This window comes from Carcharhinus amblyrhynchos, chromosome 5, assembly GCF_965287045.1.
Source record: "Carcharhinus amblyrhynchos chromosome 5, sCarAmb.v2.hapA, whole genome shotgun sequence".
Lineage (NCBI taxonomy): Eukaryota > Metazoa > Chordata > Chondrichthyes > Carcharhiniformes > Carcharhinidae > Carcharhinus > Carcharhinus amblyrhynchos.
In genome coordinates, this window is record NC_137328.1 from 50,594,059 (window position 1) to 50,666,147 (window position 72,089).

A 72,089-nucleotide genomic window follows, 5' to 3' on the forward strand; every position below is an offset into this window, starting at 1 on the left:
CAATCCCACAATTTGTTGAGGGTTTTTTGCACATCATGAAGAAGTATAAAATTGAGTGCCCTGTTGAAACTTATTAGAAATAACCATAAGTTGCCATTCTAGCTTGGACACACGAGAGTGACGATTTAAATTTTTTTTTACCATTACATCCATCTATCAATTTATAATATTGAACAGGTCTTGTGGCTGCATACATTTCTCTTATCACACCTGGAACCGTTGAATCTGACACTATTGAACGAGGTCATTTGTTCCATTTTCCTGTGACAGGTCAGAAAAAGCTACACAATTAGTTCTACTTCCCTGTTCTTATCAAATAACCTTCCTTCTTGGATAATCATTTTGTCATACTTCCTTTGTTATCTCAACCCTATTATCTGTGTTGGGCCTGTTTATAACTTCAAATTGACTGGAAAATGAACTAGCTGGACTAGATATTGAGTAAGACCTATTACTGGTGCAAAGACCACGGGGGTGATTCTCCCAGCTCCCATGTTGGGAGATGTCAGCGGAGGCTGTTTAGCGGAATCCCCACTGGGCGCCATGGTCTCTGCATCCCAGATTTTTGGCGTGGTCAGCACCAGGCCTGAAATTAACACAGAACTGGTTTTAATATTAAAATTCATATCTGCATCCCATTAATGGGCCTGGGACTGAAGTCTCCGGGCCCACTAGCCTCTCCACAACCACCCCATCCACCCACGGTTCACTGCAGTGGGGTTTACAACAGCTCTCCGTTAACGGGAAGCTGGTGGCCCGACCCTGCTGTAATGAAGGGAGGCCATGGAAGCCCCTCTGGAAATTGGGGGTAAGGGGGGTTGACCCCTGGGCGTTGGCAGCCTGGCAGTGCCAGCCTGAATGATTGTAGCATCTGGTCAAAAGTGTCCCCTGCTGCTGCCTTTATCTTAACACTGCTGGCTGCCTGTGCACTCAGCAGGGGAAACCTACATGGTTGTTTTCAGATCATGTGGTACAGCCAGCTAGCTCTTCTTAAAGGCAGGCTGTCCCTCTTAAAGGGAAGTTGCACTGAAGAATAATGCTGTAATTTAAATGATAGCAATGTGAATGCCAGGGCAGAGAGACAGTTCCAGAGTGAATGATATACTGCTGGAGACATTAGTGATGGAGGTGGGCAGGAGGAGTGATGCCATTCTTGCAGGGGGCCAAGAAGCTTTCAAGGATTAGCCCTCTCCCCACCAGAAGAGAGTAGGAGCAGTCGGCCAGAGTGGTCAGCTCCCAGGATAAGAATTTAATTTGTGCAGCATTGCTTGTATTAATGCCTTGTAGGCCTACCTTTCTTCACTAGGCGCAGACAGCACTAAAGGTAACTACTTGTATAGCCCAAGATTCATTAATATGGCCGCATATGTTGTATCTTCTGCATACACCTCAACATATTCTGTTATCACTTTCCTAATCAGTAGAAGTGACACCCAGATTCCAAATTTGGGCAATGCAAATGCAGGCAACACTCATCTTGTCCAATCCTGAACAAAGAGGCATGATGCAGTGCGATCAAATGATTTCAAAGGCCCAGGAAATGTCTTAGGTTGCACTCCCTTTTTAGTTACTTACTAAAATCCTTTATTGGGTTTTGTTTGCATTTCAGTGCCACGCTCCTGATCTATGGCCACCCGGTGTGGAGAGAAGGAGGAGGACCTTCCCGTAAGCCTGGCCAAACTTGCCATAAACAAGTCCAGGCAATGAGAGACCAAGAGGGTTGTCCAACCTGACTGACTGCCCCTCTACTGTGACTACATTTGGGAGTGCAGGAGCATGCAGTGTCCATGGGTGCATTCTGTGCTCCTTTGGATCCATAGGGACTGGGTGTATTATTGATCCCCTGCAATCACATTTTGGTTGAATTTTTAAGTTCCTTTACATTTTGTTTTTGGTTTTGGGCGGTCCCCTCAGCCCCCATTTAAGGGACTGCCCGTTTGTCCCACAGATTGTTTGATTTGCCTAAAGGATTGGCACTTCTTATCCTCATCACACACGTTGCAATGTAAAATCTATGGAACTTTTTATATTGGACGGTCTCTGAAAGTATTCTGGAGAGTTTGTGGATGTGTATAGTTTCATTAGAGAGTGTTGTCGCATCCTCGCAGGGAAGGCAGAGAAACAAACGATCTGTCCACACAGATGTCACAACAGTTACAGGGCAAAAGACACAGTACTGTTGGATCTGCAGGATATCGCAAAGATTGAATTGAGGTGGATGAGAGCAAGGGCTGTGCCATCTTTGCCAACTTAGAATCAGTGTCTTCCATGCTCCTTTATAGTGACAGGAGACCAAGCAGCTTGATGTTCATGCCCGTTCAACACTCTCCTGTATGCAGACCCATTGACATCCTCTGCAGCATTGCTTGTCTGCCACCTTGCCCTAAGTGAGTTGGCAAATGAACCATTCCTGGCCTAATACCAACCCCTCCTGCCCACATTGCTCATCATGAGGTGAATCCAACTCTATGCCAGACTCCAAGGTAGACCAGATAACAGGATGAATGTGCGTTGGGTTTTGTGAAGGGCGTTATGCAAGAAGATGTCATCATCTTCAATGTTCTCAGTGATGTTGAATGCTGTGAGCTACATTGCAGCCAGCCCCCCATTGCAGCCAGCCCCCCCATTGCAGCCAGCCCCCCCATTGCAGCCAGCCCCCCATTGCAGTCAGCCCCTCGTTGCAACCAGCCCTGCATTGCAGCCAGCCCCCCATTGCAACCAGCCCCCCCATTGCAGTCAGCCCCCCCATTGCAGTAAGCCCCCCCCATTGCAGCCAGCCCCCCATTGCAGTCAGCCCCTCATTGCAACCAGCCCCGCATTGCAGCCAGCCCCCCATTGCAACCAGCCCCCCATTGCAGCCAGCCCCCATTGCAGCCAGCCCCCATTGCAGCCAGCCTCATTGATACAGAGAACCATCTCCACTGTAGGCTTCAGAAACTGCAGGTGACCTTGTCATCCATTGGCCCTGCTCTGCTCCCTTCAATTGTGTGCCATGTTAGCCTGCAGAATAATGTCCGATGTGTATGGTGCTGTATTGGGCCAATGTCCTTGCCATAGCTGAATAGCTGTGGAAGCAGCAAGAGATGGATGTAAGGCTGTCAGCATTAATAGATGTGTGAAGATGAGATGAAGCATCTAGATGCTAAGTGCTGCTGAAGGAGTGATCAGCGTGTAGTGTATTGAGCAATGTGAAAGGGTGATGTTGCAGTGGACAGGAGATGCCGTGTCAAAGATAAGTTCACTGACCCTGACCACCTGTATCAGGCCAATAGATCTCTTGGCACACTGTTGCCAGAACCTCAGGTCCAGATCCAGGAGCCACCTGCACTCACCCCTTTGAGAGCAGTTCTTGAGGGTCTATTGGTCTTCCGCGGAACAACAGCAGCCATCCTCCTTCCCATTGTTATGGCTCATGTTAGAAAGTCCAAAGATTTTTATGAAGCCCGCACTTGAATTTGGCTGAGATAAGAATGAGATGTTTCACTTCAGGTATCAGTCAAGTGATCCACTAGGAAGCTTTTATCAAACAAAGTTTATTTAAGAATATACTTAACATGTATAGTAAGAAAATTAGCAAAACCTTTTCTCAATTACAAACAAGAAACAAACGATCATGATTAATGCTTAACAAAGATACTTAGTGTGTCCTAATCAAACCAAAACCCTTGTCATAGACAAAACCCTTTAAGTAGGTTCAATACAGCAAAGTCTACTGCTCACATGTTAATGGGATTGAGGGTATTAAATTCTGCTGACAAATGCTCTCGAGACTCAGAACAGGTTGAAGAAAAAACAGACTCCCAAAACACCAGAGAGACTCTGGTCCAGCCCCCAACAATAGCAGATTTTCACCCCTCAGAACAACAAGATCATGTTTCCACCTAACCGACAGGATTTTCAAAACAACAGGGAGAGAGGGAAAACACTTCTTTTTAGTTTGCTGTCCCTTCTAAAACTAAACCTCAAACTGCAGCTCCAAACTGAAACTGAAAATGAAGTCCTTGTCACCTGACTTTCCCACAATTTGTTTCTCTCCTCCCAACAATGACATCATTTAAGGCTGTGAGCATGAATTTTTTTAAAAACTTTTAAAGGTACACTAACATCACACTATCTGCATTACTGATGTCTCCACTGCTACCTTTGTTAGTTTGGTTCACTCTGCCAACCTTGACATTCAAATTTCCATTGCAGCAATCCTGACATTAATAAAAGTATGGCTACCGTTAGCCACCTAATTTGCAGTAACACTGCTGGGGCCTCCTACTGTCTGCAGAGATTGCCAGTGGCATGGAGAAGAGGAGGAGCAGATACTTGAAAGAAATAATTCAGATAAGGTTGATAGCTGAATTTTATGCCTTATTCACCTCAATCTAAACTAGCCCAAAGGCTACAATTCACAGCTGTTGCATTTCCACTGGGAAAGGTAAGGGAGAACAGAGAGGGTATGCAGAGTGGGGTGTTAGTGAAGAGTCCAGGGTGGGAGAGGGGGGTCCTGTGGTTATCAGACATTAAGGACAGTGCCCGATGTTAAAAGGGGACTGCTGATAGAGGTGCCCAGCCACTCCTCCCACTCGAGGCCTGAACCCAATTTGTTTTTGTGCTTCTCCCATTCCCCAGAACTTCTCTCCACGACCTGAAAAGAAGAGGCTGGACAGGAAACAAGCCCATCCCCAACAATATACAGTTCATATTTAACATGCAAGGTTTGAAACATCTAAAAAAAACACATATTACTATCTTCCTCTCGCTTCCAACCTTTTTTCTCTTTACTCATTCATGGGACATGGGCATCCCTGGCTGGTCAGCATTTATTGTCCATTGCTAGTTGCCCTTGGAGAGCAGTTGAGAATCTGTCACATTGTAGTGGCTCTGGAGTTAGGTGTAAGCCAGACCAGGTAAATATTAGCAGATTTCCTTCCCTAAAGGACATTAGTGAGGCAGATGGGTTTTTCCAACAATTGACAATGGTTTCATGGTCATCAGTAGATTTGCAATTCCAGATCTTTTTATTGAATTCAAATTCCACGATCTTCCGTGGCAGGCTTCGAGCCTGGGTCCCCAGAACATTAGCTGAGTTTCTGGATTAATGATTGAACGATAATGCCACTAGCCCATGGCCTCCCTTGAATTGGAAACTCTGGTTGGAAGAATTCCAGGAAGTTTCATCACATGACCTCCCACCTCCCTTTCCATTTGTCCATCCTCCAGACACACTGCCTTCCCACATCACATGAAAATGGGCATAATCTTTACCCAATTGAATTAATCCTGACTGTTACCGAAACAGCCTTTCATCCCCATCACCATTTTTTTAATAAGTAACGAATGAAAATGTTCAAAGCAAATGAGAAAAAACATTATTCTTTTTATTACCCTATGATTTTCTCCGAGGTTACTTCATCAGTGTCTTGGAGATTAAGGCCCAATGCCCGGAGACTCCAGGAGATTTTTAGTGGGTTGATAACCCTTTTCTCAACTTACTGCTCCAGACAAGTGGAAAAATTGTGCATTGTGATTTATTGTAGGGGGTAGGTAAATTACAGAGAAGCCTGGCAATGGGAAGTCCCAAGTGGACAGAAGGGATACCTGTCCTATGTAAAGGTAGGGTGAAATGTTTTACAGTAACCAAAGGTGTTTATGCTGATGCCAGTTTAGACCGTAAGACCATAAGATATAGGAGCAGGATTAGGCCATTGATCCCATCAAGTCCGTTCCGCCATTCAATCATGACTAATAAGTTTCTCAACCCCATTCTCCCACCATTTTCCCATAACCTTTGATCTCCTTACCAATCAAGAATCTATCTACCTCTGTTTTAAAGACACTCAATGACCTGACCTCCACAGCCTTCTGTGGCAATGAGTTCCATAGATTCACCACCCTCTGGCTGAAGAAATTCTTCCCCATCTCAGTTCTAAAGTGTCATCCTTTTACCCTGAGGCTGTGCCCTCAGATCCTAGTCTCTCCTATTAATCTTCCCAAGTCCACTCCATGCAGGCCTTTCAGTATTCTGTAAGTTTCAATGAGATCCCCCCTCATACTCCTGAGCCCCATTGAGTAGAGACCGAGAGTCCTCAAACGCTGCTCATAGGTCAAACTTTCCATTCCCAGGATTTAGTCTTGTCAGTTTGCTTATATTCAGATACGACCTCCTATTTTATTCACATGTAAAAATTCTATTTGTCACTCAATCTTGCAAAGGTTTACTGGCATTAACCAATCTGTATGATAATTTGATTTAAGCACAGGCATTTAATTGCTGCATTGTTACTTTGCACTTAATTGTCACTTCAGTATTTAACAATATCCACAGGACAGTTAATTGGTCATAAAAATACTGATGCTGACAATAAAATGCACCTGTATGCACCTGTGGAAAACTACACCTTTTGAAACTGAAAATAAACAGAGTCGATCAACTAAATTCCAAATGACCCAGTAATATTAAAAGCATAGGTTTGTTCATATTGTCCTCTTACAGTGCAAGTTATTTCCATAGCAACTGCAATCTACTGCCTGTGAGCATTACATATGCCTGGTTAACCTCTTGCATAATTAATCAGAGACATGCATATATCAGTTCTGACAGCAGGTGCTCTCAGACTTAACACAACCACAAGCAGTGGAACGAGAGTTTATTTGTATTCTGCTCATCAGGAAACGACGTGATGTACTAACCACCCTGACAGCCTTCGAGTTTGCAAGGTTTAAACACCAGCATTGCTGACTCTTGTAATGCATTAAAACTGTTACTGTTACACCAGGTGCAAATTTTAATCATGCAAAAGAGTTGAATTTTGCAGAAAGTGGTATGCAGCGTACATAGATACTGAGTTGTTATTTCAGGTAAACTACAATAACATCATGTTAGAGAGGCCAACTAGCAATTTATATGTTTTGTGCACATGTAATCATGGAATCATGTTTGTGTTTTAAAGTTTGAACCTACTTCTGTCTTAAATATATTCAATGACCTGGCCTCCACAGCCTTCTGTGGCAACAAATTCCACAGATTCACTATCTGGATGAAGAAATTCCTCATCTCAGTTCTAAAGGGTCATCCCTTTACTCTGAGACTGTGCCCTTGGGTCCTAGTCTCTCCTACTAATGGAAACATTTGGCCCACTGCACTCAATATTATGATGCAGCATCCATTGTTTTGAGTAGAAATGCAACTTTTGATATTGGAGATCTAAACCTGCCCGTAATTCTTGCAATTTATTCTTGTCAAAATTTTACTCTGTAACAAATTTAGAAAGGTACACAGTCAGAAGATGCAAAGTTAGACCAAGACCAGTCATAAAGAACACAAGACCCTTCTTGCAGCTCAGAGAAACTCTCCTGACCCAATTTATTAAAACAAATGTTCCGTCAAATATGATGAAATAGATTTATAGAACGCTTGCACATTGCATCAATAATCAAGCAATATTTTAAAATACTGGAATACTTTAATCCAACTCTTATATCTTGATATTCTAAGTTTCTTTGAAATCCAGAATTTCTTTACAAATCATCTCAATTTATTAAGTGCTGGGTAACTGCTTCTTAGTCAACTTTACAAACATCTTAGCCCTTAATTTCGGAGCTCTCTGGAGCAGTGTTATACTTCTTGTACACCTCTGACTGTATGGCCAAACTCCCCTTCAACTCAATTTTCAAGTTTGCTGACAGTGGGTCAGATCCTGAACAATGATGATTCGGTGTACAGGAAAGAGACAGAGACTCTGGTGAACTGGTGTGGCGACAATAATCTCTCCCTCAATGTCAACAAAATGAAGGAGATTGTCATCAACTTCAGGGAGCATAGTGAGGAACATGCCTCTGTCTACATCACTGGGGACAAAGTAGAAGTTGCTGAGAGCTTCAAGTCTTTAGGTGTCCTGATCACCAACAACCTGTCCTGGTTCCTCCATGACACTACAGTTAAGAAAGCCCACCAATGCATCTGCTTTCTCAGGAGGCTAAGGACATTTGGCATGTCTGCTACGGCTCTCACCAACTTTTACAAATGCACCATAGAAAGCATTCTTTCTGGATGTATCACAGCTGGGTATGGCTCCTGCTCTGCCCAAGACTGCAAGAAACTACAAAGGGTCGTGAATGCAGCCCAATCCATCCCTTAAACCAGCCTCCCATCCATTATCTCCGTCTACACTTCTGCTGCCTCAGAAAAGCAACCAGCATAATTAAGGATGCCACGCACCCTGGACATTTTCCCCTCCACCTTCTTCGATTGGGAAAAAAATACAAAAGTCTGAGGAGAAATACCACTCAAGAACAGCTTCTTCCCTGCTGCTGTCAGACTTTTGAATGGACCTACTTTGCATTAAATTAATCTTTCTCTACGCCATGGATCTGACTGAAAAACCACATTCTGCACTCTCTCATTTCCTTCTATATGTACAGTTTGCTCTGTCTGTATAGTGCGCAAGAAACAATATTTTTTACTGCATACTAATACATGTGACAATAATAAATCAAATCAAATAAAATCAAAAGCTGCAATCAAAAGCTGAAGGTATCTCACAAATGTGAGATACATCCCACACCCCTGGTAAGGTTTGCTTGTCAATTACTCAGGAAGTTCAAACTTTAAATCACAAACATGGGATGGCTCCCACTGTCATACAGCAATAGTTACTCAGCAAAAATTGAAACTAAAACTACTTCGAGCTTCTGGATAACTATATCACTGATCGACTCCAACACCTCCCACTTACTGCTTCTGATCACCCTCCTCCGGCCCAGCCTAATCCCCTGCCAGAAACCCCCTAGTCCAACCAACTCCACTCCCCCAAATTATACCCATTTTCCTTATACACTTACATTCTTTTGATTTGTCAAAGCAGTTGGACCTTTACACATACATGCTTTATGGCAGGAAGTTCTGTAAAAAAGTAGGGTATGGCTAACTTACCTTCAACTGAGTTACCCTCAACTGTAAACCATGGGAACCCGCTGCACTATTCAGATCTTACCCAGCCTGAATCGGAAAATCACGAGAGATAGAAGTGGCTGGATAAGTGAAATGATAAGTACAAACAGAGTGGCATCAGGCTCAATTATCAGTTTACCGGAAGTTATGACCAATTATTTCAGTAAGTTACGTTAAGTGTCATTTTCCTGCTGAGATTAGATAGGTGCAATCATGTTTGAGGCTGGTTTCTGGCAATCAAAATTTCCTCTTTTTCTCAAAACACAACATTGGTATTAATCAGATCTTAGAGAGGTGTACAAACTGGTTTACAAGGGAGGAGGTCAATGTAACCATCAGAACATGTAGCCAATATTCTCCTTACTTGCCAATACATTGACAAAATAAAACACAAATGGGAGAAAAGTATTCTCTTTGCTGTCGCGCCAAAGAACTTCTATCTGTGAAGTACCATTAATGTTTATCAGCTGATGTCCCAGCTCTGAATAATTATTGATACCTACTGTGTAGCCATGATTGTTAGCTCTTGCTTCACAGTATTCTGTCACTGGCTGTATTAATTTATTGACTTGTTGGCGTACTCCCCATTGAATTGTTGACATGTCTGCTAAAGCTTGTAAAGTCTATAAAGCAGGCATTAGCCTGACTTTAGAAAATCTGGCAAATGACGAATTGTCCGCACATTGCTTTAGGGACAGTCACAGCTGCATGTATATTGTATGAAACCTCCTGTCCCTTACACCACAATGCACACATCAACAAGCTAATAATTGAATGCAGTGGTGGACACAAATGCATAAATTCATAGAGGCAAAGGCATACCAATTGAACAAAGGACATCAATAATTCCTACATTCAGAGAGTATATCAACAAGTCAATAAATGAATGGAACAACACCACTGAATTAATATCTGTGTGCACAACAAGAAATAAGAACAGCAGGACCAGTGAATTAATGGAACAGTGAACATGTGAAATCAATAAGGAATAAACTAGCAGCTCACACTAATTCCCTTACTATCTTTGCCTCTTCTGGTTCCTGCCATGCAATAGTCAATCTTGTCAAAGGCTGGTCGCTGAGAAATCTGTCTGAAAGCTGTAGGGTTAATGGTTTGTTCAGGAGGCTACTGAAGTGTTCGCCTTTCTGTCTTTTCTTTCTGCCCGATTTTTGACCAGGGACCACCCATCAGGCAAGAGTAAGAGTGTGGAGCCTGACTATACAGATTTCATAGAACTGAAGAACTTTCCTGAGTTGTGGGGATGAGCATATTGTTGTAATTCATCAGCTTTCCCACCAGCTTGTTTGGCATGGAACATAGAACAGTACAGCACAGTACAGGCCCTTTGGCCGTCGATGTTGTGCCGAGCTATGTCCAAACCCAAGATCAAGCTATTCCACTCCCTAGCATTCTGGTAAATCACAGGCACTGTCTCTGAACTATATTCTTCATGTGTGTAAACTTATTTCTTTTGGAGATGGAAGTTAGATTGTTTTGCCACTCCATATCTGCTCCATTTTTGGACCTGCAGGATTTGAGAGATGTCTTTGTCATTTTCATTGAACCAATCCTGATGCATTTGCTTCTTTGGTCCAAGGATGGTGCTAGTTGTTTCACTGATAAATATCTTTAAATTTTCTCCACTTCATGACGTAATCCCTAGCTAAGAGTATGCTAGCTTTCAGCTTGTAGTCAAGTGTGTTCTGAAACTGCTTGTAGCAAGCAATGTTACTCAGTTTAGCCACATCAAAAGGCTGGTAATTTTTAGTCACTTGTGTCGAGTTGGAACAATTCATAAAATGAGAATTGCTCTGATTTTTCTGTGATCAGTCCAATATTTCTGCGTATTGCATTGCACAGGTCATTTACACATCCTGGTGATCCCCTCTGAAACATAATGTTGAGTTGATCATATGCCACTGTTTTGACCTTGGATGCACCCAAATGGTCTTGTACTTATCAGCTTGTCTGAACTTTGAGTTGGCAATTAATGCTCAGCAATAACTCAGGAATAACTGGCTATTGCTGCTAAGATGTCAACTGCGTTATTATCCAGGACTCCTTTTGAATTATCTCCATTATCTCTAACTTTCCCCACATAAGCATTGATGTCTCCAAGGACTTTGAACTTATGATTAAAAAGCATGGACTAAATTAGTTGATCCAGATCCTTCTAGAACTGTTCCTTCCTGTCCTCAGGGCTGGTGAAAGTTGATGCATGGGCAATGATGATTGTCATGTGACGTGTTTGGTCAAGTGGAAAACACAACTTCATGAGGTGCTCATTGATCCCAAAAGGAAGTGTAGTAATTCTTTAATCAAAGATCATGAATCCTACACCATCCAAGCCTCACTCTCCATCAATCCCACACCATCCAATCCTCACTCTCCATCAACCCTGTTCTCACTCTCCAATTTTCCCTTCCAGAAAAAATGTAGCCACCTCCATCTTCCTTTAGTGAGGTTTCATTAGCAAGCCTTGTCTTATTCAGTGCTGCAATGTCAATGTGATAGTGTGCAAGTTCTTTGAATTGTAAAAGCCGTTCTCCGCTCAGGTCTTGTTGTGTCATTTCTGTCCAGTAGAGTCCAGACATTCCAGGTTCTGTTGATGAAATGTCTTCATGATGGCTGCATCCTAAAGTAACTTCCAAGGGATATCTAATGTGTATACCAATGATATATTCAACATAAAATAACAGACAGGTAGCTGTGCCATTCACCTTGTTCCATTTTCCTCACTGTAATACTGCACCTCTCCTCTAACAAATTAGGCAAATGACATTCTACAGAACAGACAGGAAACTATTGAACCTACACAGCCTCACATCCTAAATCAAAACCACCCCAACCTCAGTCATTGCATTTCAATATACAAGCGATGGTTGTGTGTGCACTCACGCAGAAACTGAGTTCCAGGTCATTGTCAGCTCCTTCTCCAAAGTTTATGGAAAATGCACCTTTCACTAAACAACTGGAAAACTAAAATCCTCTTCGAACCAGTTCCCAAAGCAAAACGCCTCCTCATCCATTAAGATCAATGGAAAGATCCTGGAAAATGTGGAGCATATTCCGTATCTTAGAATCTTCCTTTCAACAAAGATAACAGAATTCATCATTGCCTCCAATGTTCAGCTGATTGAGGAAAAGAAATATTTGACTACTGGGATCTCAAATTGTTTAAGATTATGATGAACCAGGCAGCAATGATCTTCATACTCCTGTATCGTTCGGAGACTTGGATACTCTATGGCACGCAGCTCAGAACATTGGGAAGTATTACCACTACTACTTTCACAAGGTCCTCCAATTCCATTGATAAGAAAGGTGGTCTAACAACAGCATCTTCTCCGAAACCACTTGCCGAGTACCGAGGAGCTAATTACTTATAATCAGCTTTGCTGAGTGGAACGACTCAGAGTGACTGTAACACTACATTCTGCATTCTCTCCTTTCCTTTCCTATGAATGGAATGTTTTGGCTGTATAACGCACAAGAAACAATACTATTCACTGTATACCAATACTTGTGACAATAATAAATCAAATATGTCACATGTACCCCTGACACCAGACTCCTAAAGCAATTGCTCTCCTTGGAACTCAGTCGAGGCAGGAGACTCCCAGAAATACAGCAGAAATACTTTGGGGATGTGCTCAAAGCATCGCTGAAGGGATGATATATACTCACCAACTCATGGGAGATGCTGGCTTGTGATCCACCAGAAAGGAAAAGTTTATCTGGGATCCCTCCATAGATCATGCATTAGGCTTATCAACCATTTCAGAAGCCATCGAACCAGGGTGGAAGCAAACCTTTCTAAATCCTGAGGGACTGCCTAAGAGAAAAGCGAATTTTTGTAAGCAAAATAAAATATTTGCAGAAAGTTCATTTTGTGCTGTTTCTGAGTCTGCCCTTTGCCTTGTTAGAAGGAGGTGAATATTCCGTCCCTTCCCTGAAATTGCAGCGGTGCAATGTAACTGGATATTTGCCATTTTCCAGAAGTTCAATTGCTCTCCTGGAACATTCCAAGGAATTGCACAGCCCTGATTTTTTTTCTAAATACCTGGAAGGACAGTACATCTTTAAAGAAAAAACTGACAATTGTTTGAAATATCAACTAATTTTCTTGCAACTTTCTTAAGAAAGGTCTTTCTAGTAAATCCAGTTCACTTTTTCCATTGGGTAAATCCGTCATCAACTGTTCCAAGTGCCAATGTACATTTAAGATTGCACAAATACGTTAATCTCTCTGCCACTTAGCAATGCACTTAATAACTAATTATATTATCAACAGCTCCCAAGAGGTTACACAACTCCTGCTTTCTGTCATTGATTTCTTAATCTTCACTCAAAATAGATTAATCCATCCGCTTACAATTACTATTTTCCAGTTATCACGTGTGACTTGATCTTTCTGCTGTGATGAATCCTTGGATATTCAATCACTATTAAGTAAATTTGGGTAAATTCTGTTATTGGAGAATAGAGTGCAAAGTTTGGTGAGCCAAACTTCAGGACTTTCAATGGTTCAGTCATGGTTGGAAAATGGGGTGGAAATAATGTACCAGATGTTCTCTCATTGGCCCCCAATTTAACAGGGGCAGAGGGGGCTGGCAGGCTGGTGGACAGGCACAGTGCACCTGAGCCTCGAAGAAGCTAGTGCGCCTTGGGAATCCGGAAACATGGATCTTGACAATCAAGTCTCTTTACAATGGCTTTCATTGAAATTGTGCCTGAACGATAACATAATGCACTACCTGGCGCTGGGCGGGAGCAGAGGATGGCAGGAAGCTGTACAATTTGTTCCTATTAGTCAAGCAGTGTAAGCAACTGTTGAGGGTGGAGGTGGGGGATGGTTTGATGGTGGTGGGAAGGAGGGAAATGGGGACAGTGCTACTGGGGAGTAGGAGTAATCGGCTGTCAGGTATAATAGGGGGAAGCCCAAGGCATTGTTGTGAAATGAAAGCAGAAATATCGGTTGTGGTGGGGCCCTATGAGCAAAGTTTGTCTCATGGTGGTGAGAAGGTAGAGCTATGGAGAAAGGGCTTGACTGAATACATTGTTAAGTCTCATATTGAACTTGGTTAATATAAAAGAGGGTTTCAACTACTCCGACAGAGACAAATACATACAGACACACACAAATATATATATACATGCATACATACATGTAAGGGCAGGTCCCTGAGATTGTGGTTTGCCACAGGCACTTCAGAGGAATTTTTCTAGCCTTGCCATGCCTGGCATAGATTGCACCAATACCGGAAAATTGTGTGTGGTCTTAAAAACGCAATCGGCTGGTCTCTTCTATTGGTGTGAACAGAATTGTGCCCAGAAAGGGCATAAGACTGATTGGTATATTTTAATTAGCATTTAAATATGCTTAGTCCATTTGAAGCTGGATTCTCCTAGCTCCCGGGATCCTCTGACCTCCGGCACAGCATGAGCCTGGCGAGAATCACAACTGGTCTCCACCAGCAGAGACCAGGCGTGATGGCCATGCCAGGGGCCATTGATGCTCCTGGGTGGTCAGGGACACAATTGGATGGTGCCTATCTGGCAGTTTCCACCTGGCATTGCCCACACTAGAAGTGCCAGTTAGGCATTGCTAGTGTGCCTTGGGTAGTACCAAGTGGGTGAGCCTGAGTGGGGGTGGGACTTGAGTGGGGGCTTTATGACAGTGCCTGGTATACATGGTAGTGCTCTGCAGGAGGCGTTGTGAAGGAATGGAACGTGAAGGGTGGAATGTCAGCAGTCATGAAGGGAGGGGCATGTCAACAGTCATAAGATCATAGAATCCCTGCCGTGCAAAAGAGGCCATTCAACCCATCAAGTCTGCACTGACTTTGATGGAGTATCTTACCCAGACCCCCTCTCCCAGCCTTATTCCTGTAATCCCACGCATTTAACATGGCTAATCCACTGAGAGTACTAACAAGCAATTTAGCAAGGCTGATCTACCTAACCTGCATACCTTTGGACTATGGGACAGAACCAAAGCACCCGGAGGAAATCCACGCAGACACGGGGAGAAGGTGCAAGCTCCACTCAGACAGTTCATGAAGTGAGACCCAGTGACAGGGCCTTATGCCCCAGTGCTGGTGATCGTATCAGGGTGTGGTTGGGAAATTTGTTTCTGATTACGGGAAGGGGGACGGGGAGATTCTGATGCCCATGGAGGGGGTGGGAGGGATGAGAGGTCTCCCAATGCACTGTGAGATCGGGGCGCATTTTCAAAATGGTCCTTGAATGCTTTGCCGCCATGCACACCACTGTGGCTAGACCTTTCCTCTCCCAGAACCGCTGCGCAACTCACCACTCCAGAAAAATGACTGAGTGTGAGGCTGGTCCACGCTGGACAGACCAATTGATTGTTTGATTTAGTATTGTCACATGTATTGGTATACAGTGAAAAGTATTGTTTCTTGTGTGCTATACAAACAAAGTAAACTACTCATAGAGTTCATAGGGGAGAAGAAGAGGAGAGAGTGAAAAATGTAGTGTCAAGCTAGGGTGTAGCGAAAGATTAACTTAATATAAGGTAGGTCCTTCAATAGTCTGATGGCAACAGGGAAAAGAAGCTGTTCTTTTGATTTGATTTGATTTATTATTGTTGCATGTATTAGTATATAGTGAAAAGTGTTGTTTCTTGCACAATACAGACAAAGCATACCATATATAGAAAAGGAAAAGAAAAAGTGCAGAATGTAGTGTTATAGTCTGAGCTAGGGTGTAGAGAAAGATCAATTTAATATGAGGTAGGTCCATTCAAAATTCTGATGGCAGCAGTGAAGATTGGTTGATACATGTCCTCAGACTTTTATATCTTTTTCCTAACGGAAGAAGGTGGAAGAGGAAATGTCCAGGGTATGTGGATTCCTTGATCATGCTGGCTGCTTTTCTGAGGCAGTGGGAAATATAGACAAAGTCAATGGGTGGAAGGCTGGTTTGTGAAAAGGGTTGGGCTTCGTTCATGGCCATTTGTAGATTTTTGTGGTCTTGGACAGAGCAGGAGCCATACCAAGCTGTGATATAACCAGAAAGAATGTTTTCTATGGTGCATCTGCAAAAGTTGGTGAGAGTCACAATGGACATGCCAAATTTCCTTAATGCCCTGAAAAACTAGAGGCATTGGTGGCACATTGGTTAGCACTACTGCCACACAGCGCCAAGGACTCAAGTTCGATTTCTGGCTTGGGTCACTGTCTATGTGGAGTTTGTACATTTTCCTTGTGTCTGCGTGTGTTTCCTCTGGATGCTCTGATTTTCTCCCACAGTCCAAAGATGTTAGGTGAACTGGCTATGTTAAATTCTCCCTCAACGTACCCTAACAGATGCCGAAGTGTGGTGACCTGAGGATTTTCAAAGTAACTTCATTGCAGTGTGAATGTAAGCCTTCTTGAGACTAATAAATAAACTTGGTGGGCTTTCTTAGTGTTGGCGTGGAGGGACCAGGACAGGTTGTTGATGATCTGAACACCTAGAAAAATGAAGCTCTCGACAATTTCCACGTCATCCTTGTTGATGTAGACAAGGGTATGTCTTCTACTATGCTTCCTGAAGTCGATGACTATCTCTTTCATTTTACTGACATTAAGGGAGAGATTATTGTCACGCTATTTCACCAGATTCTCTATCTCTTTCCTGTACTCTGTCTCATCATTGTTTGAGATCTGATCCACAATGGTGGTGTCATCAACTGACTTGTAAATAGAGCTGGAGCAGAATTTGGCCACGCAGTCGTAAGTGTAAAAGGTGTGTAATAAGGGGCTGAGGACGCAGCCTTGTGGTGCACCCATGTTGAGGATAATCATGAAGGACGTGTCATTACCTTACTGATTGTAGTCTGTGGTTTAGGAAGTCTGGGATCCAGTCACAGAGGGAGGAGCTGAGCCCTAGGCCACGGAGCTTGGAATATCTTTCATTTGCAATCTGTGTTGGTACAAATAAATGTCAAAAGACCATACAACACTAAATTTAACTTGGTCCCTGCACATCAGAAGTAACAGTCTTGAACATATTGCATATGATCTCAATTTACTACTCCAACTCTTTGTTTCAAATTTAGAGTCCTTGGAGAGAGTAAAGAGTAAGTTTAAGGGAATATAGGTTCAACTTCCTGATTTGCTAACATGCAATTAGATTCCGAGAGAAAAAGAAATGTTCATTAAGTAAACTGGTCACAACAGCAGTGAAGTGCAATCAAAGAAAAGCAGCCAAATTGGTTTTGCCACAAGCGCACATCACTATAAATTGAACAGAGCAGACTAACTCCAGATAAATACTGAGTGTCCTTTCGAATTTGTATGTTTGTTAACTGCTTAAAATGATTTTTGTTGTATCGGAATATATTTTAGATAGCAATGCCTTCTGAATCTAACATAAGAATAAAACTAGAACTGCTGTAAGTCCCGCCATGCACTTCAATGTTGTTCATGTTCCAAGTCATAAAATTAGTGATATTCTTTGCCCTGTATCAAATTTTCATCTTCAGATAATGTCAGAATTAAAGTTGTAAACAAATCCACTTGGAGTTCAGATGGCAATCAGGAGCCACAAGAAATTTTGCTCTCTTAAACTATAATAGCATTCAAAGTCTGGAATTGTATTTTGCAATTCATTTATAAACATGACCCCTTTTTAAAATGATTGGAAATGTTATTTCCATTAATATGTTACATTTAGATTTGAAATAGTCAAAATACATTTTAGAATGTTAAATAATTAAAATTAATTAATTTAAACAATTAATTTAACATAAAATGCATTGTAAATATTTACTATCCATCTTTTTTTTAAAGAAAGATTTCCATTTACCTTCCATCCCAGGACGTCCTAAGGCACTTTAGCCAATGAAATACTTTTTGAAGTACAATCACTGCTGTTGTTCAGGAAAAAAACAGCAACTAATGTTCACACATGCAAGCTGACACAAACAGCAATGTGATCATCTGCTTTTATGAGGTTGATTGAGGAATGAGTATTGGCCAGGACGCCAGGGATAACTGTCCTACTTTCATTTGAAATGCAGCCGTGGGATCTTTTCCAATCTTCCCATGAGGGCCTTGGTTTAACACTTTACCTGAAAGGTGACACTTCATCAGTGCAGCACTCACTCCTGCACTGTAATGTCAGTCTTGATTTTTGTCTCTGCAGTCTCTGGAGAGCATCTTGAACTCACAACCTTTTGACTCAACAGTAAGAGTGCTCTGAACTGAACCATAGTTGACAACTCATTTGATTGTAATATGAAAATCCGTGATGCAGAATCAGATTGGGTAGCATTGGGTATTGCATGATAATCCATCAATATCATCATCAATATAGTTTAGCCCATATGTCCTTATCACATCACTGCTCACAGGGAATGAATCATCAGGAAAATAACTCTTACCTTTCAACCCACATATTCAATCTTCTCAGCACAATTCAGCCTGTGCTAATCAGGTCAGGTTTCCATAATTTAATGGCTACTCTTGGGATGCATGGGCTGATAAAGCAGAAAAATAAAAGTAACATCTATTGAACTGTAATACTCTTGTATCAGCTGCGCATTAGTCAGTACTGTGTGTTAAATTACAAAGCCGTTTGTCTCCTATATTAATAAGTCTTTCCTTTGCCCTGTCACTATTTCGCAGCGCAGGAGCCCAAACTGGGTGGTTAGTTCCCATTGAAAATAATGGACCTGTTGGAACCTCTCATTGTGTATTAAAAAGTTTTGTTCCCAGGGATTTTTTGCATTGTTGGCTGTTCTCAGATTTTACCCTATTCATAACGGGTAAAATAAGAAGTGAAGATGAAGAATAAGATCCTTAATTATAAGCATTAAGAACAAACTATTGATGGCCAGTAAAAATTGAAAAGAATTGATGTCAGGAGTCTTTGTTAAATACACAAACTTAACAATAATCTAACTGCAGTTGGTATATTGCTTACAAGCTGTCAAATCACAGATGTGGTTTCATAACCTTGTTGCATGACAATTGCCATTTGCTGATGACAGTTAAGGAAAGATTAAGTGGAAATTTTCCAGGTCAACTTCTTCTCATTAATTTGAATAAAACATTACATATCTCTTGCACAAAAATATAATGACTCAGCTGTTAGTGTGTGCAAAGAACAAGGCTAAATAGACTGTTGTTGCTTGCCATTTGTCAATTCGATACCTCTAGAGTCATAGATGTTTGCAATATGGAAACAGGCCCTTCAGCCCAACTTGTCCATACCGCCCTTTTTTTTAAACAATAATGCCAGTCCCAATTGCCTACGTTTGGCCCATATCCCTCTATACCCATCTTACTCATCTGGCAGCTTAGAACATAGAACATAGAAAAACTACAGCGCAAACAGGCCCTTCGGCCCATAAGTTGTGCCAATGATATCCATACCTACTAGGCTTACCTATAACCCTCAATTCTATTAAGTCCCATGTACTCATCCAGAAGTATCTTGAAAGACCCTATCAAATTTGCCTCCACCACCACCGACGGCAGCCGATTCCACTCACCCACCACCCTCTGAGTGAAAAACTTACCCCTGATATCTCCTCTGTACCTACACCCCAGCACCTTAAACCTGTGTCCTCTCGTAGCAACCATTCCGGCCCTGGGAAAAAGCCTCTGAGATTCCATCCGATCTATACCTCTCAACATCTTATACTCTTCTATCAGGTCACCTCTCTTCCTTCGTCTCTCTAAGGAGAAAAGAACGAGCTCCCTCAACCTATCCTCATGCCAACCAGTCCAGGCAACATCCTTGTAAATCTCCTCTGCACCCTTTCAATAGCTTCCACATCCTTCCTGTAATGAGGTGACCAGAACTGAGCACAATATTCCAAGAGCGGTCTTACTAGGGTCTTATAAAACTGCAACATTATCTCCTGATTCCTAAACTCAATCCCTCGATTGATGAAAGCCAGTACACCATACGCCTTCTTAACCACACCCTCTACCTGAGAGGCCGATTTAAGAGTCCTGTGGACCCAGGCCCCAAGGTCCTTCTGATCCTCTACACTGCTAAGAGTCTTACCCTTGATATTATACTCCTTCATCACATTTGACCTCTATTTCCACACTTTTCAGACATTGCTGACTTTATTTTCATTTCAGTCTCAATTTTGCAAAGAAAACAGGGGTTGAGCTGAGCCATGACTCTGCTGCAGTTCAGGAGATTTGGACTAAATCCATCTCCTTATCTAAATAGATATTTAGCTCGTAGTAAGTTTGCAATGTAGCACATTGTAGCACAGAAATGGGATAAATATTTTGTCAGGCTCTTAAAGCATTGCAGTTTGCTATTAAAGTGGAAATTATGACACTGATTTCTCTGATTTATCTCTATATAATAATTATTGATTTATTCATTTTTGTTAGAGCACTGGGATCATATTCAGATTTAGATAAGATCCAATGAACCTATACAATAATTGTAATTGATTTCTGAGCATGTATTTATAGTATTTGACATTGACATTGTGTATGCTGGCATATTTTCTTCTCCCCTGTTTATTTTAGCTTTTTTTCTAAAGCCAAGGAGAATTCCTTCGACTGTTTCTGAAGTACTGGCTGTACACGGCGGAGCTCACGGGGGAACAAAATCTACATGTCCAATGGAACTTCAGGAGGCATGTCCATTCTTGTCTATACCTTATGTTACATTTTGAGACTTTGCCAGGACAGAGAAAGCACTCCCTGCTTTTTTGTCAAAGAATGGCATGAAATCCTTCACACTTATTTGAGCAAGCAGATGGGGGCATAGTTTTCCATCTCCTCTGACAGTGCAGCATTTCCTCAGTACTGTTCTGAAATGTCAGCCTAGACAACGTATGCACGTTTCATTTACATACAGACAGGTAGAAGCCAAAGATACCTATAACAAGATAAAATATTACCATTCTTTTGATTAAAATATAAGAGATCTGTGGTCTGTTTCATTGACTAGTCATTAAGACCAATATCTGATCATTTTAATTAGAGCATTCTGAACATTTCCATGTTATTTTGTTCCAAGATTTGCTTCGAATTGTGAAACAAATTAAAATTTGGAGACAGCTTTGGCCCAGCAAATACTCCGGAAACATTATCTATGTGGGAAGCAATCGTAAGTAAATCGCTGCTGTTCCCAGCTTAAGCCAGATAATCTTCTGAAATTATTCTTTCAAAATAAGAGCCCCAAGGCTATGAACCATGTTTTGTGTTCATAAATCCAGCATCAGTAGAGGGCAGTGCAGAACACTTTCATTATTTACAAAAGATTTTATTTTCCCCATTTCACCTCGCTACACAGCTTCCTGAATCCAGATGTAAGGCAAGGTAGTTTCTACATAATTCTAAAAAAAATCACTGGCTTCTCAAAGGACAATCTCCGTTTTCTCATAAATACACAAAGACTCGTGAATGAACCTGTCAGACAATTCACACATCAGCAATCATGATGAGGAAAGAAGGTTTATCTCAGACTGTCAAAATAAGGTAGCAGCAGGGATGCTTTTTTTTTATCTTATGTAAGAAATAGAAGATGGTGATACATACGATTAAAAGCCCCTTTTTGAATATATTCAAGACAAGAAGTCAGCACCATATTTTGAACATGTCCCTCACCAGTATTGCCATTATTTTGAACAGCCATCTAAAATTGTATGAGAAATGTAAAACTGAATTTGCATTACCGTCCATGCTAATACCTCTCCTTCAGTGAAAATGTTCCTTTTTGTTGTTCATGAATGTCCCTTTTAAGCAAAGCAGCTGGCATTATAAATAAGCATTTTTCAGTCACAAGGAATCCAGAAAAAGCTCATCTTTGTGCTCGCCATATTTCACGCACCCACCCCCCCGCTCCCCCACCCCACCCCGACTCTTGGATACCAGTGCCAGACAGTGTTGGTACAAACAAGAGAAAGTTATTTGAATACGTCTGTGCTATTTACCTGGTTTCCATGCCAGGACACATGCCACACAACATGGCTTTCACATATACCTTGCTGCATTTCAGGAATGCAATTTAATCCATGAGGCACAGGTCCAAGTGGCAGAAACAGAGTGGACAACAATTTTACTTACATGTTGGAAGCCAGCTGGCATGCAAGTAAAAGGTAAATTTAAGGAAATTAATAATGCCCAAAATAAAAGTGGAAACTTTAATTGCTTTGGCAAGGAATGCCCGCACCGCCATACAGTGACTAATTTGCAGCAACGGTTGGGCTCCCTGGACAGATACACAAGCATTGCTGACAGGGAGCAGGGCACCTGGGTGCTAAAACTTGAAGAGTTGAAAATGTTTAAAATCAAATCTTCATCTCCCTTTGGAGCTGTCATACTTCTATCCTCAACATCCCCACACTCCCACCTCATCCTTTTACTTAATTTCCTGGAAACCACCCTCCTCCTCCACACCCCCCTCCCCCACCCACATTCTCTCCTCTTCTACCATTCAATAATCCACAGGGACTCTCTCAATCTGTGAAACTCTGAGGTTAGGCAACAAATGGCACTATAGTTCAGCAATGCCTCCCTACTGTTTCTCTGTCTGACCATCCTGGAATGGTAGGAAATTTTCATCCACATCCATGGCAGCAAAATGACCTTCAAACCTGACCAAGGTGGCTGAGGTAGAGTTCACCAAGAGGGTGAGCAGCCTTGGGGACCAACCAAGATTCTGTGGCCAGTGTCACATGTGGGTCATTGATGTCTTTCAATCAGCCAGGAAAGTGGCACATTGGTGTTCCATCAACAGATCTCTCATGGGGTACATCAAGCAATGTTTAGTGGACAGCAAGGCCAGATGGGTGAAGGCATGTGAAGCTTCATAACCACAAGGTACTTGATGCCAAATTGTTTGAGAGCTTTGCTTGAGAGAGAGAATGGGCATGGTTTACCAGCGACGGCCACTAGGTACCACGTTGGATGCATGCAGGCAAAGAGGGGTTAGCTCTTACTTGACAACTTATTGAATCTCCATTTTATCCTGCAGCAGAAACAAACCCGCAGTGCCATAGAGATGGCCAAGACAGATGGAATTGTGCCAGACTAAAAGTTCCTGACCCAAGCTGAGGAGGAGGTGATGGAGATCACCAGGGAGCAGGTCAGTCTGCCGTGCCAATGACAAGGTCTAAGTGGTCACACATGAGTGAGAATACCACCAAGTTATTGTCAAAACATGGGCCCACAAGAAATGCAGGCGAAAATGTGATGTGCTTACAAACTATGCTGAATTTTATTGCGTTCTTTTGTGTTCCACTATACAGATCTTTACAATGAGGAGCATATGCCACAAGCACCACATGATAGGGATGTAATCAACTATGAGGACAATGATACCCTGACCCAGAGGACGCACCGTCACCTGGCTCTCACATATCCTCCATCACCGTGATGATATCAACATGGTGGGATCGCCTGTAGAATCAGGGGCATATACTGGTTAGCAAGCCACGTACACATCCCAGCAGCTGAGGGAGGATGTGACAGCTAGGGTCCTTAAAACTTGGAGAATTATTGGGGAATTGTCTCATGCTGCACTCCAAGCTGATGATGAGTCTCTGGTCTCAGCCACAAGAAACCTGCTGGCGTTGCAGAGCCGAGCGGGGGAACATCTGGCAGTGATTCCAGAAACTTTGCACTGCATTGCACCAAGGATGGCAGAGTCTATTCAAGGCATGGGTTTTGCCATTTTGCAGGTATGTAAGTGCATTACTCCCCATGGAGAGGTTGCCAACTGCCTTGGAGATCCATACTCAGCAGATGACCCATACTTGCATTCCATCACCATAACCATTGGTACCACACAACAGTGCCAAGGCAAGAGGGGAGCAAAACAGCTGAACCTTCCTTCGGCTTCCCTCAGGGAGAAAGGGAAATGCCAGCACATACGGAGATGGAGGAGAAGTAAGTGCCAATCAGTATGCAGTCTTCCTCTCAGGAGTGTGACCACTCCTCGTTCCCTCAATAGGCAAGGCCGAGGAGTGTGCCCTGGTGCCCATGCAGGAGACCCCCAATAGGCTGGCACCCTAGACCTCCAGGAAACTGTCAGAATCATCACTGACGATGGGACATCATCCTCAGCAACCTGTCTCTAGCTTGATTGCTGATGTCAGGGTTGCACCAAGACATACTGGGAGCAAAGAAAACATTCAACTTTGAGGGCAATGGTGACATGAGTTTTCAACCATTGCACATTTATTCACATGTAAATATGTCACATTATATTCAATTCACTTTATTCAAGTATATCATGGCATTTATTGAAACTTACTTAGTCAGAGACATATTGAATTGACATGCCTCGTAATTGACAATCATTGATAGCTGCAGGAGCTGGAGCCACATCTCAGTACTTGCATAAACAACAATGTTATTGTGTTTGTGTTCAATTTTATCGGATGGTCATGTGCGTGGCAAGATTTGTAAACACGACTCTGTGGGACATGGCTGAACATTCAGTCTCTGGTGGCCCTCCCTTATATGCAGTGATAAGAAGAGAGGCCAAAGTTACTCATCCCTCACACAAATGAACTGCCATATGGGTACTTCTTACAGTGGGCCAGGATTGAAAATCTTGGCCATGGTAGCTTTATGATATATGTCCATGTGCTCACCACTTTTCCTCCGGTCGCCTTCACTCGCAAAAGGGAAAAGTCTGCGTTTTTCCCTTTTAGGTGGCAGAGGACGGAGGTTTGAAGCTTTCTCTGGGGAGAGTGGCATGTTGGTGGTTAGGCTGATGGAGGTGGGCATCTATCCTGAGAGCCAATAGTTTCCAGGCGTGGAACACTGGACACTTTGGTGCCTTATGCCTACATAAAATGAGTTAAAATCAAGTTGACTCTGGCATCCCTGCCACATCTCTCCATGGCTTTCACATCTTGGAAAAGTATCACGACATCCCCAGCCTCTTCATCAGAATCCTCACCAGAATGCAGATCCTCCATGTTTTTGCAAGACAATGTCATTGCAATACTACGTTATACAATGCACAGCTGACCAGGACAATCTGTCATGCTGTCTATGGAATGTATTGGAATGCTCTGCTGGAATGCATTTTCAACATCCCAGTGGTCTGCTCTATTATTGGTCTGGCTGAAGGAGGAGTTCCTCTGTGGGGCAATTGGGATGCCGTTCTGTGTGATGAGCCACATTTTGAGGGGATAGCTCTTGTCACCCAGAATCCAACAGCTGATTTGGGCAAGAGTTTCAAAGGGTCCTGTGAGCTGGGAGTGGCAAAATATATTGGAATCATGACAGCATCCCAGAAAGCGAGCACAAACCTGTGTAATTCATTGTGTGGTCACCATGCAGTTGAACTTTAAAGGAGTTTAAACACCTTTGTGATTGACACGTGCTACAGGGGGATCTGATGGCCACATGAGTGCAATCCCACCCCCAGCACTCATGGGAACTGAGCGATGGTCCAGAAACCAACTGTTCTTGTGGCCTGGCTTTCTGCACTTATAAAAAGCCTGTTGGTTTTCAAACCCATTGGCCCTTCAGAACAGAGCATTGATGACTTCTTTTAGATGTCTATATGTGGTAGCCTGGGACTTTTTAATTTAATTCATGGGATGTGGGCATCACTGGCTAAGCCCATCTTTAATTGCCCTTAAGCAGGTGTTGGTAAGCTGTTTTTTTGGACTGCTGCAACCCATGAAGAATAGATAAATTCATAGTGCTCTTAAGGAGCCTTGGTGAGTTGCAGTTGTGCACCTTGTAGGTGGTATGTACCTACCACTGTGCATAGGAGATGGAAGGAGCAAATGTTATTTGATGGATTGTCAGCCAAGCAGACTGCTTTGTGCTGGATGATGTCAAGCTTCTTTAGTGTTGTTGGAACTTCACTCATCCAGGCAAATGGAGATATTTCATCACTTGACTTGTGTTTTGTCGATGGTGGACAGGCTTTGGGGAATCAGCTGGTTATGCTGTTTGGCACACAAGTAGTCCTGAATTGTAACTTCACCATGTTTTACGTATGCCTGGTGCTGCTCCTGGCATGCACTCCGGCATTCTTCATTGATTCAGGGTTTATCCCCAGCTTAATAATATGGTAGAATGGGGAATATGCCCTGAAGTTAAAGACTGTGATTGCGTACAATTCTCCTGCTGCTGATGGCCCATGATGCTTCATGGATGTCCATTCTTATGTTGCTAGATCTGTTCGAAATCAATCCCATTTAGCATGGTGGTAGTGTCACACAACGCAACAGAGGGTATCCTCACTGTGAAGATGGAACTTTGTGTTAACAAGGACTGTGCGGTGGTCACTTTTACTGATCCTGTCATGGACAGATGGATCTGTGGCGGGCAGGTTGGTGAGGATGAGGTTAAGTATTTTTCTCCCTCTTGTTGGTTCCCTCACCACCTGTCACAATCCAGTCTATTAATTATATCCTTTAGGACTCGCCTAGGCCTGTCTATAGTTGTGTTACTGATCCACTCTTGGTGATGGACATCAAAATCCTCCACCCAGAGTACATTTTGCACCCTTACCACCCTCAGTGCTTCCACCAAGTAGTGTTCAAAATGCAACTGTATTGATTCATTAGCTAAGGTGGACACATTAATCAGTAGGAGGTTTCCTTGCCCATGTTTGACTTGATGCAATGAGACTTCCAGGGGTCTGGAGTCAATGTTGAGAACTCCCAAGGCAAATCTCCCCTGACTACATACCACTGTTCTGCAACGTCTGCTCAGTCTGTCCTGCCAGTGGGACAGGGCATACCCAGGGATGGTGATGATGTCTGGAACAATCTCTTTAAAGTATGTGTCCATTAGTATGACAATGACTGGCTGTTCTTAACTAGTCTGTGAGACGGCTCACCCAATTTTGGGACAAGCTCCCAGATACTAGGAAGGAGGAATTTTCAGGATGGTCAGAGCTGAGTTTGCGATTGCCATTTCCAGCCCTTAGGTCGATGCCAGATGGCCCATCCAATTTCATTCCTTAGAGGCTTCATATTGGTTTGATACAACTGAGTGACTTCCTAGACCAATTCCAAGAGCATTTAAGTGTCAACCACTTTGCTGTGGATCTGGAATCACATAAGGTCCAGCCAGGTATGGACAGCAGATTTCCTTCCCTAAAGGATATTAGTGAACCAGGAGGGTTTTTATGACAATTAATATGATTTCATGGTCATATGTCCCATATATGTCCCTGGAGATGTAGAACTTCCCCCTCTTCTTTGTTGAGGTAGAATGGTGATTGGTGGGACAGAATCAGAAACACAATTCTTGTAATCATTTAAAATAGAGAGAGTTGTAGACTGTTTGTAATTCTTAATAGGCCAGAATCTTCTGGCAAAATAATGGTGAGTTTAATATAATTTATCAATGTGTAAATCATCCAGCAACTTGCAAGTGTTAGATTTCCTGTCAGTTGCACATCACTGTAAAACAATTTGCAATGCACTGCCATTAGCCTTGGGAAAATGATAGCTCATCTTTAATCTCTAATTCTCCATTGGCTTCATGAAATTGTTGCCATTTGTGCTATAATTACAAATTAAAATTTGCCACAGTAAATTAGGGCTAATAAAGGACATTATGCTGTTCCTGCAGCCTCTCTGTCTGACCAAGACAACAACTGAAAGCAATGGAGTCTCATACTTGCAGGTAGTACTTTTTCTCTGAGCCTTCTAAAAGCTAAATTTACACTGTTTTTTGTTTCCTGTCTGTGCCGATCTCTATCTCTCTCACTTCAGACATTGGAGGCCATGCAGCGAAGATCTCCAGGGGAGATGATGCCAGTGACAGGCTGGGGATGATGGCTTGATGTTAGATGGTGAGGTCATGGTCCTACAGAAGTAGGAGGAAGTGTTGGAGAGTTTGGCTTCTGCTAGGTAGAGGTCACTCTGCCAGACAGCAACAGCAACACTTTGTCACCAGGTTTAATGACATTGGGAGGGTTGAAACTGAGAGAATGAGTGCAGCAAGTTCAGATGGTGATAGGTTAGAGTTAGTGAGCAGAACAGAGAAATTGAGGTGGCCAATGTCATGCAGTTTTCAATTAAAAGATCTAGATGGGGTAAGAGGGCAGAGCAAGGACCAATGGAGGGAAATATTAGAGACAGATAAAAGTGTTTGCTAAATGGGGAAGACCAGGGTGGCTTCTGATGGACTTCCAGAATGCCTGACACTACCCTGCCAATGCCCATGCTGTCCCTCTCCCAGAATGTAGCCTCTTTAAGATTAAGAGACTGACTCTTTACTCTGCCCCTGTAATGTAAATGGCAGCAGGGCTGGGGCCTTAGACGAATCTTGTGACAGGGTGGTCTGCAGCTTCTCTCAGAGTGGGTTTGGTGGTGGCAGAGGTGATGGTGGTATAATGACTGAGGCTGAGACCAGGGTTAAGGGATGATCCAGGCACTGAGACAGATTTAGGCCATGATTCATCAGTCGTGTGGGCAAAGTATTGAGCTCATCATCTATAGAGGGAAATCAGACACTGAACATTAACTACTGTGGTTATCAGAGGCATTTCAAAATAAAAAGCCCCAGATATAAAGGGATCTGGTATCAGACAGGGGGCAAGACATGCTGAAAATCAGACTGCATTTCAAAACTGGATCAATGAGTACCATAAGAAAGACTACTGGCCAAAGAAGCAGAGGTGTGGAGATGCCGGCGTTGGACTGGGGTAAACACAGTAAGAAGTCTCACATCACCAAGTTAAAGTTCAACAGGTTTATTTGGTAGCAGTAGAAGTCTCACGACACCAGATTAAAGTCCAACAGGTTTATTTGGTACCAGTGGTATTTGCTACCAAATAAACCTATTGGACTTTAACCTGGTGTTGTGAGACTTCTACTGCTACCAAATAAACCTGTTGAACTTTAACTTGGTGATGTGAGACTTCTTACAAAGAAGCAGTTGCAGAGGTGAAGTGAAAGAAGAAGTCAGGTTCATGCCAAAGTCAAAATTCAGTAAGGTGGGGGATTAGGGGAATGAAGCTAAGGCCTTTGCTGAGGTCAGATCATTAGAATCAGAGATGGAAAGGTCAGCAGGTATTGGGAATAGACAGCAAGGGTTGAGATTTTTAAAAAAGGTGGCATCAGAGGGTAGGGAAGCATGGGGAAGGATAACAAGTTGTATTGGTATCCACGGTCAAAATTATCTGGCTATTCCTGCTGGTGAGATCTTCCAGTCCCGCTGACAGCCCCCGCCCGCTGACAGTGGACGCCCCCTTCCAGTCCCGCTGACAGTGGAGGGTGCGAACAATAGGGAAACCCACTGAGAGCAACAGAACAGGAAGATCCCGCTGCCAACCAAGGGCCACCACTTCTGTCACCGGAAAACATGCTGTGGGGGGACAGGAGAGATGGAAAATCCCACCCCATGAGTTGTTACAGCTTGTGATCATTCATTCCTGAAAGGAAGATGAAAAGTTTTTTTTAAACTTTGAGGCAAAGGATGAAATTAAACTGTAGATAGAGTTCTGTGTAAGAAAGAGGTCGAGAGTCTCCATGTGGCAGTTGAAGTTGGATCTAAGGATGCAGCAAGAACAGCAGGTTGAGCAATTCAGAATGTCTTGGAGATAGCTGTAATCATGGGTTGATCCAAAATACAAAGGGTAGAATTACAAAGTGTATTCCTATTAAAGTTAACTCTGTTTCTTTCTCCACAGTTGTTGCCTGAATGGCAGAGTATTTCCAGCATTTTCTGGTTTTATTTCAGGTTTCAGCAGCTGCATTATTTTCTTTTTGTGGTATAAGGATGACTGCTACAATGTGAAGCTAGCGGAGTGATGGGAGAGTGGTGCATTGGGCAGTGTGGGTGATGGAGTGGGAGATGTGATGTACTTATGCATTCACTCCCCTTCACCACCCAAGTGAGGATCATTAAACTTCTTTTGACACTGCAGCCGCGGCCTTCGTCCACACTCTGCCCTTGTTATCTTCTGCCATTTCCTCCTAAGGCTCATTCATGAGGGCTTCCCATCCTCTTGGCCTTCACCTGCCTTCAAGACAGCATCACCAAGCAGGGAACCTTTTCCCCATGGCATGGGGTGGCGTCCTCCTTTCCCTTGAGTGCTCCAAGGTGATTATCCAGCAGACTGCAGTGTATTTCTGTAGCCACTCTTTTGCGGGGACTGTGCCTCGGAAAGGAAAAAGTTAGCTGGGGCATAAGGTTAGTTCAGAATGCTACTTGGCCCTGCCTGTCAGCAGCACCACAGAGATCAGATCAGCACGAGAGCTATTCAGGGCCTCACTGCAATCACAGACATTGCAATTTTACATGCTTTTCACTAATTTCACACCAGTGCAGACAGGACACAAATGATGACCCCAATAAAATTGGGCTTTCCAATTACTATCCTTACTATCCTCTATTATTATTCTCCTCTATTGCTTGTCTTTTTCCCTAAACTGTCATACAAATCTAGAGAAAGATGCAAGGATATATATATATTCTGTGTGGTTGCATCCCAGCATAAAGCCTTACTCAACATGAGCAAGAATCAAGAGTTTGGTGCTCCTGATCTTGCAGGACTTTTTTTTAATCACCAATAAATCAGGAATATTTTGAATTTGGTGGACTGACATCCATGTCTCAGTCTTTAATCCACATTGAGACACTCAAAAGGGGTGGAGGCAGAGCTATGGAAAATGTACCCTCTGATACTCATCTGTATACATGTGGACATCACTCTTCATTCTACTTCAGCAAGAAATTCCATCACCATGATGGACAGGGACAAGCAGCTGTCATTTCAAGACTATGCCACAAGCACAAATTGTTTAATCACAGGTTCAGTGCTTTTATTAAATTGATATGTGAAAATACACAAGGTGAGTTTTGACCAAGTTGAGTTCAATTCATTCAATTCTATTTTGACTCACTTCCGCGTGTTGATCTTGATTATTCTTATATCAAATGTCTCAGGATATTACTATGACAAAGACACCCCAAAACTTACAACCTGATAGGTCTCGGCAGTGAGGGTTTGGGACCTTGAATGAGTGACTGAAGATGGGATCCATTCATTATCATGTTCTGTGAGCCTGCAAAATTTCAAAGCAGCCTGCTGAAAATGTTACTGCAACATTGGTTACATTTTGAACTAAGACTGGGTGTGCAAATTTACTTCACTTTAGTGTTCTGACTCATCTTACTTGCATGCTTATAGGCACCAGATGTGTTTTATGAGCCAGGTTATAACTTACCTATAAATCCTCACCTGTGTGAATTTACAAAATCCCTCTGGGAATTCTCCCAAAATTGCTTGTTTCCAATTACTATTAGATGCCTTTTAAATTGCATCATTAATTTTTTTTAGCTACTGTATGATTTTCTCTCAATGAAACAACACACCTCCAGCTATTGGCAGATCCACCAGAGATAAATACTGTATTGTTGTGGTTTATGCCCTTGGCCGTTAAGTGTGAGATGGATCTCTTCAAATGATCATTCTTGCTAACCAGCCTTCCATCCATTGACATTGTCTACATTTCCTGCTGCCTCAGAAAAGCAGCCAGCATAACTAAGACCTCACGCACCCTAGACGTCCTCCCATCTTCTTCCATCGGGAAAAAGATACAAAAGTCTGAGGTCAAGTATCAGCAGACTCAAGAACAGCTTCTTTCCTGCTGCCATCAGGCTTTTGAATGGTCCTACTTCGCACTAAGTTGATCTTTCTCTACGTAGTAGCTATGACTGTAACACTACATTCTGCACTCTCTCGTTTCCTTCTCTCTGAATGACATGCTTTTTATAGCGCACAAGAAACAATACTTTTCACTGTATACAAATACATGTGACAATAATAAATCAAATAAAACCAAATCAAATTCCCACCAATGTGGAAAAATGTTGAGGATTGTTTATCATATTGTTGGTATTCATCAAAGACTTCTCCTCAAAATATTTAATTACTGCAGGAAAATGCATCAATCTGCATAAAAAAATGTTTAAGATGCCTCCCAAAGTGAGATGTCTACAGTATTTGGTATTTCGACATAATTTATAGATTTAAGTACGCTATCACCCACATTTTTCCTGCACCATGGTAACAACATCATCCACAATGAATCATGATGGTCTTTGTACTTGACCTAAAATACCAGCTTGTTCCAGAGAATTATATGCTGACATTTTATTGCTGTCTCTTAAAGAAAAAAAACCTTATTTAGTCATAACTACAATATAGGTTCCTGTTGGGGACCAGTTCATTTAATAGTATCTTCAGCTATCTGAACTGAATTTTGGCAGGCATTGCCTGCTGCTCTTCTCACATTTTGCTGAAGTCTGCAAACCTCCGCAGTCATGGCTTAAAACTGTGCCAAAATGTCATTTGCACACCAGGTGATTGCTGTTTGTTTGCCAAGCTGCAGACTTAACAGCAATAGCTAATAAGTGGAATTAACTGTACTCGACACAATGAAAAACATGTTTGCAGAAACACTGATTTAAGAACCTGAATGTCAGTAAATAAAGTATTTTCCTGTAATTTTGGTGTCATGTTTTGCTTTGCAATGCATTTCTTCTACTATCTAAATTCCTTATACAGGGCCAAGTTCCTCCTGTATTTCTTATCTGCAGTTATACTCCCTATAACTCAATGCTATGTAATAAAACATCTAGCTTTATGAAATCAGCTCATCCATTTAATTTTCTCTTGGACTTGGTGAATATTCTCTTTAAAATAAGAACTATTTCTGACCTGAATTTCCACTCCCAAAAAATGCAACAGTTGGCATTATCTCTTCCGACTGTCTTAAAAAAAAGAAATGTTTCAAATAATCAAAATTATAATGAAGCAACATTCCGCTTCATTGGTCTGCATTTCAGGAAATGTGTGGAGGATGGTGGAAATTTCACAACTATTTTTAAGAAACTGTCCAAAATGCCACACGGTGTGGCAAATTCATATTTAAAGGAAATTTCTGGAGCATATCTTTGTAAAGGAAGTCAGAAGAAAACAGAACAAGAATAAAAGCTAACAATTAAGCAAAACATGCATGGTCCAAAGGTCATGAAAGATGAAGTAAGAACAGCAATAAATACAATGCAAAACAAAAGGACAAAGGCCCAGATGAAGTTGTCCCCAAACAAATTAAAAGTTTTGAAGACTTTGGAATAGACAAACTGACTCTCATCTTTAATGAGTTTTATGACGTGAGAGAAAATCCAAAAGACTTGGATTAATCAATATTTATTGTGCTCTTTAAAAACTCCAAAGCAACTGAATGTGAACTCCATCACACTCCATCCCTCAATCTGATCAGTCATGTTACTAGGTTCCTTCTTCAAATATTGATGCATTGGATCAGGAGCAAGATAATGCCAGAAATTTCATCTCTTCTGTGCTGTTTTGTAGAAGATAGAGGAATGAGTAATGCTACCTTTATGGTACTTATGCTATTATACAGAGCAAAACAGAGACAAAGCTGTATTCATGTGTTTTATTGATCACAGGAAGAGATTTGATGAAGCAAAACATGAAGGACTGATGAACATGTCAGAGTCTCTTGATCTCGATGGCAAAGATCTCAGAACGGTAGGAAAGCTTTGTTGTGAACAAACTGCCGTTGTAAAAGTCGGGAACTATTGGTAAAAGATTTGTGATGATTAATAGAGTGGTCAGACAGATTTATTCACTTCACATGACAAAATATTCTTAATGTAAGATTTTCCTGGATTATTAATTTGAGATAACAACTTTAATAATATAACATACACCAATGACACTAGGTGGCATTGTCTCTATATTTGGCAAATTCTGATAGCAGGCAGGGAAAAGCGACATTTAACCCACCAGCAGCAATGGTGGGTTCCCACGCTGCATTGTTAGGCACTTTGAAGAAACAAGTTCAGCCACAGGATTCACACCAGCTCCATGTTGAGTGGCTTCTGATTTGCTCAATTCATCATCACCTGAGTGCTTTAATATTGGGGGTACGCCATTTAAAGGCTGTCTCACCGCTCACCAGCCACTTTGTCTTGATCCACGGCTACTAGTGGCTGCAAGTAGACCTGTCCCAAGTTCTCAGATCCACTACATCAGACTGCTGGGTTCTGTGGAGGTATGACATGATATCCTGTACCCTTGCATTTGGAAGACACCAGCTAGTAGGGACACCAACTCAGCATGGGAGACAGTGGCAGAGTGGACAGCACCAATACACTGCATAGGAGGGCAGGCATTCAGTGCTGGAGAAGGAGGAATGGTCTCCTCCATTCTACAAGTAAGAAATCTCACAACATCAGGTTAAAGCCCAACAGGTTTATTTAATTGTAAATGCCACTAGCTTTCAGAGCACTGCTCCTTTGTCAGGTGACCGAGAGTTCTGTTCTCAAACAGGGCACATAAAGACACAAACTCAATTTACTGAATAATGATAGGAATATGAATCTTTACAGGTAATCAAGTCTTAAAGGTACAGACAATGTGAGTGGAGACTCTTAAGTTTGTGTCTTTATATGCCCTATTTGTGAACAGATCTCCCACTCACCTGATGAAGAAACAGCGCTCTCAAAGCTAGTGGCATTTGCTACCAAATAAATCTGTTGGACTTTAACCTAGTGTTGTGAAACTTCTTACTGTTTTTATTCCAGTCCAATGCAGGCATCTCCACATCAGTCTTCCGTTCTGCCAGAATAACAGCCTCTTCCCATCATTCTCAAATTTCAGACTCATGCATCACACATCACACTCATCACCCATTAGAGGAATCTCACTCACTGCCAGCTCAAAGGACACCACCAATTACTCTCCCACACACAACTTCGTCTTCACCACAAGTCATCTCCTCATCATCTCTCTACTCTCACACGCCATCCACACGTGGCATGCAACTGTGAATCCTGTGGCTGAACTTGTTTCTTCAAAGTGCCTAACAATAAAGCCTGGGAGCCTACCATTGCTGCCGGTGGGTTAAACATCGTTTTTCCCAGCCCGCTATCAGAATTTGCCAAATGAACCTTTTCTAATTTCTCGGTGTAATCCTAAAGGAATGTGGACACAATAGTTTTTTTATGTTGATGGGATGTGGGGGTTGCTGGCAAGGCTAATATTTGTTGCCCATTCCTATTTGCCCTTGAACTACATGGTTTTCTGGGCCATTTCAGAAAGCACTTAAGAATCAACCACATTACTGTGGGTCTGGAGTTACATATAAGCCAGACCAGATAAGAATGGCAGATTTCCTTCCCTAAAAAATATTAGGGAACCAAATGGACAACAATAGAGATTACAGTTTTATGATTCACATCACTGACTAGCTTTCAATCCTATATTTCATTAATTTACTTTAAATCCCACCTGCAGTTGGACTTGAACCAGTGTTCCCAGGGCATCAGACTGGGCCACAGGCTGACTAGTCCGGTGACATCACTATGCCATCATCTTCTTCATATAGGTACAAATTAGAACCTTCAGGTACTAATAAATCAGATAAAATAGAGTAGCCACTCCCAATGATTTCACTATATGTGCCAATGTACAATTTGGAATCTTGTATTGCATTAGTAAGCTATGAAATTCTAAGGAGTCCCTTGAAGTGTTCAATGGTTTGATTGTTGTCTGCTTGATTATGTTTTTCTGTTTTCTGATCCTTTTAACTGTACTTGATTGCTTAAGCCTGTGGGTGGAGCTAGAGATTTAAAAAATCTGAGAATATTCCAGGAAGACTGAGGTTCACTGTGGAAATCATATGTGTTGAATCTCCTGTAAGTTCTGAGACATTTTAAGTTCTGTAAATAGACTGTTTGGATTGAGTACTAGACTCAATCTTGCACTTTTGGAGATAAATTAATTCTACAGCAACCCAGTGAGTATGTAATATTCCATAACTCCAACATGAGACTGATCGAATACTTATAGAATTTTAGAGTCAGAATATGCTATTTGCTTGTTCTAGAAACATAACTTGGGAATTTTTTTAGGAGAATCGCATCATATTATCCCCTCTAAAAATGATAATTAAAAATTCAAATAACAATATCTTGCTGTTGTTTATTATCGTAGTTGTAGGTGTATAATTTGTACTTTAAAGCACGATGGCACTGTGGTTAGTACTGCTGCCTCACAAAGCCAGGGACTGGGGTTCGATTTCGGCCTTGGGCGACTGCCTGTGTGGAACTTGTACATTCTTCCCGTGCTTGCATGGGTTTCCGCCGGGTGTTTCGGTTTCCTCCCACACTCCAAAGATGTGCAGATTAGGTGAATTGGCCACGCTAAATTGCCCCTTAGTGTTCCAAGATGTGTAGGTTAGGGGGTTTAGTGGGATAAATACTTGGGGCTATGAGGAACAGGCCTAGGTGGGAGTGCTCCTTAGTGTCAGGGGAATTATGTGGGGCTATAAGAATAGGACCTAGATGAGATTGTTGTCAGTGCAGACCTGATGAGTCAGATGGCCTCATTCTGCACTGTAGGGATTCTATGTTTCAAAATTGGGGTTGACTTGCGAATCAAGTATAAAAGTGAATTGTGGGTGTGGGTGGTCACCATCTTTGTTATTTACATGGTCAACTCTGTGTGAGAGTGTCTTAAACTTTTGCACATCTTTGCAATACAGCCCATATTGATTATAAGATACTAGTGAGTCAAACATTCAGTTGTGGATTGAAAGAATGAGGTTGACTACTAATGCAAGTATAGCATATTGTGGTTGAAAGGTGGGGTGGGTGTGGGGGGTTTGATTTATAAGTTGAGGAAATGCCAAAATGTGGTTTTTGGAACAGAAAAAATGGACTTGACTTAATGCTGCAATATTCAGTATTTGAGTTAGTTTTTTGATTTTCCTTTTGCTAAATACTGGATGTTTATGATACACAAACATACCAATTAGGAGCAGGAATGGGCTGATCTGATTATAATCTCCTATCATTGATGTCGTTTACATGGATTTTAGTAAGGCGTTTGATAAGGTACCCATGGTAGGCTCATGAAGAAAGTAAGGAGGTGTGGGATAAAAGGAAATTTGGCTGATTGGATAAGTAACTGGCTGTTTCATAGAAGGCAGAGAATGGTGGCGAAGGGAAAATTTTCAGACTAGAGGCCAGTTACCAGCGGTGTACCATAGAGATCAGTGCTGGATCCTCTGCTATTTGTGATTTTTACCCATGACTTGGAAGAGGGGGCTGAAGGGTGGGTTAGTAAATTTGCTGATGACACCAAGATTGGTGGAGTAGTGGAAGAGGTGGAGGGCTCTTGTAGGCTGCAAAGATATTGATAGGATGCAGAGCTGGGCCAAAAAGTGGCAGATGGAGTTTAACCCTGATAAGTGCAAGGTGATTCATTTTGGTACGACAAACTTGAATGCGGATTACAGGGTCAACGGCAGGGTTCTAAGGAACGTGGAGGAGCAGAGAGATTTTGGGGTTCATGTCCACAGATCTCTGAAGGTTGCCACTCAAGTGAATAGAGCCGTGAAGAAGGCTTATGGTGTGTTATCATTTATTAATAGGGGTTTTGAGTTTAAGAGTCATGGGGTTATGCTGCAACTATACAGGACCTTGGTGAGACCACATTTGGAATATTGTGTGCAGTTCTGGTCACCTCATTATAAGAAGGATGTGGAAGAATTAGAGAAAGGGCAGAGGAGATTTACCAGAATGCTGCCTGGTTTGGAGGGTAGGTCTTATGTGGAAAGGTTGAGGGAGCTGGGACTTTTCTCTTTGGAGTGGAGGAGGATGAGAGGCGACTTAATAAAGGTTCATAAGATGATGAGGGGGATTGATAGAGTGTTCGTTCAGAGACTATTTCCTCAGGTGGATGTAGCTGTTACTAGGGGGCATAACTATAAGGTTTGTGGTGGGAGATACAGGAGGGATGTCTGAGGTAGATTCTTTACTAAGAGAGTGGTTGGGGTGTGGAATGCACTGTCTGCTGTGATAGTGGAGTCGGACACTTTAGGAACTTGGAGCGCACCAGAATTTTAGGGAGTGGGATAGCTTGATCTTGGGTTTGGACATAGTTCGGCACAACATCAAGGGCCAAAGGGCCTGTACTGTTCTATGTTCTATATATCTCCAATAACCCTTCACCCCATTGTTAATCAAGAATCTATTTAGCTCTGCTTAAAAATATTCGAAGACTCTGCTTCCGCTGTCTTTTAAAGAAGAGAGTTCCAGAGACTCATGACCCTCTGAGAGAAACAACTTTTCATCTCTGTCTTAAATGAGTGATCCCTTAGTTTTAAATAGTGACCCCCTAGTTCCAGGTTCTCTGACAAGAAGAAGCATCCTTTTCACATCTACCCTGTCAAGACCCCTCAGGATCTTATATGTTTCCATCAAGTTACCTCTTACTCCTCTGAACTCCAGTGGATACAAGCCTAGCCTGTCCAACCTTCCCTCACAAGACAGCACTCCCATACCCAGGATTAGTCTAGTAAGCCTTCCCTGAATTATTTCTAAACTATTTACATCCTTCCTTAAGTAAGTTGACCAATACTGTACACAATGTTCCAGATGTGGTCGCCCTAGCATCCTGTATAACTGAAGCATAACCTCCCTCCTTTTCTAATCAATGCCCTTCACAATGAATGATAACATTCTGTTAGCTTTCCCAATTACTTGCTATACCTGCAAACTAGTCTTTTGTGATTCATGCACTAGGACACCTAGATTCCTTTGAATTAGAGAATGGTTTCAAGTGTAATGGTGTTAAATAAAAAGGATTTGTCTTGGCTCAAAGTATATCAAGCCACAAATATAGTTAGCATAATCGTTTTGTACAAGAAAAACAAAAATAGTTTATCTCAGAACTGAAGGAAGCAAAATTGGATAGAAATATTCCATTTTTGCTATGGTGTAGTTCAGTACATCAATAATTCCATATATGACAAAAAGATGTCAATCAATCAAAATTGTATGTACTTTCAAAAAACATTCTCAGATTGATACTCTTTCTTCCACTTCTCTACTTTATTTTGCAGGGGAGACTATGGTGTAGTGGCAAAAGTAATCTCAAAACTCAGCTACTGCTCTGGAGACATGGGTTCAAATCCCACCATGGCAACTGGTAGGATTTAATATTTAAGAAGCATTTAGAGGACCACTTAAAAATATCATAGTATACAAGGCTATGGACCGAGTGCTGGAAAATGGGATAAGAATGAATTGGTTCTTGATGACTGGTGTAGGCGTGATGGGCCAAAGGGCCTCTTTATGTGCTGCAATTCTCTAGCTGCGCTGTCAATGACTATTTTCAGCTTTTCCATGGTTTTGAAGGTCATTGTTTCAGTACCAGAACTTGAATTAGTCAGTACTGCACAAAATGTGCAACAGAGAAATTTAACAAGTTAACATGTCAGCCTGCCACAAAGTCTTAAATGAAAGGGACAATGTCTTCAAAATGACAGGTATTGTTCATGGTTATCACAAGTGTCTTTGATGCATATGCTATCTTTAATGAGCCCAGTTCTTTCCCCATTTCCAAGCCTTCTTTCAATGTGCTGTATACCTGTACTGACCCCCAGCTACTGAACCGTGATTGCTTCAATTGGTTGCAGCTATTTCCCATTAAGTGGAGTGATTCATGATGGAAAATTTAAAATTAGTATTTTCTATCACACTGTGTGTGTTGTACAATCTTATCTTTCTTTGCTGCTTTTTTTAACCATGTCTTATTGGATGGAGGGTGAGGACAATGCATCAGGTTTATAAAATATTTTTCACCTTCCTGCTAAGTGCACACTCTGAGGTCAGCTTTGGTGACAGGAATCTTGAGAGCTATTCATCTATGAATAATTTATGTTAAGTGAAGGTGCAGGAGTAAAGCAAATTTATGTCACAACAATCCAGTCTACCCACAACTGCTGAAACAAAGGGAGCCATTTTAATAGACCTGAGAGTACCTCCATGTTATCTGAACTCTTCACACTTTTGCAGTTATTTTACTATTTATTTCCACCACCTGGGGTATCAGTGGGGCCCTTTTCAACAAATCATTCCTTGGTCTGACCCCCTGTTTCTCGATCACATTATCCTACTTTAAACATTTTACATCTTACAAGCACACCGTTCACCAGTGCAGACACATTCGCCTCATGGCGATAGGATGGCACTGAATGGTAATGATGGCACAGCTGTACTGGAGCTGTACTGGAGGTGGTGCCAAAGGCAGAGGAAGCTGTGGGAATTTTGCCTCAGAGTACATCCATGCTCAACTGAAAGCAAGTGCAGGACCTCAGGCAGCACTGGGATAGATGATCCACCTGGAACAGGAGCAAGAGATGTGCTCGGAGTTCTCTGGCAAGTGCGGGGGTCACAGGAAGAAGATGGGTCCATCCAGTTTATGTGAATCACAATAGCTCAAGACTTTGAGTGCACTATCTCCTCCATCGTGACAGTGGACAAGAACCAAATGCACTCGGAATGTATTAGGGAATTGCACACATTCACAGAACACATGGGAGGCAGTGTAGTATGGCCTGGCATTGGTGGCATAGATCTTTGGACAGGATGCGAGATGCCTCACTGTCCTCAAGGCCTCTACCTCTCTTGTGATCATGTTATGGAAAGCATAGTAAGCCACCATGTTGATACTTGCAGTAGGGTGTGTATCAGAGAGCACCACCTGACCAATCTAGGCACCAGAATCACATCTTCAGAAACTCAATGGCTGTCCATGTAGGCAGTTGGCATTGGCTATATTGTCTCTATACATCTCTCTGAAGCTCTTCTTCAGGACAGTATAACCATATTTTCTAGGATCTACCCACAGATTCTAGGGGTAGAAGTGAAGCTTTGAGACAGCCTGGATTTGCAGAGGATAAAGGAATCATGGCAGCCATCAGGAAAGTGAACACACACATGAAACATGCTCTTGTGGTTATAGATTAGTTGAATGTTGAGGGAGTGGAAGTCTTATCCGTTGATGGGTCTGATTGGTTGGCCACTTGGTGCTTTCACTGTACGTGTGCAATCAATGATACCAAGTTCTGGGGAAGTTCAGCAATAGCAGCAAATCTACTGCCCTCTGTGCATTAAGGCCACACCTGTCATGAAATGAAAATATTGTCCAGCTCTTGGCAAAGGGAGCATAAGCAAGAGGTGTACTGTCATTTGCAAAATTCCACCTTTGAAGGGGCTGGAAGTGAAGTTGTTCATGGCCACAGTGACGATGATAGCAAACAGCAGAGCTTGGCAACCAGAATGTGAGGTGGAAGGTCTTCGACAACAAGGATACTGATGTCTATGATTATCTGTCTGGAGAGTCACAGTTTCCTGCAGCTCTGGCTCTCAGCCACCTCTAGATAACTCTGTATAAAGATCTATGTTGTGGGTTTGACCTCCATTGTCTTCTTGTTCCTCTTTCCTCAGCCATGCCCTCTGGATGTTTACGTTCCACCCTTCCTATGGGGGTTGTTCCTCCACATCGCCACTGGGTCCAAAATATAAAAGTCAACATCCATTGCTAGCTTTCATGTGATTGTGTTGCTATCCCTGCTCCTTTTCCCTGCTATACCAGGAGAATGATAACTCCATTCAATGCCCATGCACTCAGTACTCATTCTTCCCACCACCTGCACAGTGCCAAGAACACCTGTGACCTAAGTGGTCGATTTTCCCCCTCTGTGCCATTATCCTTTTATGGGGCTAGAATAATTTCCTGGGCCAATTTGCACTTTATACTCACCTCCCTGCACAGATAGTGTGTGAAAACAAGTATATGTGGACGCGCACAAAATTGGGGATTGAGTCGGATCACCGTCCAGCTGCCTCCAGTTCTGGTGAGTATTTCAAGTGCCAGGAAGTGCATCTCAAAACCAAGGTGCCAGCCAGCACCTGTATTTTCAGGCCTCTGCCCCTCTGTTCCTGATATCAGCGAGGCTGAAGATTCAGTCAATTGTGCCCAACTCCTGACACGTACTTTAGAAAGGATCAGAGAGGATGCAGAAAAAAAATGAGAATACTTCCAGGGATGAAGGACTTTAGTTACTGTAATTGGGGCTGTTCTCTTTAGAAAAGGGAAGATTAGGAGGTGATTTTAATAAAAGTGCTCTTTATCATGGAGTATCGTCATGTTAGATAGGGAGAAACTGTTGACAAAAGAAGCAAATTCAAGGTGATTGATTGACAAAAGCACTGAAGGTGACATGGGGGATAACATTTTACACAGCTTGTGCTTAGGATCTGGGATGCACTACCTGAGAGTGTGATGGAGGCAGGGTCAGTCATGGCTTTCAAAAGGGAAGTGGATCACTATCTGAAGAGAAGAAAATTGCAGGGCTACAAGCAATGTGCAGTGAAGTGGAAATAATTGAGTTGCTCTTATAAAGTGCCAGCATGAACACCCTGAGCCAAATGGATTTCCTTCTGTTAGGCAATCATTCTATTGCCAGAATTTTCCAAACCCATCCCACCAAGTGAATTTAACACAACGGAGACAGGCTCATCAGTGGCCACAGGCAGAATCTGCCAGTCCCGGGGAAGTTAATAGCAATTTGCAATGTTCGCCCATCCTGTCACCGGAGCAACATTCCATCATTGACCAATTACATTGCTTCGTGGGAGAATTTACATTCCTGATTATGCAAAAATTAATTTTATCTGAAACTCTAACTGTGACCTAACCAGCACAATTCTGTGCACATTTTGAATGCAGTTTCTTGATTGCACCCAAAGTGCAGCCTCCAGCTCTAGGACTGAGTGAAGATTTTAAGCTGCTGCAGTTACAGTGATGAAATGAGATCCCAGGAGTTTCTAGGCTGTAGTTCTTTTGGAAGGAAGTCACAAAAGTATCACTGACCAACAGGGATAGAAATTTTAATACTTTGCAATAGAAGTTTGACTTGGGCAGAATCATATCGCCTTCCAGTACATGCATGAGTACAATACTGAATATCAAATGCCTTAGTTCAGCAGCAAGTAAACTTGTTCTCAAATTTATTGGTTCCAAGATAAATACATTAAAATAGTCTTCCTTTGATACCACCTACAGTACACAATAGTGAGTGAAACATGATTTGATTGTCTTCTTTATATTATGCGGACACTGGGAGAAACAAAGTAACACAGTCTATTTCTTTGTAAAATCAGGTCATTGTTGGTTATTTGAGAAACTACCTCCTGAATATCAGCTTGACTGATAGGATGGCTTTAATTATATTTTTCCTGTCATGTGCTTAAAACAAAAAGCAGGATGAATCATTTTCAAGCCCATATTGTTGATGGAACCTGATTCAACATTATCATTAAAATCCAGCCTTGTTATTGCAATCAAACTGGATTATTAATAATTCTGCAACATACAGAGTCTGCCAAATTTTTCACAAATGTGTCAGAATGTTAATGGGCATATCTATGATTTGCCCTGAGGTAAAAAATGCTGCAAATGCCTTCATTTTATCAGCCTCCCTGTCAGTTTTTAAATTATGTATAAAATGTAATTGCATTTTAGGTTGATCTCCAAGGATCTAAAAAGTTCCCTAACTAATAACTCTATGTCAGATGAAGTAATTAAAAATTAATTGTTACAATAATCAGAAATAACACTTGCAGCTAAAAAAAAATGCTGAATTGAATGAACTCTCTTATTTTGATTTCATTCCTCTACTTTAGGGGTACTATTAAAAATTACTGAACATTTTTAGGAGGTGACAAAGGCATGGATAAGGACTGTGTATTTGATGTAGCCCCCATGCTTTTAGCCAGGCTTTTGACTAGGTCCCATAAGGAAGACTGGTCAGGTGGAAACTGGACCCAAAATTAGCCCAGTGACAGAAAACAAGGGGCAATGGTTGATGGTGTTTTCGTAACTGGAAGGCTGTTTCCAAGTGGGATTCCACAGGGTTCAATGCTCGGTCACTGTTTGTTGTGGTGTTTATCAATGATTTAGACTGGGATAAAAAGGCATAATTAGGAAATCCCCACTTGAAGCAAAAATTTGCTGATCATCTGAGAGTGAGAAAGAAACCTATATCCTGTTAGTGGGTTTTAATGGACTTGTAAAGTGGGCAGAGAAGGGCCAAATGAGATTCAATCCAGAGAAGTGTGAGGGGATGTATTTGGGGAGGGCAAACAAGGCAAGGGAATACACAATAAATGGTAGGATACTGAAAAGTATTAGAAGGACCTTAGAGTGCATTTCCATAGATCTCTGAAGGTATCAGGACAATTAGATAATGTGATTAAGAAGGAATAAGGGAAACTTTCTTTTATTAGCAAGGCATAGAATGCAAGAGCAGGTTGTTGATGCTGGAAGAGAATAAAACACTAGTGAGGTCACAGCTAGAGTGTGGCACGCAGTTCTTGTCACTACATTACAGGAAAGATATGATTGCACTTGACAGGGTACAAAGGAGATTTACAAGAATGTCAGGAATGGAGAATTTAGCTAAGAAAAAAGATTGAAGAGACTGGAGTTGTTTCTATGGAACAGAAAAGGCTGGAGGGGATAAAATTTGGGTGTATGTTCTAGATAATGTGGATAGAAGGACATATTTCTGTTAGCAGAGAGGTCAATAAACAGGGGACATAGATTTAGTGATGGACATCAATGCCCACTGCATCTTCATCTCAGAACATGCAACGGACAGTGACTAGGCAAGGTTTGCTGTGGGGCTCCATTCCACTTCCTTCCCATCCAGTGACCGCCAATGAGAATCAACACTTTAACAAAGCAAGTACCAGGGCAACTTGAAGCAGGCCATAATGCTCCAAGGTTAAAGATCACAAGGAGCCTGGAGGAAAGTTTGTATTATTTTTACAGAAAATGTAAGTTTTTTAAGAGGTTTTCTTGAGCGTCTAAGTTTTCTTAAAGGGTTTTTTAAAGTATATTTGTGATATTATTATGGACTTCAAAGTAATTCAGCAGTGTTTTTGAAGTAAATCGTATAGACCTGATCAAATGAACCAATGAGAATACCTGTAAAGTCTCTTGCTTTGAAGGGGAAGATCAGAAGAACTACCATAAATAGCAAGCGGCAAGGTATAGGAGATGGCTTTTAATGCTTGTTAGGTATCTAAGCTTCTCCATCCTCAGTTTGAGGTGGGAACAATTCATTGTGACTCTTGAGCCAAGGTTCTCATGAACCAGTAACTGAATAATGCTACCCGCCAGACATTTGTGGTAACGCCATGCAAAGGAAACTTTCAGCTGACCAAGAGCTGAGGTCAATGCCAAATGAGTCTTGTCATCATTGGTCCCATCAAGAAGAAGGGAGAAAGTTTTTATTTCTACAATGTGGCAGAGCTGACAGCATAAGTTACTGTACAATTTTTGCCACAAATACCCCTACTAACCAATGTGTTCATGAACAGGTGTACCTGCCAATGAATTTGCAGGTAGTCTGTAACCATAGGAATGAAAGATTGCATGTGAATGCTCATTACCCCGGCAGTTCCCATAATTGTTTCATTCCACAGCAGTCAGTGTTGTTTGAAAGGCCATAAAAACTGTAGGAGTGGTTGTTTTTCAACCAGAGAATATATATTGTGACCATGCTGGTGACACTACTGTAAAATATAATCTGAGGAACAGTACAATATAGCATTCAATTGCAGTAAGATTTTAATTAAAAATAAATCTGCATGCTCAGCTACATGCCAGGAGTCATTTAAATAGGGTAGATGTGAGGTAAGGCTCCAGCATTTACGGAATTCAAATCCACTCTGTTGTTCAGAATCTGAAACTGAAATTTGGGCTTTAAGCCACCTGCCTTTGCTCTTCTTCAGTCACACTCTGTGAATCACCAAGTGCATCTTTCTACTAACTACATGCCTGAAATAGATGTATCTGTGAGATAGCACAGGACTTGGTGAGTTGCTGAAGGCCTTTTCTTGAATGCTGGCACTGCCTACTTTTGGCGCAAAAAAGTAGCAACAGCAAAATATTTTTGCACTAGAACATCCATCTGATGGCAAGAAGTTGCCTTAAATATCTCTTTTCACCATTCTTTCTAATGCCTTCATAGTAAATGGAAACAAATATATATGTATTCTCATAAGTTAATGATGGCATTCTAATGTGCTCAGTTTTTTTTGTTATCACATAGAGTTTTACAGTGCAGAAAGAGGCCCTTTGGCCCAGTCCTCAACATCTATTTATTCCAATCCCATTTTCCAGCACTTGTCCAAAGCCTTGTATGCTACGTACTCATCTAAATGCTTCTTAAATGTTGTGAGTTCCTGCCTCTATCTCCCTTTCAGGCAATGAATTCCAGATTCCCACCATGCTCTACATGAAAACATTTTCCCTTAAATTCCCTCTAAATCTCTTGCCTCTTACTTTAAATCTGTAATCCTGGTTATTGACCCCTCTACTAAGGGGAACAACGTCTTCCTTTCTTCCCATCTGTATCCCTCATTGTTTTGTACACATCAATGAGGTTCCACCCTCTGCCTTCTCTGCTCCAAGGAAAACAACCTCAGTCTCCTACGCCATCTAGCCCCTAGGCTCTCTCCATAGCTGAAATGCTCCAAACAGGCAGCATCTTGGTGAATCTCCTCTGCACCCTTTCCAGTGCAATCACATCCTAGTGTGGTGACCAGATCTGCACATACTCTAGCTATGACATAATGAGTGCTTCATATAGCTCCATCATTACCTCCCTGTTCTTATATTTTATGCCTTGGCTAAGGAAGTCTAGTATCCCATATGCCCTCTTAACCATTGTATCTACCTGTCCTGCTGCCTTCAGGGATCTTTATGCAGCGCAAGCTCTCTCTGGTCCTTTGTACTTCCTCACATCCTATCCTTCATTCATTTCCTTTGCTTTATTATTCTTCCCAAAATGTATTGTCTCACCTTTTTCATTTGCCACAGTTCTGCCTATCTGACCAGCCCATCCCTATCAATCTGTAATCGAAGCCTTTCCTCCTCACTATTTACCACACCATCAATTTTATGTGTCATCTGATCATACCCCATATTCACATCTAGATCATAATGTACACTACAAACAGCAAGGAACTCAACTGAACCCTGCAGTGCACCACTGGACATAGGCTTCCAATCACAAACCAATCATTACCCTCTGCCTCCTACCATTAAGTCAATTTTGGAGCCAATTTGCCAAATTGCCCTGGATCCCATCAGTTCTTACTTGTTAATTAGTGTCCCAAATGGGACCTTGTCAAAAGCCTTACTGAAGTCCGTGTAAACAACATCAACTACATTGCCCTCATCTACCCTCCTAATTACCTCCTTGAAAAGTCCAATCAAATTTGCTGGACATGATCTCCCCTGACAAAGCCATACTGACTATCCTCAATTAATTCTTGCATCTCCGCGGACATTAATTCTGTCCCTCAGGTATTTTTCTAATAATTTCCCTACCACTGATGTTAGACACACTTGCCTGCAATTATCTGTTTTTTCCCTACTTCCCTTTTTCAATAATGTTACCACATTAGCTGCCTTCCTGTCCTCTGGACCTCTCCTGTGACCAGAGAGAGTTTGAAATTTAGTGTCAGAGCCCCTGCAATCTCCTCCCTTGCCTCATATAGCAGCCTAGGATACATTTGATCTGGGCCTGGGGATTTATCCACTTTTAAGCTCGTTAGCACTAACACTTCCACTAACACCACCTCCCTCTCAATGTCGAGCTGTTCAATTACATTGCAGTTCCTCTTCCCGTTTTCTATATCCACATTGTCCTTCTCCATCGTGAACACAAATGCAAAATACTAATTTAATACCTCACTACATCTTTCAGCTCCACACACAGATTGTCTCTTTGGTACTTAATGGGCCCTATCCTTTCTCTGGTTACTCTTTTGCCCTTATTATACTTATAAAACATTTTGGAATTTCCTTTATTTGGCCTGCCAGTGTCTTTCCATGCCCCCTTTTCACTCTCCTCATTTATTTTCTAAGTACTCCCTGCACTTTCTAAACTCTGTTTTCCCTTATTCAATGCTGTATATCCCTTGACCACCACGGTTCATTAGAATTGTTGGTTCCACCCTTTACGGGAACATGTTGGCATTGTACTCTCTCTATTTCTTTTTTGAATAACTCCCACTGCTCTGATGTGGATCTTCCTGCAATTAGCTGCTCCTAGTCCAGTTTGGCCACATATGCTCTTACCCTATTAAATTGCCCTTCCTCCAAATCAGAAATCTTACTTCCGGTCTATCTTTGTCCGTTTTCACAACTACCTTAAACCTTGCTGAGTGAGGTATGATCACTATCACTAAAATGCTCCCCCACTGACACTTTCAGCATCTGTCTTGTTTCATTCCCTAAAATTAGGTCAAATACCATCCTCTGGTAGGATTTTCTACGTGCTGGCTCACAAAGCTTTGGGTGCATTTTAAGAATTCTGCTCCCTCAAAGCCGCTCATATTTTGACTATCCCAATTAATATTGGGGAAGATGAAACCCCCTACTATTATTACTTATTATCTGTGGTCTAGTTTGTTGTTTGCCATATGTAAGGGTGACACAGTTAGCATGTGGCTATGCCTAAGGAAAACCTGTGCATGAAGTAGGAATGACCAATTGTCAATGCCCAGTACACACTTTCACTGTGATGGGCACTAAATTCTGAAAAGCTTTGTAAGTGAGCGTTGCAAAATGAAGCCAGATAATACCATTTTTCATTTTGCCCAGCAAGTAACTACACGCCAAGCTGCAGACACAGGTGAGATTCTTTTATCACTTTATGTTTCTCTAGTACTTTTTTTTATTGCTGAACGATCTTTGTCTTCAGAAGAAAGCTGCATATATAGGATCTCCAAAACTCAATCACTACATACAGCAGTCCTCCCTCTCTCTTGTCTGATTCCAACACATCATACTTTAAATTGTAGTGCAGCTTTAAGGAGAACTAGCAGTCCTTTAATTGTTCTTTATACCTAATAATCCACATCTTTAATCTCATATCCCTCCCTGTGCATCACGTAGCCAGCAATGGAGTTTTAAAAGTTACTTAAGGGTGTGGGTATCATTGGCGAGGCTAGCATTTATTGTCCATTCCTAGTTGCTCTTGAGAAGGTGATGGTGAGCTGCCTTCTTGAATGGCTGCAGTCCCTGAAGTGTAGAGACAGCTAGAGTGCTGTTAGGGAAGGAATTCTAGGATTTTAACCCAGCAACAATGAAGGAACAGCAATATATTTCCAAGTCAGGGTGGTGAGTGACTTGAGAGGACCCTCCAAGTGGTGGTGTTCCTCGTACCTGCTGCCCCATAACTTTCAGATGGTGGTGGTCATAGGTTTGGAATGTGTTACCTAAGAACATAAGAACATAAGAAATAGGAGCAGGAGTAGGCCATCTAGCCCTTCGAGCCTGCCCCAACATTCAATAAGATCATGGCTGATCTGTCATGGCTCAGTTCCACATTCCCGCCCTCTCCCCATAACCCTTAATCCCCTCGCTTATCAAAAACCCATCAACCCGCGTCTTAAAAATATTTAGCGAGGCAGCCTCCACCACCTCAACGGGCAGAGAATTCCAGAGATTCACCACCCTTTGAGTGAAGAAGTTCCTCCTCAACTCCGATCTAAACCACCCCCCCTTTATCTTGAGGCTGTGCCCCCTAGTCCTACTGCCCTTTCTGAGCGGGAAGAGTCTCTCCACCTCTATCCTATCCATCCCATTCATCATCTTATATGTCTCAATGAGATCTCCCCTCATTCTTCTAAACTCTAACGAGTATAAGCCTAGTTTATTCAGCCTCTCCTCATAGCTCAACCCCCTCAACTCCAGTATCAGCCTAGTAAACCTCCTCTGCACTCCCTCCAAGGCCAAAATATCCTTGCGTAAGTACGGCGACCAAAACTGCACACAGTACTCCAGCTGCGGCCTCACCAATGCCCTGTACAGCTGCAGCAAGACCTCCCTACTTTTATATTCAATCCCCCTCGCTATGAAGGCCAGCATCCCATTCGCCTTCCTGACCACCTGCTGCACCTGCAAGCTGGGTTTTTGCGACTCATGCACAAGGACCCCGAGGTCCCTCTGCACCGTCGCATGCTGCAGTTTTTCGCCACGTAAGTAATAGTCCTTCCTACCATTATTCCTGCCAAAGTGGACCACCTCGCACTTGCCAACAATAAATTCCATTTGTCAGTTCCTGGCCCATTCGCCCAGCCTATCTAGATCCTTCTGCAGACTCTCCACACCCTCCGCGCAATTTGCCGTTCCACCAATCTTGGTGTCATCAGCAAATTTCGACACCCTACACTCGGTTCCCTCCTCCAGATCATCTATATAAATGGTAAATAGCTGAGGCCCCAGCACCGACCCCTGGGGCACTCCACTAGTCACCAACTAACCAATCCACTAGCCAATCCGAATAGCACCCATTAACCCCCACTCTCTGCCTCCTATTTGACAACCAATCCTCTATCCACGCTAACACCCTACCCCCAACTCCATGTCCCCTGACCTTCTGCAATTACCTCTTGTGAGGTACCTTGTCAAACGCCTTCTGAAAATCAAGAAAGACCACATCCACCGGCTCTCCTCTATCCACCGCCCTAGACACATCCTCATAGAACTCCAATAAATTTGTCAGACACGACTTCCCCTTAACGAAACCAGGAACTTGCAGTTCCTGCAGTCGGACACATGGTTGCCACTATTCGTTGGTAGTGGAGGGAGTGAATGTTTGTGGATGGGGTACCAATCAAGCAGGGACTTATTTATTACAATGAGTTAACCTTAGATTTCAGCATAACATTAGCAACACTTATCACAGTATCTAAAGAGGCTAATCATTAGGAATATTTATCCAACACTACCTTTTTAATCTTGATCTAAAGGCAGACAAGGACTGAGTCTACCCAAGGTTAATCTGTCTGCAGCAGCCACACTCAATATTATTACAAATTTGAAAGTACACATTTACTGTTTCCAGACAGGAGGAATTGGGGTTTAGGAATGCCCATTCCCAAGTGCATTCACAGATCAAACACTGTCTGCTAAATATCTGCATCATGATTTGACTTCATGCAACAATTCCTAACAAACTGACAGATAATTTGGATTTTGTGAATGGATATAAATTAACTATTCACTGAAAATCCTGGCTCCAAATCTGCAAATTAAAGAAATGAAACAGGGTCCATTCCAGATTGACACTTGACTTTTGATATAAAAATTACCTTTTGAAATTGCTTTCAAAATGTACAGTCCCTTAAACATGAATTCAATTCTGAAGCATTAATGATTATTTTGGGCTTTTTTTAACCTATAAAATTACCTAGCCTATGGGCAGTGAAATTACAATTCAACTTTCAAAATGAGAGCCGGTGCCTTAGGATGTTTTCTTATATTAAAGATGTAAGATTTTGTTGCTGCCGAAAATAAATCTATTCAAATAATCAGCAGGAAAACTACTAAATTGAACAGAATCCCACAGTGGCTCTGACACTCAAGGTTTTGAAGAATATAAATAATATCTACTTATTGAATCAGCGATTAGTCAGTCTCCTTCTTTTCATAGTTTACAACATGCATTGCGACAGCATATCTGATGATAGTGTATGAAGCATATTTTCCTATCAAGTATAGGTAATCAGTCTGTATGATATAAATAGTGGCTTCAGTTTCTCTCTCTTTCAAGCTCTCCACAACTCGAACACAATGATCTAATTGACACTCCAGTGCAGTACCGAATGAGTGCTGCACTGTCAGAGGTGCCATCTTTTAGATGAGATGTTAAACTAAGGCTCTTGGCTGGATGCAAAAAATCCCATGGAACTATTTTGGAGGAGTTGGGGATTAACCCCTGGTATCCTGGCCCATACTTATCCTTCAAGTAACAACACAAATTAAACTTCCTAGTCATTATCATGTTGTTGTGAGTGTTTGTTATGTGCAAACTAACTGCCATATTTTCTATATTACAATAGATCATACTTCAACAACTGTTTTAGGGTACTGGTTAGTCAAAAGAAGCCAGAAATGCAAGTCTTTCTCTCCCTCTTCAATGAATTCTAGGAACCCATCCCCTTTTATACATCTTAGTTTAGTGACTTCAATGGCACATTTCACAGAGAAGATCTCACAATTTACCTGTTTGTAGATTTTTTTTGCTGCTGCCACATGTGGCTACTCCTACTAGGAGCTCTGCAGTCTTGATATGCTATACTTGTCTGTGCCAAGTCCTTCGATCCTTTTAAGAACAGTCTATTTAAGTAAATAGTCGTTGTTGTCTACTTCCCTTAAGCAAGACAATATCATCTATCTTTTTCTTGGAATCTTTGAAGTACTTTTTATTGACAGCTTATTTACTTAAACATCAGCGTTATACCATGGTTAATGGCAGTCTTGGCCTTCATTTATTACACTAGTTACATTTATATAGTAATCATTCATGGTTGATTTTGTCCTCGCCACATATTTCCTTGTGTAAGCATTTCTTACAGATAATAATCAGACAGTTGGAACATAGCATAATTCATCCTTCCTTCTCATGGCACCCTGCTGCTAACCTGTTTATCTTAGAAAGCCTATTGCTCCATGATACAAGTCAGTTTGATTATTAACCTTTAGCTCTCCAATATCTTAAATGTTGTGTGTAGAGATCTACATTCAATATATCAAAGCCGATTGTTCACATTAAGACACAAATAACTACGCTGCACATCTTATCCGTAAATAGTAATATATGATTAAATATTACTTCATAGTACTATGTTGAGTTGTTTTTCCTCCACAATATCTTGGTGATACTGATGGATGGTGACAAACAATAACTGTATCCTATAGCCCAGAAAGGTCACAAAATATGGCAGCACAGCATCATATTTTCAGTATCAAGGGTTCCAAAAGCGTATCCACAGCATGCTCACACACGGCTGAATAGGACAACACTAGACACCATTTTGGTAAGAGTATAGCAACAGCCTGAACCTTCAGTAGCAGCAAGATAAGCTTGCATGACTTCAGTCTGAGCTTGCACTGCAGCACCCAAACATTTGGTGGCTTCTGATTGTTCTTCGGAGCAATTGAAGTGGAGGAACGCTTGTGGCTGGTGGTAAGGCACTGATTCACTGCTTACTTTTCGCGTTTTTTTTTTCTTTTCCAGTCCGCGGGGACTTTTAAAATAAAATAATGAAAGTTAGGCACGGAGAAATTCGGGAAGGGCATGCGAAATATAAAAAGAAGGCCGCAGTAGACAGCGGGCAGCGGAGTAAGCAGGCAGCAGAGTGTGAGCTGTGAGGGCTTTGGCTCACTGGGCTTAGGCAAAAGCAGGCAGAGGCAAGGTGGTTGTTTGCTGTTGTTGGCTTTTTTTCCTCTCTTGTTTGATCTCCCAAAGCAATAAAGCAAATGGCAGGTATGATTGAGAGGCCATTTTGTTGCATTCGATGTCAGATGTGGGAGTTCCTGGAGACAACTCACCTCCCAGAAGTCCATATCTGTGCCAGATGTATGGAGCTGCAGCTTCTGAGGGACTGTGTCAGGGAGCTAGAGCTGCGGCTCAATGATCTAATTTTAGTCAGGGACAACGAGAGAATAATAGATAGAAGTTATAGGCAGGTGGTCACACCGGGGCCTCGGGAGGAGGACACGTGGGTAACAGTCAGGAAAGACAAAAATCAGAAGGGTGATGTCCCAGAGAGGACCCCAGTGGCAGTCTCCCAAAATAGCAAGGGATGGGCAACAGATGGGAGAGGGGAGGGGAGCAATCAGTCAGTGGAGGAATCCCCTGTGGGTATCCCCCTTCAAAATAGGTATATTGTTTTGGATTCTGTGGAGGGAGATGACTTTCCAGGAGTAAGTCATGAGGACCAGATCGCCTCCATGGCCCAGAAGGGAAAGAAGGGGACTAGGAGAGAAATAATGGTGAGGGATGTGATGGTTAGAGGTATAGACAGGTAGTTCTGTGGATGCAAGCGAGACTCCAGGATGGTAGTCTGCCTCCCTGGTGCCAGGGTCCTGGATGTCTCGGAGAGGGTAGGAGGTATATTAAAGGGCGAAGGGAATCAAAAAGACGTGATCGTACATATAGGTGAGAAGGACATAGATAGGAAAAGCAGGGGGGTAATACGTGAGCAATTCAGGGAGATGGGTGCTAGACTAAAGACTAAGGTCCCTAGGGTAGCAATCTCTGGACTGCTCCCGGTGCCCAGTGCTAATGGGGCTAGGGACAGCGAGATCCTTCAATTGAACGCATGGCTGAAAGATTGGTGCAAGAAGGAGGGTTTTATATTTGTTGATCATTGGGAAGTTTTCATGAGAGAACGGCACCTGTATAGGAAGGATGGGGTACACTTAAATGGGAAGGGTACAAATATCTTAGCTGGGAGTTTAGCTGGAGTGTTTCGGCAGGGTTTAAACTAATGTGGAGCTCAGGAGGCACTGAGGTTGGGGATGAGTTGGTTGCCGGGGTAAGGTTAGATGAGATGAAGATCATTCTGGAGAAGGAGGACCCAAATGGGCCTGGAGGTCTGGAGTGCGTCTGCTTCAATGCGAGGAGCATAACAGGTAAGACAGACGAACTTAAGCCTTATTGCTTACACAGAATTTGGATGTGGTTGCGGTGACAGAGACTTGGTTAAAAGAAGGACAGGACTGGCAGCTAAATATTCCAGGGTATAAGTGTTTTAGGCGTGACAGAGGAGAGTCTAAAAGAGGTGGGGGAGTAGCGCCATTAGTTAGGGAGCATATTACAGCGGTGCAGAGGGTGGACAATTTAGAGAAGTCATGCAATGAGTCGCTGTGGGCGGAGTTCAGGAATAGGAAGGGTGCAATCACTATGCTGGGGGTATACTATAGGCCGCCTAATAGCCCACAGGAAGTGGAAGAACGTATATGTAAGGAAATTCTGGATAGGTGCAGAAAAAATAGCGTTGTTGTAGTGGGAGATTTTAATTTCCCTGGTGTGGATTGGAAGGGGCTTAGGGCTAGGGGTCTGGACAGGGAAGAATTTGTACTGGAAGGTTCTTTGGAGCAGTACGTAGATAGCCCGACTAGAGAGGGGGCTATACTTGACCTTGTTCTGGGAAATGAGCCTGGTCAGGTGGGCAAGGTTTCAGTAGGGAACATGTGGCAAATAGTGACCACAATTCTGTCTACTTCAGGATACTAATGGAAAAGGATGAGTGTTGTCCAAATGGTAGGGTGCTAAATTGGGGGAAGGCTAGCTATAGCCGGATTAGGCAGGAATCGGTGGCCATTGATTGGGAGAGGGTGTTTGAGGGTAAGTCCACATCTGGTATTTGGGAGTCTTTTAAGGGACATCTGATAAAGCTGCAGGACAGACATGTGCCTGTAAAGTGGAAGGATAGGAAAGGCAGGATTAGAGAGCCATGGATAACCAGGTATATTGAGGACTTGATCAGAAAGAAAAGAGAGGCGTATGTTAGGTGCAGGCAACTGAGAACGGAGAGAGCTCTGTAGGAATATAGAAATAGTGGGGGTCAACGGGTGCTATTCGGATTGGCGGATGGTGACTAGTGGAGTGCCCCAGGGGTCGGTGCTGGGACCTCAGCTTTTTACCATTTATATAGATGATCTGGAGGAGGGAACCGAGTGTAGAGTGTCGAAATTTGCTGATGACACCAAGATTGGGAGAACGGCAAATTGTGCGGAGGGTGTAGAGAGTCTGCAGAAGGATCTAGATAGGCTGGGCAAATGGGCCAGGAAATGGCAAATGGAATTTAATGTTGGCAAGTGTGAGGTGGTCCACTTTGGTAGGAAAAATGGTAGGAAGGACAATTACTTACGTGGCGAAAAACTGCAGCATGCGACGGTGCAGAGGGACCTCGGGGTCCTTGTGCATGAGTCGCAAAAACCCAGCTTGCAGGTGCAGCAGGTGGTCAGGAAGGCGAATGGGATGCTGGCCTTCATAGCGAAGGGGATTGAATATAAAAGTAGGGAGGTCTTGCTGCAGCTGTATAGGGCATTGGTGAGGCCGCAACTGGAGTACTGTGTGCATTTTTGGGCGCCGCACCTGCGCAAAGATATTTTGGCCTTGGAGGGAGTGCAGAGGAGGTTTACTAGGCTGATACCGGAGTTGAGGGGGTTGAGCTATGAGGAGAGGCTGAATAAACTGGGCTTGTACTCGTTAGAGTTTAGAAGAATGAGAGGAGATCTCATTGAGACATATAAGATGATGAATGGGATGGATAGGATAGAGATGGAAAGACTCTTCCCGCTCAAAAAAGACAATAAGACTAGGGGGCACAGCCTCAAGATAAAAGGGGGGCGGTTTAGAACGGAGTTGAGGAGGAACTTCTTCACTCAAAGGGTGGTGAATCTCTGGAATTCTCTGCCCGCTGAAGTGGTGGAGGCTGCCTCGCTAAATATTTTTAAGACGCGGGTTGATGGGTTTTTGATAGGAGAGGGGATTAAGGGTTATGGGGAGAGGGCGGGAAAGTGGAACTGAGCAGCGACAGATCAGCCATGATCTTATTGAATGGCGGGGCAGGCTCGAAGGGCTGGATGGCCTACTCCTGCTCCTATTTCTTATGTTCTTATGTTCTTAATACAGAGAGAGTAGGAAAGAACTCAAACGGGGAGTTAGAAGGGCGAAAAGAGGTCATGAAATGGTCTTGGCAGACAAGATTAAGGATAATCCAAAGGCATTTTATTCATATGTTAGGAACAAAAGAGTTGTTAGAGAAAAAAATCGGACCTCTCAGGGACAAAGGAGGGGAATTATGTTTAGAGCCCAAGGGAATGGGGGAGATCCTGAATGAATACTTTGCGTCAGTATTCACAAAGGAGAGGGACTTGTTGTCTGGAAGTGTCTTAGAGGCAGTTGTTGACCTGTTGGAGAAAATCTCCATTACAAGGGGGAAAGTGTTCGATTTTTTAGGGAACATTAAAACTGACAAATCCCCAGGGCCTGATGGCATCTATCCTCCACTGCTCAGGGAGACAAGAGATGAAATTGCTGGGCCTCTGACAAAAACCTTTGTCTCTTCTTTGGACACAGGTGAGGTCCCAGAGGATTGGAGGATAGCGAATGTGGTACCGTTGTTTAAAAAGGGTAGCAGGGATAACCCAGGTAATTATAGGCTGGTGAGCTTGACATCAGTGGTAGGGGAGTTGTTGGAGAGGATTCTTAGAGGTAGGATGTATGCGCATTTAGAACATAACAATCTCATTAGTGACAGGCAACATGGTTGTGTAAAAGGGAGGTCGTGCCTTACAAATCTAGTGGAATCTCTTGAGGAGGTAACAAAACGGTTGATAAAGGAAGAGCCGTGGATGTCATCTATATGGATTTCAGTAAGGCATTTGACAAAGTCCCTCATGGCAGGTTGGCGAGAAAGGTTAAGGCTCATGGGATACAAGGACAGGTGGCTAGATGGGTTGAGAACTGGCTTGGCAACAGGAGACAGAGGGTAGCAGCGGAAGGGTCTTTTTCTAGCTGGAGGTCTGTGACTAGTGGTGTTCCGCAGGGCTCCGTACTGGGACCTCTGCTATTTGCGATATACATGAATGATTTGGAAGAGGGAGTAACTGGTGTGATCAGCAAGTTTGCAGATGACACAAAGATGGCTGGATTTGCTGATAGTGATGAATAGTGTCGGACAATACAGCATGATATAGATAGGCTGGTAAATTGGGCGGTGAAATGGCAGATGGAATTTAATCCAGATAAATGCGAGGTGATGCATTTTGGAAGAAATGATGTAGGGGGGGAGTCATACAACAAATGGTAGGACCATTAAGAATATAGAAATACAGAGGGACCTAGGTGTGCAAGTTCACAAGTCCTTGAAGGTGGCAGCACAGGTGGAGAAGGTGGTGAAGAAGGCATATGGAATGCTTGCCTTTATAGGAAGGGGTATAGAGTATAAAAACTGGTGTCTAATGTTGCAGTTGTATAGAACGTTGGTTGGACCACATTTAGAGTATTACATCCAGTTCTGGTCGCTGCACTACCGGAAGGACATGGAGGCCTTGGAGTGAGTGCAGAGGAGGGTTACCAGGATGCTGCCTGGTATGGAGGGTCTTAGTTATGAGGAGAGATTGGACAAATTGGGGTTGTTCTCCCTGGAAAGACGGAGAATGAGGGGAGACCTAATAGAGGTATATAAGTTTATGAAGGGTATAGATAGAGTGAACAGTGGGAAGCTTCTTCCCAGGTTGGATTCGAAAACCATGAGGGGTCACAGGCTTAAGGTGAGGGGGTGAGGTATAACTCAGATGTTAGAGGGAGGTTTTTCACACAGAGGGTTGTGGGGGCCTGGAATGCACTGCCAAGTAGGGTGGTGGAGGCAGACACGCTCGGGTTGTTTAAGACATACCTAGATAGGCACATGAGCAGACTGGAGATGGAGGGATACAAAAGAACATTCTAGTTGAAGATCAAGAGCCTCATTCCTGGGAATTAATAGATTTCTATCGGCCGTCCAACAAATTTTAAGGCTCACCTGTCTCTTACGTTGGAGCTATTGAGGCTCTTCCATTAATGTCTGTATAGTCTGTTGTATGTTTATTGATGTCTCCTTTTTACATCCACAGGCAATTTGGTCCACCTTATTGGCCAACAAAGAGCGTACACATGGTGGGTCATGCGAGGGCTGCACTTGGATGTTGCTCTGAGAGTTGCCTAGTGCTTCACGTCTGTTAATGTACGCTTAAACTGGACCAATTGATGGGCAACACGACAGCTCAGTGACTATCACTGTTTGCTGTGCAGTTACAGGGACCTGGGTCGGATCTCCGGCTTGGGTCAATGTCTGTGGGAGTTTGCACATTCTCCCTGTGCTTGTGTGGGTTTTCTCCAGGTGCTCCGGTTTCCTCCCACACCCCAAAAACATGCTTTTAGGCTGGTTGGTGTCAATAAATTGTCCCTAAATTGGATCTCCCTTAATCTGGCGCACATATAATTCCCTAAATTTGCACCCTTTATTGTGGAGTCCACTAGATGTAGACAAAAGTCGTAGGTAGAAGAAGGACTTGAATAAGGCACTCGTTGAGTGGAAAATGGGCGGCGTAGGCTTGTAGGACCGAAGGGCCCGTTTCCTATTCTGTGCTGTTCTTTGTTCTGCTGATGCTGCAATGGAAGTTGACATATTGGCCATCAGATACTGTCTAATGGTTGGGTCTGCAACTGTACTAATGAAGTTGTCCACCCGTTCCATGATGAAGAGGATGGCTGCATGCTTTGTGTTGAATTGGTGCTAGACTCCACCACATTTCTTGACACTGACTGCACGGTTTCCAGCAGGCCTGGCAATGCATCAAGCATTTCACTGTGTATATCCAACAAATTCTTCTGTGTGGTATCTCAAAATCTTCATTGACATTCACTGCAACAGACCTTGAGTGCATCCTCACCTTCTAATGAGCTGGCATCTGTGTTATAACAAAGAACAAAGAACAAAATCAGCCCGGAAAACAGGCCCTTCGGCCCAACGAGCCCACGCCGCCATCTCAACACCACCAGTCCCTCTCTCCACCCACGACCCCTGTCTAATGTTTTATGGCCATCCAGATTGAGGGAAACTGATTTAGGGACAATTTATTCCTGCCAATCAGCCTAACATCTTTGGGGTGTGGGAGGAAACCGGAGCACCCGGAGAAAACCCACGCAAGCACGGGGAGAATGCGCAAACTCCCACAGACACCGGCCCAAATCCATGTGTCTGCACAGCAATCAGCGATAGTCACTGAGCTGTCGTCTTGCCCAGTATCTTGTCTAGTTTAGGCACACACTAACGACATGAAGCACTAGGCCAATCTCGAACAACCAAGAGCAGCCCCAGTACGACCCATCGCGTGTATGCCCCTCGTTGGACACGAGGCGGACCAACTTAAAACCTGTGAATGAAAAGAGAAAAACATTATTATCATACCATTACCATCATTTACATTACCAGGGACGCCCCAATGCTAATGACCCTTATTTAAAACAATCTCCTATATCCACCCATCTCCAACCCGGTCATGTGCCTGTCTAAGTTACTCTTAAATGACTCTAGCGTGTTTGCCTCCACCACCTTACTTGGCAGAGCATTCCATACCCCCACTACCCTCTGTGTGAAAAACCTCCCTCTAATATCTGTGTTGTACCTCTCGCCCCTCACCTTAAGTCCATGGCCCCTTGTCCTACGTGTCCCTATCATAGGAAATAGCTTACCTCTGTTTACTCCATCTATACCCTTCATAATCTTATATACCCCTATTAGATCCCCCCTCAGTCGGCATCTTTCAAGGGAAAAGAGCCCCAATTTCTTCAATCTTTCCTCATACCCCAGTCCTTCCATACCAGGCAACATCCTGGTAAACCTCCTCTGCACTCTCTCCAGAGTCTCCACGTCCTTCCGGTAGTAAGGTGACCAGAACTGGACACAGTTCTCCAAATGCGGCCTAACCAACGTTCTGTACAACTGCAATATTAGACTCCAGCTCTTATATTCCATACCCCTTCCTATAAAGACTAACTTACCATAGGCTTTCTTCACCACACTCTCCACTTGCACTGCCACCTTCAAAGACATGTGCACTTGCACCCCCAGGTCTCACTGCGATTCTATACTCTTTACGGGCTTCCCCTTTATCATATAACTCCCCCCTACATTATTCCGGCCAAAATGCATCACCTCACATTTATCCGGATTAAACTCCATTTGCCATGTATCTGCCCAATCAACCAGCCTATCAATATCCTTGTCCTTTGCCCTAACTGCAGGTCAGTTGTGCTCCATGTCTCACCATCTGCAGATCCTGCGTCTAAGCTACCTTTTAAAGTACACTCCGTGTCAAGATCTATCTGGTGGCTGCATGTTTGAGAACCAGTGATGTTGTTTCTTCTCGATCACCATCCTCCTGCTCTTCCATCACACCCTGGTCATCATGGAGTTCTTAGGTACCTGAAAGGGAGAAGGTGGAAGAGAAGGGTTGAAGTAAGGCAAGGGAAAAATGCTTACAACATGCACGGTTTCCAAATCAGTAAAGATTGTTGGATGAGGGGGAAGTGGGATTTGAAAAGGAGAATTAAAAATGACAATAATGTCATCTTCAATGATTTCAGCCCCAGACTTACCACACTAATGATGGAGGGTACCATGTACTCTATCAGAGTAAGGACATGTAGCCGTGCCTACTCCATACTGGTTAGCAGCTGCTCTATCCAGTTATGTGCCACATTGTCCTGCATTAGAAAGGGAAGGATGTTAGTGAGTGAGTGCAATCCATTTGGGTGATATCACTGGCCATCTGACTTACCAGATGACTGACATCTTTGAGTGACAGGTCAGCCATATTCTCAGCCTGTTTGAAACGTTTCAATATATTCAGCTGTAGAATTTGTGTTGACACAGTTGGCTGAGCTTCGAGCCTCACTTGGATTCAGCTCTATGGGGATTAGTTACATAACCTGTGGGGGTTGTGAAAGAGACTTTAAGCTTTATTTGATCAACAGTTTCATAACTTCTGAGAGAATTATATTTTTTGAAGTGGTTTTTGAATATATATTTCATTATTTTCATAATATTCTGAATATTTAATAGGAATATGCCTTCCTTGAGATGAATTTGAATGGATTTTTGTTGAGATTGACAGTTCTATGAGCATCCCAAAGACTTTGCAACATTATAACAAGGCTCTTGAGTTATGCCCATAATGAACACTAGAAGAATTCTTCAAAGGCTCAGGGTCTGTACATTAAATTAATCAAAAAATGAAAGAACCATGTCTAGTGACACACTGCAGTCAGATTTTCAACACTTTTGAATTCAGAAGATGACTTTAACTACTGGATAAAATACTCCAGTGCATGTGAGCACCTGTACAATGCCAGTTAATTTAACGGTAATTTATCTTTTAAGGACAGAGGCCCATGATGAATCATTGTATTGAAAACATATTTAATTTATCTCCCAGCATCCAATTATGATTGTTCAAGTTGGGAAGAGCTCTTAAGCTTTTCTGTAAATAGTTTTGTGACTTGACTGGAGTGCTAAGTGTGGGTTCACTTCCAGCACCCTTATCCAAAGAACATGGCAACTGCATAGGATGGAAATGGGAGTGTGAATCTCAGAATTAGATTCTGCCCACCATTTTCAATGCCCCTCACCACCCCACAACAACTCCGACTTCAACCTCCATTCCAACATGGATGGGAGAATGAAAATCCAGCCATAAAAGTCAAGAATCTAAGCTTGCTAACGATACGATGCTAGGATAGAATGTATGCTGTGAGAACACAAAGAAGTTGCAGAGATATAGACAGGTGAAGTGAATAGGCAACAAGAGGCAGGTGGCCTATAATATCAGAAATTGAGACGTCATTCACTTTGGTAGGAAGAATACAAAAATTAAATATTTTTAAAAAGTATCAAACTTATAAATGTTGGTGTTGGAGGGACTTGCGTATACTCAAACAAAAAGGTTGCATGCAGGAACAGCAAATAATTAGGGAGGCACATGACTTTTTACAGTTTTATTACAAAGGGTTTGGAGTACACAAATAAATACGCATTGCAACAGTTATAAAGAGCTTTGGTAGTACCACTCTTACAGTACTGTATACCATTTTTCTCTCCATATTTCAAGAATGGAAATGGTACAGCAATGGTTCACTAGATAGGTCCCTGGGGTGAGAGACTGAAAAATTTGGGTTTCTATTTTCTGAAGTTAAGAAGAATGAGAGTTGAATTAATTGAAACATACAAGATTCTAAAGGTGCTTCAGAAATCAGTAGGTGGGGCCTATTCCCACTAGAAAGGTGGCAGCACAGAACTGAGCAGGCCACTGCGCATACGTCGATCAGTCAGTGCCAAGAGCAGCGCATGCGCATGGCCCCTGTCTGCCGCCCTCCTGATTGCTGGCCAGCTCGATCGCTGGCCAGATTGCTGGCCAGCTCTGTGGCCCCCAGATCGCCAGTCGTGCGACCCCACCACGGTCCAATCACTAGCCCCCTGAACATGTTCGGGCCTAGCCCCTATCTCCCCATCTCCCAGGCTGTCTCAATCTCCCCACATGCTCCCCTGGCAGCCCTGATGTCCTACCCTCTTCCCCCCCCCGCAAACTTACCCCCCACCGACAGTCCCACGCTCTCCCCCTTCAAAGCCAATCTTGATGGCTAGCCCAATCGCTGGCCTCCCTCCTTCCCCCACCAATTGTGACTGCAGAGTGGCAGCGGGACCCCCCTCCCACCGATTGCCCCCCAGAGGCCTCACAACCCCCCCCCCCCCCACTTCGAACTGCCACATGCCAGGTGGGCAGATACCACCTGGGCATTGGCACTTTTCCCCTTGGGCAGTGCTGGGGACCCAGGCTGGCATTGCCAAGTTGGCAATGCCATGGGGGCATCCATCACCTCAGTGCCTGACCCTCTGGGGGGCCTTGATTGCCCCCCCCTTCACTCCAGTGGGGTCAGGACGCCAGCTCCCTGCAAGTGGGAAGCTAAAGTAAACCCTGCTGCAGTGAAATACTCCTGGTGGTGAGGGTCCGGAAACTTCAGTCCCAGGCCAGCTAATCAGATTTAAATTGTAGGAAAATGAGCTGCTGAAATCAGAAACTGGAAATCCGGCACCAGAAATCTGGTGCTGGGAGACGCACAGAGACCATGGTGCCCACTGGGGAGCCCACGAAACGGCCTCTGCTACAGTCTCCCAGCCAGCTGCACTAAAAAAAACTGCACAGCAGGATGGAAGAATCACCTCTGTAGTCTCTAGTAATATCCCTATTTTGTGAAGTAAATGCTAGAGACAATTTTCTCAGCCTACTTGTTAAAGGCTAAAGGTTCTGCTAAAAGGTGTAGACATGTCTGCTGAGTACACCAAGGCTAAATAAGAAATTACTGAGTATGGTGGAATCTTTTAAAATCATCGAGCGATGTGGCCACATCATATTGTAAACATTCCGTTAACACATGATTTGGTAATTGTCAAGGATTAGAATGTATGGGAGAAAGATGATGAGTGGATGAGGACATGCCAGCAGCATTCATTATCTGGTGCAGTGCAACACAAGACTGGTTGTATGTCAAACGGCATAAGCGCAAGTGATAGACTGAACTAAATGATTCCACAACCAATGGGTCGGGTCTCAGCTCTGCCATATCCAGCCGTGAATGGTGGTGGAAAATTAAACAACTAACCAGGGGAGCAGGCTCCACAAATATCAGTTTGGGGTCTGCCAGGGCCATTCAGCTCCTGACCTCATTACAGCCTTAGTTCAAGCATGGATGAAAGTACTGAACTCCAGCAGTGAGGTGAGAAAGACTGTCCTTGACCTCAGGACAACAACATTTGACCAAGTGTGGCATTAAGTAGTTCCAACAAAACTGGAGCCAATGGGAATTAGTGAGAAAAGTCTTCACTGGTTGGAGTTATACCAGGCACAAAGGAAGATAGCTGTGGTTGTTGTTGGTCAATCATCTCAGTTCTAGGACATTGCTACAGGAGTTCCATAGGTTAGTGTCTTAGGTCCAACGATCTTCAGCTGCTGCATTAATGACCTTCTTTCTATCATAAGGTCAGAAATGGGGTTGTTTGCAGATGGTTGCACAATGTTCAGCACCATTCACAACTTCTCAGATATTAAAGCGCCCCCTCCCCACTTCCCTGCCCCCCCACCCCCCAATCCCCTCCCTTCTGACCCCATCCACCCTCCCCCCTCCCCATTACCCCCCACCCCCCCCACCCCATCCCCTCCGAACCTGGCCCCCCACCCCATCCCATCCCATCCCACCACACCCCCACCCCTTTCCCCTGCCCCCCCACTCCCCGCCCGCCCCATCCCCATCCCCCACCCCCGCCCCCGCCCCATTCCCCCACCCCGCCCCATTCCCCCCGCCCCCCCACTCCCACCACTCCGCTGCCCCTCGCCCCCACCCCCGCTCCCCTGCCCCTCGCCCCCTCACCCCCACCCCCGCTCCCCTGCCCCTCGCCCCCTCACCCCACCCCCTGCACCCCTGCCCCTCGCCCCCTCACCCCACCCCCTGCTCCCCTGCTCCTTGCCCTCCTCACCCCATTCCCCCACCCCCCGCTCCCCTGCCCCTCGCCCCCCTCACCCCATTCCCCCACCCCCCGCTCCCCTGCCCCTCGCCCCCCTCACCCCATTCCCCCACCCCCCGCTCCCCTGCCCCTCGCCCCCCTCACCCCATTCCCCCACCCCCCGCTCCCCTGCCCCTCGCCACCCCACCCCACCCCCCCCGACTCCCTTGACCCCCCACCCCTACCCCACCCCCCCAAAACCTCCACTCCCCTGCCCCATCCCCCGCCCCTCCACCCCATCCCCCACCCTCACTCCCCTGCCCCCAGCCCATCCCCCACCCCCCTGCCCCCCACCCCCACCACCCCCCCCTCCACCCCGACCACACCCCCCCCTCCACCCCGATAAGGGGGAAATTTATCAATGATGACTTCAGAGATGTGTGAAAGCATGAATACAGTAAAGTCCTGCCATTTGTGAGTTCTTGTTGTGAATCTGCCTCACAGCACAAAAGTTTTTGTTCGCCAGTTCACCCGTTCCATGTTCAACAGAGAAGCCATCTTTGAAAAAAGTGAAAAACTGCCTCAACAAAGCTAACAAAAGGAAGGTATGCATAACATATTTCCCACAGTAGAAAGTGTGCACTGCACTTACGTTAGCTGCCATTGCTTGCATGTGGGTGGTCCTTATTGCTATGATTTAATCCCTGATCACAGTCCACCTCCACTCTCAAGTACTGTGTGTAACAAATTATACATTTTCCTTGTTTTATTAAACAATTTCCCTTAAAATTACATTGAACATAGAAACATCAAACAGTGCAGCACAGTATAGACCCTTTGGCCCTCAATGTTGTGCCGAGCTATGTCCAAACCCAAGATCAAGCTATCCCACTCCCTATCATTCTGGTGTGCTCCATGCACCTATCCAATAACCGCTTGAAAGTTCCTGAAGTGTCCGACTCCACTATCACAGCAGGCAGTGTATTCCACACCCCAACCACTGAGTGAAGAATTTACCTCAGACATCCCTCCTATAACTCCCACCATGAACCTTATAGTTATGTCCCCTAGTAACAGCTACATCCACCCAAGGAAATAGTCTCTGCACGTCCACTCTATCTATCCCCCTCATCATCTTATAAACCTTTATTAAGTCACCTCTCACCCTCCTCCAGTCTAAAGAGAAAAGCCCCAGCTCCCTCAACCTTTCCTCATAAGTCTTACCCTCCAAACCAGGAAGCATCCTGGTAAATCTCCTCTGCACTCTCTCCAATGCTTGCACATCCTTCTTATAGTGAGGTGACCAGAACTGAACACAATATTCCAAATGTGGTCTCACCAAGGTCCGGTATAGCTGCAGCATAGCCCCATGGCTTATAAACTCAAACCCCCTGTTAATAAACGCTAACACACTATAAGCCTTCTTCACGGCTCTATCCACTTGAGTGTCAAAAACATAGTTGTTATTACCTTTGATCCTTTCTACACGTACAATTTTAGGATGGCTGGAATCTAGCTAATTGATTCCTGTAGAGAAGTATATTTGTTCACAATTTTGTCATTTACAAAGTTTTGTCAGTATGTTGTCCTTGTAGACGCTGGGACTTTACTGTATTTTTAAGGCTGAGATAGACAGAGCTTTGATCTGAGGGAATAAAGGAAATGGGGAGAAGGAGGGAAAGTGGAGTTAAAGGTGAAGGTCAGCTCAGACGTGATAGTATTGCATGGTGGAGCAGGCTCGATGGGCAACAGAGCCTACTCCTGCCTCTGTTGTACCATAAGGCACAATCTCTGCCCTGTCGTGCCATTGATCAGTTCTTTGCAGGTTAAATTCTCTACCCCAGCCACTCCAGCTAAAATGCATTTCTCTTTAAGGATCCAGGCTGGCTTTAACTAGCATGGGCTAGTTTTGAGCAGTGCTACTTTTGCACAAGCTCAGACCTTCTGCTAAGATGTGCAACCACTCAACAACACATTTAACATTGGGTTTTATGTCACTATTCTTTAAATTAGCAGACAGTTTGCAAACAAAAATACTACCTGCGTCAGAGGAAAGAATGTTATTTAATCATACATGCTAATGCCAGCACCATTTTCGGGCGCTTTCAAATTCTGCCTCACATCTAAGCACTGACTCAATTAGGTATTTTCTACAGTTTCTCAACTGACTACCAAATGTATAGAAAATCTTTGCTATAGAATGACAGGCTCACACTAGTATCACTATTTGGTAAAATGCTGAACATAAGAAATAGGAACAGGCTTAGACCATTCAGCCCTTCAAGCCTGCTTTGCCAGTCAATAAGATCAAGGCTGATTATCTACCTCAGCTACACTTTTCTGCACTATTTCCAAATCCACTATTCCCTTACTATCCAATAATCTATCAATCTCCAGGTGTCTACAACTGTCTGGGATAATAAATTCCAAAAGTTCACAATCCTTTCAATGAAAATATTCCTTCTCATCTTAGTCTTAAATGGTCGAATCCTTGCTCAGAGTCTGTGGCTCTGAGCTCTCAAATTCCCAGCCAAAAGAAACATCAGCCCAGCATCTACACTGTCAAACCACGTTTCAATTAAATCATATCTTTCTTCTGAATTCATGGGAATATAAAACTCGTCTACTCAATTTCTACACTGCAGAAGGAGGCCATTCGGCCCATTGAGTCTGCACCAACCACAATCCCATCCAGGCCCTATTCCCATAACCCCACTTATTTACCCTGCTAATCCCCTGACACAAGGGACAATTTAGCATGGCCAATCAACCTAACATGCACATCTTTGGACCATGAGAGGAAATCAGAGCACACGGAGGAAACTCATGCAGACATGGGGAGAATGTGCAAATTCCGCACAGTGATCCTACGCCAGAACTGAACCCAGGTTCCTGATGCCTGAGGCAGCAGTGCTAACCACTGTGCCGCCCCTTTTTAAAAAATCTCTCCTCATTGAATAATCCCTTATTCCAGGAGTCATTCTAGTTAATGTGCATTGCACTCCTAAGGCAAGTATATCCTTCCTTATGAAAATAAATATACATAGTACTCCTGGTATGGCCTCACAAAGGCCCAATACAATTGCAGTACTCCCATCATTTTATAATTAAGGCTAATGTACCATATCTTTTCCTAATTGCTTGATGCACTTGCATGCTAACTTTCTGTGATTTGTGCACAATAACACCTAGCCTCCCTGAACACCAACATTTTCCAGTCTCCCACCATTTAAAAATCTGCTTGTTATTGCTTCTATCAAAGTAGACGCCAACATATTAATGATATCAATGAGGAATGCAGTGGGGATTGCACTGTCTGTCCTCAGGGATTCAATGTAAGTTTATAACACAGTTTTTTGTGAATGAATTTCTCTTGCAATATTTATGTATAAGTTAAAATAAATCAACAATAACAACACTAATAGCGTCATGCTGTGGATATAAATCTGCATAGTGAGGGTGCCATACTCTACAATTATATTCATAACAATGTCTAATTGGAACTAGTTCTAGATTCCAGAGAGACTTGCAATTATAAAGAACCTTTCATAACATCAGGAAATCCCAACTTGCTTTACAGCCACTATTGTAATGTAAGAAAAAGTGGTAATCAGTTTCTATCCAAAAAGATCCCATGAACAGAATGAATGACCAGATAATCTGCTTTTCGTTATGTTAATTGAGATTCAAATATTAGCAAACACATTGTGTAGAAATCATCTCCTTTCCATAGAACAGGACCATGGGATCTCTTACATTCACTGGAGCAGAAAGAGGACCAAGGATTAATGTGTCATCCACAAAATGGCACCTTCAACAATATATCTTTCCCTCAGTACTGTACTGAAGTGTTAACTCGGTTTCTGTTCTGAAATCAATTGAACCCACAACATTCTAATTCAGGGGTGAGAACCTTACTACTGAAAATGATTTAAAAGTGAATTGTTTTATGTTAGCTGTCCTTTCACAAGTTAGTAAATGATCCAATGCACAGAAAGTTTTGCTTCCTGGTCTGTACTGAGTTACCTGACCTCAGGCAGTAGAAGCAGGCCATTTTTATATTGAAGGAATAAGTTAATCAGGTTCACAACTCCACTCCAAACTGTGATCCATCAAGCCCTAATGGAATGTAAATTTGTGGGTGAGAACACAGTTGGACTTGACCATATTACCCACATCCACTCGAACCTGCTAGTACTCATTGTCAAAATTCACAAATTAGGGACAAAATTTTCTGAGGCTATAAAATGCAGCAAACCATTCAAAATTCAATTGACTTCAGTGGGATTGTAAAATCCTAACAGTGAAAAATTCCATCCAAAGAGCTGTGGCTTAGGCAGAGAATGAAAGCCATCTAAGGAACCATACCACAACAAGGAACTGATGCCTTCAGTAAAGGAAAAAGAAAAAAATTGGTGGAGAGAAATTAGTGAGGAAAATGATTTAATTTTCTATTGAAGGAGTTTTTTTCAACTAACAAGTTTCTTTTGCTTCTGGTGAATTATGATTAGTATTTTCGGCTAATTAATATAATGAACTATGCTTCAGTTAACTTAGTTATTAACCATTCAAAAATTAATTATATTTGCTCAATAGAAGAATTTGTATTTAGAAAGTATCTTTTATGTCATCAGAATGTCCCAAAAAATATTACAACCAATTTCTTTTATTTTTGAGATGCAGCTACTGTTGTTTTGTAGGAAATACAGCAGCAATGTGTCCACAACAAAGCCCCACTAACAATCACTATAGTTTGAGTGGTGTTGATTTTTTTGTTGAAAGTTCCATAGTAAATGTTCCTTTACCATTCTGTTATGATAAATGTGGTCTGCAAAACCATTTTTCTAAATTTACTGAAAGTGAGATAGGTTCATTTTTCTTTAATGAATTAATGTAATATTACCAGGCTTATTTCAGAACATTCCAGAAAGACAACTTTCCATCAGTCACAGTTAAGGTTAATACAAAATCTATGTTGTATAACTAATGGAGTAAAAGACTTTCTTATTTACAACCAATTATAAAGTTGTAAATTTGATGGGCTGAATGGCCATAATGCTAAGCTGTGGTTTCTAGTGAAGCAGGCCTTCCAACTGACCCCTTAACAACACCATAACTTCTATATAATTTTATGGACCAGAGTTCGCCAGGTATTCAGGGTGATCTCCTGGGTGGGCTTCCTATGCCGGAAAAAACTGCTCATTGGCTGGCCACACAATTCCAGTGCTATAGAGGTAAAATCACTGCTGCACCACCAGAAGAGCTGACTTAGTAATTAAAGCGGCGAATACACCCCACAGACTGAAACATCATTGAGATTAAGGTTTGCTAAGCAATGTAAGTGGGTGTTAGGATGAAGGAAAGGAGGCTTCAAGAGGATCTATATCACCTTTGGTGGAACTGAGTTATCTCCACTTCTCTGGACTGACCAGCACCTTTCTCATGTTGCCTCATAAAGCACGTTGGATGAAACAAAAATCGACTGGGGCCCTGGACCTCCCCCGACCTCTGCAATCGCCACCTGTCCATAGTAGGCTAAAAAGAAGTGACCAGCAGCAGTACTATCAGGGGCAAAGAAGGGACAAAAAAATCAGGGAATGAGGCAGAAAGAGATCTCACCACCTGAATTTTCCATTACTTTCTACTGTAATGCCCTTTTATTTAAAATAAGAGCAGAATCAAGCCTGCAGTTCAATTTTTCTAATAACAATGTATCATATTCTAGAAAGTTTCACTAAATCACTCAATTTTTGTTTTAAAAGGAAACCGAATTGGCTGAAAATTATGTTTATGTTCCAAAACAACAGATTACTTTTCCTCCCCACTGAGGTCACATGCCCTATTTTCCCAATATAAAGGTACATTTTCAAACTAAGGTCATCAAATGTCACTCTCTTTGACATCAAATTCAGTTTTTGTTATTATTTCTGTTGCAGTATACTGATAATAGTATTTTCTGTGTTAGTGTTACTTTTCATTGTACAATTCACAGTCTTCCAAATATTGTTCTAGAATGGTGTCAACATTTTCAGAGTATATACATTTTCAATCTACTGAGGTCAATTTACTTCAATTAATTAACTTCTCATTAAAAAAGATTTGAGAGAACCAGATGGTCAGGGCATAGATGGCTGAATGGACAAAAGGTTGGGCTTTTTAGAATTAGAGAAATCTCTGTTCCTCTTCTCCAATGAGCCAGGACATTGCTTTTTATAATAGAAAATCTGCTCACTCTTTCCTTACACTGATTTGGTTAAATGTGTAAACTGCAACAATATTCTAAGATGAGGCACCTCACCACATTCTCCTCCTGAAATTTAGGTCAACAGACAGAGTGAAATAGCAAGCAATGATTTTTTTTTTAAAAACACTCCTGACACTTTTTACAAAGATTTAAAAGGCAGGCCTTTTAAATGTCTCAACAGCGTCATTTGACAGATGCTCTTAACAGTTCTCCTTTATATTTTGTAAAGATCCATCTGACAAGGTTTCATTATTGGATTATTTCTGCATGATTAATATCACAATAGGATGCCTACCATTTCACAGTTTCATTGATAGCTACAAGTGTTTATAGATCTTTTGAAGTGGGACAATGAATTCCAAAGCTTGTTGTCTTCAGGGATTATGCACCTGAATGAAATATGTTACCTGGCTTATGTAGTTGAAGGAATGTAAATGTAGTAAATGATTTTTTATGAAGGGGGGTGTATTTTATTTTCAATATAGAGGGATCTGCATTAGACACTTTAGAACTTGACATTCTTGGCAGGTCCTCTTGATAAATCCTCTAGACAGTTTTGTGAGATCCTCTTGCCAGATATTATGCAGTTTTAACAGTTGAGTTTGGCCAATCAATTGACAGTCCCAATGAGCTTGACAGCTAATGAGTTTACACACTGGCTATGCACATTCACGCTTTCTTTTAACACTTTCAAGGGGTGCCTGATCTCCAAAAAAGGTGTTCCAGGACCAGATCCAAAGATATATCTCACCATTCCAAAGGGGTATGCTCCCTATTCAAACAAATCCACAAAGTTCAGACCTGATCTTATCAGCTCTACTCTGCACCTTTGGATTTCACACTTCTGGGCTACCACCAACTGCTTGCAGTGGAGGGAGCTGATGATGGCTAGCTATTTCTGTAAACCAGCGAAACACAAATTGCCCCCATATCTGTCCCACTAAAGTAGAAAGTGCAGTATTTGGGAGCATAACTTACAATTTCTGGGCACTTCAGCCATTTTCTCCATAAGGAAATGGCTTTTAGTAGTGGCAAAAATCCTCCTGTAGTTTTACAAATATTACATCTGGAAACCCAGAGGCAGACAACAAAATAGATCATTTAATATAGCAATGTTTGTCAACGAGAGGGTACCAATTATCACCTCTAGAAAAATTATCTGTAAAAT